This window comes from Pinus tabuliformis, chromosome X, assembly GCF_031772625.1.
Source record: "Pinus tabuliformis cultivar Carrire ecotype Pingquan chromosome X, CPIR1, whole genome shotgun sequence".
Taxonomy (NCBI): Eukaryota; Viridiplantae; Streptophyta; class Pinopsida; order Pinales; family Pinaceae; genus Pinus; species Pinus tabuliformis.
In genome coordinates this window covers 1174595277-1174667365 of record NC_142308.1, presented here as the reverse complement: position 1 = coordinate 1174667365, position 72089 = coordinate 1174595277, and positions in this window count along the sequence as shown.

Sequence of the window (72089 nt, the reverse complement as noted above, 5' to 3'; positions counted from 1 at the left end):
CCCATTGAAAGTGTGCCTATTCTTAGATATCTGATGTATAAGAAGAAGCTTCATAATATGGAACCCAAGAGGCTCCCAAAAATTGCTTCTAACTTTATTCAAAATCCCAACTTGTGCCTCAAGCGTGGGTGGCATTAGGATGCTCAATCTTGGCTCAACCTTTGGGGGATTAAGGAGGAGATCATCATGGGAAGCAAGGACAGTATTAAATATACTATTACCTCCAATTTTAAGGACAAGATGTGGGATGCTAAGGAGCTAGAGGGTAAAAGGAAGCTAAGGTTTTATAAAGAGGTGATCAACACCACCCTTGATAACCATAATTATCTCTCTATGCTAACTAGCACTACGAATAAAATGGACATCGCTAGGATTAGAGCTAACTCTCATGAGCTTTGGAGTGAGACTTGGCAGTGGACTACTCCCAAGACTCCCTAGGACAATTGAATTTGTCAGATTTGTGATACTAAGAAGGTGGAAGATGAAAAGAACTTCCTTTTCAATTGCCTGGTTCTTGCCCACATCTGCTCTCATTTTCCTATCATCAACCACGCATCCAATCTTTTTGACTTACTAAGCCAACCCAACTATAGTGATCTTGGAACGCTTCTTTCCCTGCTCCTTGATTATAGAAACAAGATTTTGAAGAATGACAATTAGACTCTCATTTCTTCAAGTCCGATAGACCACATTGGTCTTATTGGTCGTTAATCATCATCATCATCATCATCTTATATATATATATATATATATATGGGTATATGGAGATCTCATAATGCATATATATTTGAAAAATTCACTCAGGGTATAATTCTCACTTCCATTATGATTGTTGCATTCTTTATAGAAATCAAGCTTGTGATCCATAAGTGTCCATTGAGGCACATTCAACTCATAGATACTTACCACAATTTTCTAGTTGGTTTTTTTGATGGTGTGCCTTATATGAATATGTGTGGCTATGGGGCTTACAAAGTGATTAGGCCTGGATATTATTACGACTTTTGCTGGAATAGTGGATGGGGATCCAATACTCAGGCGGAGGTGATTGTACTTTAGGGGGTTTTATTTTGTGCACAATGGTTGTCTATAGAGATTCAAAGACAGTCATTGATTGGGCATTAGTGTGGTCCATTTATGAACCTCCTTTACTCACAAACTAGATCCAAAGAAACAAGTCTATGATGGGGCTATTTCAAGTAGTGTCCTTCACTCACATATATAGGGAACATACATGGAAAATGCACTTTCCAAATTGGTCCACAGACTCTACCTCAGGGAGATCATATATACATCGTTCTAGAACAAAATTTGCATTAGGATGAGTAAAATATACTATAAATATAAACAAGTGGTTCCTTCCATGGTGTCAATCCTTTATTTTTTGATGGCATACTCTGATACGATGTTGCTAATATGTAACACTAATTGATAGACTATGTTTAGTATTTTCTAGATATTAGTTGATAGGGGACACATATTTTTGGATGATCTAGAGATTTTTTATGATAGCAGTTTCATATGTGATGATTATGCTATCACTTAATATTGATCCATATGTAAAAAAACTCCTCTTTAATATAAAAGTTGTTTTTTCCCCTTGAAAAAAAAGGAGTGAAAGCTTCTCCTTGAGCGGTTTTCGGCTACCCAACCAACAGTTTTAGCGTTCACGTATAGCAGTTTTGGTAGCCCTATCTGACGGTTAGAAGAATTGACGTGCCATGTCGATGCCATGTCATCAAGGAAGTACCGTGCTTTTACATTTTAGAGGACGACTTTGATTCCGATGGTGTGGGCAGCAACAAGACTCTCCGAAAATTGAGGTTATGTTGGGTCCCTATAATACTAGTGATTACCCCATTACTATTGTAGTTATACCCCTTATTAATGTTGTTGTGCCCATATTGCCCCCATATTGTTATTACTGTGCCCCATAGAATCCCTCTATTGTTATTTTTGTGGCTTTATATTATTATTGTTAGGTCGGCTGGATTATATTGTGACTCCTTAGACTCCTATATATAGAAAGGAGGTTTTGTCATTTGAATCATACAAGAATTGTTCATTTATGTAATGTAAAGGAGGTTGCCCCATCGAAGAGGCTGAATTCTAAGGCGTTGATCTATCTTTTCTATCTTTTCTTGAGCTGGTTTCATAACATTTGGTATCAGAGCTTTGGATTCTAGGGTTTCGCTGCTCCAAACAGGTCATCGTGGCATTTTCTCTATAACTTTTTTTCTGCGACGTTTCAGAAGTTGCAAAAAAAACCCATTTGAGAAGAAATCGCGTTGAACCTCGGGTCCGAATTTCAGAGCTTTTTGCACTATATTTGCGGAGATATGATCTGAGGAAGTTGGTCTTTTTGCAGACTCCTGAATTACATTCCAAACAGGTGACCTGGGGAAAATCATCATAACTTTCTCTCTAGGGATCGGATTGAAATTTCGTAAGAAGGTACAGAAAGAGGATGGACTGTAGTTTCTTGTATGCATTTTTCAGATCCAAAGGTCGACACAGTAACTCGTGTCACGTCGTACAAGTTCGCTCTACTGAACTAGTCTATAATCAAGTCACTGTGGGAGATTTCGCATAACTCTTCCTTGGAGAATCCAGTTTGGGTCAGACTTGTGGCATTGGAAAGAGGACACAAAGGGATACTGCAAATCACAAATTCAGAACTAGATGATTGGAAAGTACAGAGATACATCAGAGGCAATATCGAGCTCCTACAAAGTGAAAAAAGGTGTGTAGATTTTTTTAAATTTTTGGTTAAGGTTGCTTTGAAAATTTATTTTGAAGGAATTCAAAGGGCATAATAGAGCATTATTATCGGTAACTGATGCCCCAAGGAAAGAAAATGCAAACACCTAGTAAGGAACCTGAAAGCTCTAGCATGACTCATGAAGAAGAAGAAATGCTATATGATATATCAAAATTACAAGAACAAGTGCAACAAGTGTCACTTGCACAAAAAGCAACAGAATCTAAGATGGATGGTTTAAGGAAAGATGTAGAAGCTAAGATGGATGGTTTAAAGAAAGGTGTAGAAGCTAAGATGGATTGTTTAAAGAAATGCGTAGAAGCTAAAATTGATGGCATGGATGATAAGATGGAAGAATTGAAGATAAATATGAATAAGTTGCTACAAGAAATGGTCACTACGGGTGAAAGGGTACTAAAGGAAACTCATGATGAGAACAAAAGAAATTTTAATCATGATTCCATAGACTCTAATGTTGGATCGAAGACTCACCATATTCCAAAAATCGATATGAGGAAGTTTGATGGCAAGGATCCTGCCACATGGATATTACAGATGGAGCAATTCTTCGATCTCAATAATGTGCAAAACACACAAAAGGTACATATGGCAACTTTATATTTGGAACCAAATCAGTTTGTATGGTATCAATGGCTTTGCTCTCGTAAACAATTTATCACTTGGGCAATTTTTACGGAAGAATTGATAGCACATTATGAGGGTACAAAAAGCAACACTTTTTTTAGCCAATTGATAAGTCTCAAACAAAAGGGTTCAATAATGGAGCACATTGAGGAGTTCCAAAAATTGAACATAAGGGTAAAAGATATTCCAGAGGAGCATAGGATTGATGTGTTCATAGGGTCTTTAAAGGATAATATCCAACATGATGTTCACCTTTGGGAACCTGATTCATTAGAGAAGGCATTCAGGTTAGCAAGAAAAATGGAAAGCAAAATTATGGCAACCAGGAAGCATACCACTCACAACTATAAAGACGGAAGTGTTGTTGCCCCTAGTCTTCCACAACATATAAGGTTGACACCACAACAATTGGAAGAAAAAGGAGAAAAGGGCTTTGTTACAGTTGTGATAGCAAATACACTAAAGGTCATAAGTGTGTTGAGAAGAAATTATTCTACATAGATTGTGAAGAGGAAGAAGAAAATGAGCAAGAAAGGTCAAAAGAAGAGGATATACTCCAGGAACAAAGCCTAGATGAAGAACAAATAAATCCGACCATATCTTGTAATGCATTGGCGGGAATTACCACTCCTCAAACCATCAAGATAGAAGGACAAATCAAGAAGAAAAAGGTAATAGTGTTGATTGATTCAGGAAGCACCCATAATTTTATTCATTGTAAGGTAGCAAAAGAAATGAATTGCTTCCTATATCCAGCACCAGAGTGTCAAGTGATGATTGCAAATGGAGGAACAATAAATTGCTCTGGAAAGTGCCATAATATCAAGCTATCCATGGGAGAATATGTATTGACTAGCCCAATGCTTTCCATTCCAATGGGAGGTGCTGTGTTAGGGTCCCACCCTAACCCCCTTATTTATGTCATGGGAACACGTCATAGTCAAGAGTCAATAAAGCCCATATTAATATTTGTAAGTGGTTAACCCGCAATTAATGTCGGGACCACAGTTAGTTGCAAATGGGCGGTAGTATTAGATAGATGGTAAATGGGCGGTAGTATTAGATAGATGGTATGAATAAAACCCACGATATTGGCCCGTGGTATTGCATGTATGAGTCATATATAAAGGATAGAGACTCCCTGCGAGGAGCATCGTGTCTTGTTTTGTAATCGAGCTCTGCTCTATTGGAGGTTGCCCCCTTGAAGAGGCCTGTGAACATTTCTCTCTGAATAATAAAATCATTGCTATTCTGTGTCCTGGGTATATTTTCTTCGCATATTCTGTGTTCTCGGTATCTTTTCTTCGCAAATTCTATGTTTGGGTATTGCTTTGCAGGTTAAGAGCATAACAAGTGGTATCAGAGCACTTTTGAGGGCTCGGTGGGATCTCCAAATTTTAGCAAAATTTTTTTTGGCTAGAGACGTGTTCCGGCGTCTTTAAACCACGGGATCTGTCGTTAAGCGCATAAACCTGCGGATTTGGGGAGGCATGCACGCAGGAAATACAAGAGGTGGTCACGTCTGTTGGACTCCCTTGTAACCCCTGTGGGTACCCCTTCGAGTAGTAGCGCATTAGACAGAACCGCGCACGGACTGTCTTCCACGTACCCTCTGGGTATATAGGAAGCCCCCTAGCTCCCTTGAAACCTCGCCATAGATAAACCTTTGGCCGTCTTGTGGCTACTGTACACCGAGAACAGCACTCGGAGAGATTACTCGCCCGTACGATAGGGTAGTCGGGTTGTACGGCTAAGGGTACGGTCGATCCTCCTTAGTTAGAGCCCTGAAACATTGGGCCGAGTACTACTGTCAGACCCTTATGTATATTGCGATCTGTAGCACCTGACACTCCCCACGACCATAGTTCCCTTTCTATCGGGGGATCACACATCATCTATTCCAGATCAGCAGCAGCAGTTGTTCCACCATTCAGATCTCTCAGATCCACCAGATCGGATATTCCAGATCAGCAGCAGCAGTTGTTCCACCATTCAGATCTCTCAGATCCACCAGATCGGAGTAGTTGTGAAGGGTTCCTGTACCTGGATATAATTTTCGCAGGACTTTTGGCGGCATTGACATTTTGAGGATTTGGCGACTGCAGTATTGATCAGGAAGGAGTAAAACTTCGTTAGGAGTTTTCCACAGAAAAAAAAAAAAAAAAAAAAAAAAAAAAAAAAAGTCTGAGATCTTCCGGGGCGCTTATTGGTGACCTAGCCCATCAGTATCAGGACGACGAGCTGAGCAAGGTGGTACCATTCAATTTCTTAGTAAAAATTTTTAGGCGGTCCCAATTTTTCATCAGGTTGGTGTATGGTAGAAACTCGCGCTCAAGCGATGGCCAATGAAAGGATCGACACAATTGAAAACCATGTGCACTCCCTCCAAACTGCGGTGAACAAGATCGAACTTGAGCTTCAAGGAATGAGTAACCACATAGAACTTGAGCTTAAAGGAATAAGTAACCAGTTACAGGAGGCATTCCCAAAGGGCAAGAAGCCAGCCCACGAGGAGGCGTATAATGGCCATGAATACCATGAGGGTGAGTCTAGCCACTCTCCTCACGTTTGGCACTCCCATCCACCACCCAGTCAGCGACCTCCCAAGTTGGATATGCAGAAATTTGACGGTTCTCACACGTCCGCATGGCTAGCACAAATGGAGCAATATTTCCAATTGAATCATATCACAGATGAGGGGACTAAGCTTATGGTGGGCACCATGTACTTGGACAATGAACGATGGCAATGGAAGGAATGGCATCAGCGTTGCAATGGACATTTTCAGAATTGGGCCCAATTTGCCAAAACTCTTCGCAGTCGCTTTGAACAGGAAGACTCTTTTTTGGGGCGTCTCACTAAGCTCCGACAGACGGGTACAGTGGAGGAATATATTACTGCTTTTGAAGCCTTAGCCTTCCGCACTAAGGGTCTCACAGATGAGTTCTACATGGAATGCTTTATCAGCGGTCTTAAAGAAGCCATCAAAGCTCAGGTTCTACTCCACCACCCTCCCACATGGACAGAGGCTTTCCAGGTAGCCCGTAAGGTGGAACGTGCATTAACAGCCCAATCCAGCCGCCCCAACTTCCCCGCTAAAGGTCGTCCCTCACAGGCTCCCAATATGACTCAGACACTTAAGATTCAAAAGGTGTCACCTGCGGAAATGGCCGAAAGAAGGAAGCAAGGACTATGTTACTACTGTGATGAAAAATATTCCCCGGGTCATAAATGCAAAGAGCACAAGTTTTTTCAAATAGATGCCACTTACTACAGCTCCACAGAGGAAGATCCACCACTTGAGGAACCAGAGGCGATCGAAGAAGATAACCAACAGGAGATTGCATCTGATGAACCAATTATTTCGCTAAATGCATTGGCAGGAATTTCTTCCCCTCAAACTCTCAAAATCAGGGGTTTTCTTAAAAATCGCCCAGTAGTAGTCTTGATTGATAGTGGAAGTACCCATAATTTCATCCACCAAAAGCTCGCTGAAGCAGCACATTGTTTCGTCCGGGCAGTTTCTAACTTCCAAGTCCAGATTGCAGATGGGGGCACAATGAAATGTGAAGGTCGCTGTGAAAATGTCAAAATTCAAATGGGGGATTATCAATTGAAAACCCACATGTTTGCAATACACATGGGGGGTTGCGACATTGTCCTCGGCGCGGAATGGCTCCGCACTCTTGGGCCAATCACAATGGATTTCCAGGAGTTATATATGAGTTTTAAGCAAAACAACTCCACACATACCCTCCGTGGACTACAGGCGGGAGCCCCCTCTATCATCAGCTCGCATAGGATGGAAAAATTGTTAAAAAAGGGCCATCATGGAGTGGTAGCTCAATTTAATGCCATCCAGGTAGTAGACACCATGCCTCTGCCAATTCATCCTGAGATGCAACAGATTTTAAATAAACATCGGACGGTCTTTGACAAGCCTCATGAGCTTCCACCCTCGCGAGGGGAACATGATCATAGCATCACATTGGTTCCAGGGGCCCAACCCCCAAATGTGCGGCCATACAGATATCTGTTCACCCAAAAGAATGAAATAGAAAAAATCATCAAGGAATTGTTGGAAGCAGGTGTCATTCGTCCCAGCATTAGTCCTTATTCATCTCCAGTGGTCATGGTCCTCAAGAAAGATGGGGAGTGGCGAATGTGTCCAGACTTCAGGGCCCTCAATAAGTTAACAGTCAAAGATAAATTTCCCATCCCAGTGGTTGACGATTTGCTGGACGAACTCAATGGGGCTCAATTCTTCACTAAGTTGGATCTTCGCTCAGGCTACCACCAAATTCGCATGAAGGAAGTCGACATTCCCAAGACAACTTTCAGAACTCATGAAGGCCATTATGAGTTCCTGGTCATGCCATTTGGTCTCTGTAATGCCCCCTCTACTTTTCAGAGCCTTATGAATCACCTCCTCAAACCATATCTCAGAAAATTTGTCCTTGTCTTCTTCGATGACATCCTCATCTATAGTGGCACTTGGGCGGCACATCTTCAGCATGTAGATCTACTCTTGCAACTGCTCCACACGCATAAATTATTTGTCAAGATGTCTAAGTGTTCGTTTGGCATGGAAGAAGTTGAGTATTTGGGCCACATTGTGGGGCGTGAAGGTGTCAAGGTGGACCCAAAAAAGATCCAGGCAATGCAAGAATGGCCTCAACCTAAGACCTTGAAAAGCTTGAGAGGATTTTTGGGTCTCACAGGCTATTATCGTAAATTTGTCCGCAACTATGGCCGCATAGCGAAGCCCCTAACGCAACTCCTAAAGAAAAATTCCTTCTTCTGGAACGAAGAAGCACAACAGGCATTTACCGCTCTCAAAACCGCCATGTGTTCCACTCCTGTCTTAGCCCTACCGGACTTCACCAAATCATTTGTCATTGAATTTGATGCTTCGGGAACAGGTATTGGAGCGGTCTTAATGCAGGAAGGGCGACCATTGGCCTTCACCAGCCAACAACTAAGTGGGAGGAATCTGGGCCAATCTACCTACGAGAAGGAAATGATGGCCATCTTACATGCAGTCGAGACCTGGCGACCTTACTTGTTGGGGCGACGTTTCCAAATCCGCACAGATCATCACAGTCTTAAATATTTTTTGGAGCAACGCCTATCTTCCCCACAACAAAATAAATGGTTAGCCAAAATGTTGGGATATGATTATGAGATCATTTACAAGAAAGGGAAAGACAACAGGGTAGCAGATGCATTGTCCCGCCAATTTGAGGAGGAAAGTACTCTGCTCGCAATTTCCCTCCCCATTCCAGACTGGATTGAAGAGGCTCGCAGGGAATGGTTTTCACATCCCGGGCTCTCCCAACTCATTTCTCAATTGCAGATAGATCCTAATTCCAGCAAGGGCTACTCGTGGCAGAATGATATTCTTCGCTACAAGGACAGAGTCGTAATAGCACCAACATCCACCCTCAAAAGTCGCATTTTGGCAGAATTGCACTCATCTCCCATTGCAGGACATTCGGGCTTTCAGAAGACATATGCGCGCACCAGAAGATCATTTTTTTGGGCCGGCATGAAACAGGACATCCTTACTTTCGTAGCAGAATGTGACGTCTGTCAACGCCACAAAGGGGAAACCGTCAACACACCAGGCACATTACAACCATTGCCCATTCCGGCGTCAATTTGGACGGAGGTCTCCATGGATTTCATTACAGGTCTTCCAAAGTCTGGGAACAAGTCAGTCATCATGGTGGTTGTGGACCGACTGTCGAAGTATGCTCATTTCTGCGCCCTACCCCAACCATTCACACCCACTTTGGTTGCTCAAACTTTCATGGATCAGATCTTCAAATTGCATGGCATGCCCACTTCTATTGTGTCTGACCGCGACCCAATCTTCACCAGTAATTTTTGGCAGGAGCTCTTCAGAATACAAGGCACTCAACTCAAACTCAGTACTTCATATCATCCGCAAACAGATGGTCAAACCGAAGCCGTCAACAAATGTCTAGAAACCTACCTTAGGTGTTTCACTTCAGAAAAAAAACACCTTTGGGTACAGTGGTTACCTCTGGCGGAATGCTGGTATAACACCAACTATCATGCCACCACCAAAATGACTCCCTATGAAGCAGTCTATGGACAACTTCCGCCTTCCCCTACTTCTTATCTCAAGGGGTGCTCCAAAGTACAAGCCGTGGATCAACTCCTACAACACCGCGCAACCATGCTTGCCCATCTGCGCGAGAATCTTCATCAAGCTCAGAACCGTATGAAGCAACAGGCTGACCAACATCACTCAGAGCGCCAATTTCAAGAAGGGGATCAGGTCTTTTTGAGGCTGCAACCATATAAGCAAACATCACTCAAAGACAAGGGTTGTCAAAAGCTCTCTCCAAAATTCTACGGACCATACCAAGTACTTCAGTGCATTGGAGAAGTGGCTTACAAGTTGGCTTTGCCACCTACAGCAAAAATCCACCCAGTTTTCCATGTATCGTGCCTCAAGAAAGTGATTGGGAACAATTGCCGAGTTCAAACCAGTCTACCTGAATTGGACGAAGAAGGATCAATCTGGCTTCAACCGGAACAGGTTCTAGACACACGAGACAAGCACCTGCGCGGCCGCATTCTTAAGGAGGTCCTCGTCAAATGGAAAGACACCTCTCCGAAAGATGCAACTTGGGAACCAGCCACTATTCTTCAGCAGTTTCCGCAGCTTCAGCCTTGAGGACAAGGCTAGTCTTAAGGGGGAGGGCATGTTAGGGTCCCACCCTAACCCCCTTATTTATGTCATGGGATCACGTCATAGTCAAGAGTCAATAAAGCCCATATTAATATTTGTAAGTGGTTAACCCGCAATTAATGTCGGGACCACAGTTAGTTGCAAATGGGCAGTAGTATTAGATAGATGGTAAATGGGCGGTAGTATTAGATAGATGGTATGAATAAAACCCACGATATTGGCCCGTGGTATTGCATGTATGAGTCATATATAAAGGATAGAGACTCCCTGCGAGGAGCATCGTGTCTTGTTTTGTAATCGAGCTCTGCTCTATTGGAGGTTGCCCCCTCGAAGAGGCCTGTGAACATTTCTCTCTGAATAATAAAATCATTGCTATTCTGTGTCCTGGGTATATTTTCTTCGCATATTCTGTGTTCTCGGTATCTTTTCTTCGCAAATTCTATGTTTGGGTATTGCTTTGCAGGTTAAGAGCATAACATGCTGATGTTGTACTAGGAGTTCAATGGCTACAATCCTTGGGTACAATAGCTTTTAATTTTCAAGAAATTTTCATCAAATTTTATACGGAAGGAAAGGAAGTTGAATTAAGGGGTATTACAGGGAAACCAGGAAAGATAATCAGCTCTAATGGTATGACAAAGATTCTAAAAAAGGAGCAAAGAGGTGTAATTGCACAATTATGTTCGCTAGATGTTTCTACATCGGAATCATCTATTTCTCCAGATCTCCAAAAAGTCCTGGACAATCATTCCAAGGTATTTGAGACTCCCAAAGGTCTCCCACCTATACGTGATCATGATCATGCTATTCATCTGATTCCAAGAAGTGTTCCTCCAAACATCAGGCCGTATAGATATCCCTATGTCCAAAAGAGTGAAATTGAACGTATGGTTGCAGAAATGCTAGAGGCTGGTATAATTCAACCAAGTCAAAGTTCTTTCTCTGCTCCAGTAGTATTGGTGCACAAGAAGGATGGATCATGGCGCATGTGTCCGGATTATAGGGAGCTCAACAAGCTCACTATTAAAGATAAGTTCCCCATTCCTGTCATTAATGAATTACTGGATGAATTGCATGGATCAATTTACTTCACCATGTTGGATCTTCGTTCAGGATATCATCAAATCAGAATGAAGACTAAAGACATTCCGAAAACAACATTTAGAACTCATGAGGGTCATTATGAATTTTTGGTCATGCCTTTTGGCCTTACCAATGCACCTTCAACATTTCAAGGTTTGATGAATTCAATTTTCAAACCATTCCTTAGAAAATTTGTGCTAGTATTTTTTGATGATATACTAATCTACAGCAAGTCTTGGAAGGATCATGTTGAACATGTTGACAAGGTGCTACAACTATTGGAGGAGAAACAATTATATGCAAAAAGATCCAAATGTTTCTTTGGAGTCCAGGAGGTGGAATATCTGGGTCATATTGTATCTCATGAAGGAGTTAAGGTAGACCCTAGCAAAATTAAAGCCATTAATGTTAGGCCCCAATACTACTAGTGTAACCCCTTATTGTTATTAGTATAACCCACTTATTATATTGATGTACCCATGTAGTGCCCATATTGTTACTATTGTGCCCCATAGAAGCCCACTATTGTTATTATTGTACCCTTACATTATTATTGTTATGTTGGCTCTGATTATGTTATGACCCCTTAGACTCCTATATATAGAAAGGAGGTATTTTCATTTGTATCATCCAAGAATTGTTCATTTATGTAATGTAAAGGAGGTTGCCCCCTCGAAGAGGCTGAATTCTAAGGCGTTGATCTATCTTTTCCATCTTTTCTTGAGCTGGTTTCATAACATTTGGTATCAGAGCTTTGGATTCTAGGGTTTCACTACTCCAAACAGATCATCGTGAAATTTTCGCTATAACTTTTTTTCTGTGACGTTTCAGAAGTCTAAAAAAAAACCCATTTGAGACGAAATCGTGCTGAACCTTGGGTCCGAATTTCAGAGCTTTTCGAACGATATTTGTGGAGATATGATCTGAGGAAGTTGGTCTTTTTGCAGACTCCTGAATTACATTCAAAACAGGTGACCTGGGGAAAATCGTCATAACTTTCTCTCTGGGGATCGGATTGAAATTTCGTAAGAAGGTACAGAAAGAGGACGGACTGTAGTTTCTTGTATATTGTTTTCAGAGCCAAAGGTCGAAAAATTGACACGTGTCACTTCATACAATTTCGCTCTTCTGGAAAGGTCTATAATCAGGTCATCTTGGGAGATTGTGCATAACTCCTTCTTGAAGAATCCAATTTGGATCAGACTGGTGGAATTGGAAAGAGGACACAGAGGGCTACTATAGGTAGCAATTTTAGAACTTAAGTTTCCAAAAGTACAGAGTTACAGTCGTTTCAAGATCGAGGTCCTAAAATCAAGAAAAAGCAAGATGAGGAAGTTTGATGGCAAGGATCTGGTAAATTGGATACTTCAGATGGAGCAATATTTTGATCTACATGGTGTACCATTGTTACAAAAGGTATGTATTGCATCTTAATATTTAGAACCGGATCAATTTTTATGGTATAAAGGGCTTTGTTCTCGTAAACAACTTGTTACGTGGTCAATTCTCACGGAGGAAATGATAGCACATTATGAGGATACAAAGAGCAACACCTTCTTTAGAGCAACACCACAACAATTGGAAAGAGTAAAAAGGCTTTGTGACATATTTGAAAGTAAAATTATGGCAACAAGGAAGTCTACCCCTCACAGCTATAAAGATGGACGTGTTGCACAACCTACAAGGGTTACACCACAACAATTGGAAGAAAAAAGAGAAAAAGGGCTTTGTTACAATTGTGATAGCAAATGCACTAAAGGTCATAAGTGTGCTGAGAAGAAATTATTTTACATAGAATATGAAGAGGAGGAAGAAAAGGATCAAGAAACATCAAAAGAAGAAGATATACGCCAGGACCACACCCCAGGGAAAGAAGAAATGAATCAGACCATATCTTGTAAAGCATTGGCAAGAATTACCACTCCTCAAACTCTCAAGATAGGACATATCAAGAAGAAAAAGGTGCAAGAAGTGAAAGATCACATCGAGAATGAAGAAATGAATCCAACCATATCTTGTAATTCATTGATCGAAATTACCACTCCTCAAACTATCAAGATAGAAGGACATATCAAGAAGAAAAATGTTCAAGAAGTGAAAGATCACATCGAGCATCAAGAAATGAATCTAACCATATCTTGTAAAGGATTGGAAGAAATTACCACTCCTCAAACTCTAGAGATAGAAGGACATATCAAGAAGAAAAAGGTTCAAGCAGTGAAATATCACATCGAGCATCAACAACAATTTCTCCAACTTTTAAAGGATAACGCCACTTCAGTGCAAAATCAAACGAAACAACAGGTAGATAAAAATCGTAGTGAAAAATGTTTTGATGTAGGTGATTGGGTATTTTCACTGCTACATCTCAGGCAAGCTATTTATGAGAAGGAAATGTTGGCAATACTACATGCACTTAAAAAATGGCGACCTTACCGAATGGGAAGACTCTTCAAGGATGAGGATGTGGAAGCATTGTTTTGTGCTATTTCTATTATCCAACCAAATTGGATAAACGAAGCAAGGGATGAATGGAAGAAGGATGAAGAAGTATGGCCACTTATTCAAAAGTTGCAAAAGATCCCAATTCAAACAATATTGCCAGAAATTGAAGAGGAAGGAAAAATCATATTGGAACCTGGAGCAGTCACAAAAACAAGAACCGATAGCTACGAAATCGATCAATTTCAGAGTATCTCATCAAGTGGAAGAACTTACCCGCTAAAGATTCCACATGGGATGACAAGAATTTTATACAGAAGCATCAATAACTACTCAAGCGTTGAGTACAACACTTTTTTAAGGAGAGGGGCATGTTAGGCCCCTATACTACTAGTGTAACCCCTTATTGTTATTAGTACAACCCACTTATTATATTGATGTACCCATGTAGTGCCCATATTGTTACTATTGTGCCCCATAGAAGCCCACTATTGTTATTATTGTACCCTTACATTATTATTGTTATGTTGGCTCTGATTATGTTATGACCCCTTAGACTCCTATATATAGAAAAGAGGTATTTTCATTTGTATCATCCAAGAATTGTTCATTTATGTAATGTAAAGGAGGTTGCCCCCTCGAAGAGGCTGAATTCTAAGGCGTTGATCTATCTTTTCCATCTTTTCTTGAGCTGGTTTCATAACAATTAAGGAATGGAAAATCCCCACATCCATAAAGCATCTGCGAGGATTTCTCGGGTTGACAGGGTATTATCGCAAGTTTGTTAAGAATTATGGGAGAATAGCAGCACCTCTAACAACATTATTGAAGAAAGATGCATTTTCATGGACTTTGGAAGCAACAAAGGCCTTTGAACATCTTAAAGAGGCAATGTGCCAAGCACCGGTCTTAGCTACACCAGACTTCACAAAAACCTTTATTGTGGAATGTGATGCTTCAGGAAATGGAATTGGTGTTGTTCTAATGCAAGATGAAAGACCCATTGCTTTTGAAAGTCGTCCAATCAAGGGAAAGTTTTTAACCAAAGCTATTTATGAGAAGGAAATGTTGGCAATACTCCATGCACTTAAGAAATGGCGACCCTACCTAATGGAAGGACACTTCAAGGTAAAAACGGATCATGATAGCCTTAAATACTTTTTAGAACAAAGATTATCCTTTGAAGAGCAACAAAAGTGGGTCACAAAGATGTTGGGTTATGACTTTGAAATCATCTACAAAAAAGGGAAGCAAAATGTGGTGGCAGATGCACTCTCAAGAAAGGATGAGGATGTGGAAGCATTGTTGTGCGCCATTTCTATTATCCAACCAGATTGGATAAACGAAGCAAGGGAGGAATGGAAGAATGACGAAGAAGTGTGGGCACTTATTCGAAAGTTACAACAAGATTCCAGTATGTCTGATACATTTAGCTGGCAAAATGATTCATTATGGTACAAAGATCGCTTATACCTCTGTAAGAATTCCCAGCTAAAACAAAAGATTCTTATGGAATTGCAAACTTCTCCCTTAGGAGGGCACTCAGGATTTTTAAAAACTTACCACAGGGTTAAGAAGGAATTTTTTTGGGATGGCCTTAAATCAGATATTCAAAAGTTTGTGGTGGAATGTTTGGTTTGCCAACAAAATAAAGTTGAAACAATTAAGACACCAGGTCTATTACAACCTTTATCCATTCCAAGCCAACGTTGGGAGGAGGTTTCAATGGATTTTATCACAGGTTTACCCAAGTCTGAGGGAAAGAGTGTCATCATGGTGGTAGTTGACAGACTTACCAAGTATGCACACTTTGTGCATTATCACATCCATTTAAAGCCAGTACAGTTTCTACTGCATTTATGGAAACAATTCAAAAGCTACATGGAAACCCAAAGATTATTGTAAGTGACAGAGATCCCATTTTCACTGGAAATTTTTGGACAGAATTATTTTCTTGTCTTGGTACTCAGTTAGCTCATAGCTCATCTTATCATCCTCAATCTGATGGGCAAACTGAGATAGTAAACAAATGTTTGGAAGGATATCTTCATTGCTTTGTATCTGATAAACAGACACAATGGGTCAAATGGTTGCCTCTGGCTGAATGGTGGTATAACACTTCCTTCCATACAGCAACAAAAATGACCCCATTTATGGCACTTTATGGGTATCAACCACCATCCATCACATCATATTTAAGAGAAAATTCTAAGGTTCAGGCAGTGGAACATCACATCGAACATCAACAACAAGTCCTCCAACTCTTAAAGGACAACCTCGTGTTGGCACAGAATAGAATGAAACAACCGGCAGATCAACATCGCAGTGAAAGAAGTTTTGATGTAGGTGATTGGGTATTCCTACGGCTACAACCATATAAGCAAATGTCCCTCAAGCAAGCTAAGAAGGATAATAGATTATCACCAAAGTATTATGGTCCGTACAAGGTGTTGCAAAAGATTGGTACTATGGCATACAAATTGGATCTTCCTGCAGCTTCTCGATTGCACCCAGTTTTCCATGTTTCATGTTTAAAGAAGGTTATAGGCGACAAGCTCCCAGTTCAAACAATATTGCCAGAACTTGATGAGGAAGGAAAAATTATATTGGAACCGGAAGCAGTCACAAAAACAAGAACTCGACAGCTACGAAATTGATCAATTTCAGAGTATCTTATCAAGTGGAAGAACTTATCCGCTGAAGATTCCACATGGGAGGATGAGAATTTTATGCAGAAGTATCCAGAACTACTCAAGCATTGAGGACAACAACTTTTTGAAGGAGAGGGGCATGTTGGGTCCCTATAATACTAGTGATTACCCCATTACTATTGTAGTTATACCCCTTATTAATATTGTTGTGCCCCTATTGCCCCCATATTGTTATTACTGTGCCCCATAGAATCCCTCTATTGTTATTTTTGTGGCTTTATATTATTATTGTTAGGTCGGCTGGATTATATTGTGACTCCTTAGAATCCTATATATAGAAAGGAGGTTTTGTCATTTGAATCATCCAAGAATTGTTCATTTATGTAATGTAAAGGAGGTTGCCCCCTCAAAGAGGCTGAATTCTAAGGCGTTGATCTATCTTTTCTATCTTTTCTTGAGCTGGTTTCATAACAGGTTAGGTTTGCATAAATTGCTTGACGATGAAGATGAGGGTGAGGACCGTATCAATATTCATATTCATTTTTTCCCTTTTTTCCCAAGCAAGCTTGATTTTGGCTTTAAGTTAGGGTCAATTTCAATGTTGAATGAAGGATCAATTCTTCCATTTATATGACATTGTTATTACTCTTACGTAAAATGTTATTATGAAGAATTGCCTACCTACAAAATGTGAACATAATTTGTGTGAGATTCTTATCTTAATGTCTTATAAAATAGTGTTTAAGGTACCAACTTACAAAATGTAACCATAATTTGTGTGAGATTCTTAACTTAATGTCTTATAAAATAGTGTTTATTTTTCTTTAATTTTCATGAAAAAAATATTATTTATTTTTCACTTTAACTTTTTTTCCATCTCTTTTTATGAAATTTAAAATAATAATTTCATAAAAATTAATCCTTACATAAACTCACTAATCTACACTTAAAAAATGTCATCACATTTTCGTCAAAATATAAAGCCCCTAAAATTGTGTACCAAAATGAGATTTAAAACATCTTCATCTTTATAATGTGTTTTTATGGTTGTTTCCCCTTTGTCACACGAAAACCCTATCACGTTTTCTTAGTCATATCTATAGACAAAAAAACAAAACATCCCACGCAAAAGTAATGGCATGCTTGCTTCGTTGAACTCATGAGTTTGGTAATTCGAGGTACGATAATCTATGAATTCTTTATAGAGAGGAGAAATAATTTTATAAATTAGCATACTTCCGAAATGTGTAAATGACAATGCATAAGTAATTTGAGATAAACCTATATATAGGTATATGGGTAATGTAATATATATATATATATATATGTGGGGTAATGTAGAATAATATATACTAATTTTATTTGTAATAAGAAGGGTTGCGTGGCAGATAGTTCTTGTTCTAAGCTGTTAAACATGACTCTGAAGATAAGATTGTAGAAATGTACAATTTGAAGACCAGTAATAAGCATATGGAGGTCTCACAGATCAGTAATAAGCATATGGAGGTGTTTGAAATTCACTTTGCCTACTAGCATTACTTCCTCCAAGCCGAGAACCATATTTAGAGACAAAGAAAATTCAATAAATTGTCCTATATCCTGTTCCAATCGCCCACCCTACAGATCTGGTTCCATTATATGAAGATCGAAAGACCTACCTAATTGACCCAAGTGCACTTGTTGAACCAATTAATTGAGTTTACTCAATAGTTGGAATTGCATTTGTTGATCTATAAGCATCTGAGTAAGCAACCCACCTAACAGAAGCTCAGCAAAAAAATTATGACAAATAATTAATTGAAAAACAGAAATGTGACTGCTCTCACTACGTTGTATAAGAAGGTAGTTGGTATTGTTTATGAATGAACATGTCGAGACAAGGTCGATCCATCCATACCCCAACCTTTGGGCAGAGAATGACAGTTACGACTAGATTTAGTAGTTCTAGTTCCTTAGTGAGTATAAGTGGAGTATAAGGTTAGTAAGTCAATATATATATAAGCATATAACATAGTAATAGAGTAAAGGAGAGTCTGTCTAATATAGCCTTAGTTCCCTAGAAGTCAGATTAAGCACTAGATGGATGGGAGTGTGATTTGTTGAGCGTGTAGATGCAAATGTAGATGTCGCAACCTCCGACCAAGAGGAAGAAGAACCGAGGGAGGGGGGGGGGGGGGGGGGGGGGGGGGGAATGAACCCAAATGGAGCAATTTGACCAGGATTCATAGACGCTTTCTCCGGGGCTCAACCCAACTAACATGGAATGGATCTAGCTAACGAGAAAACTACTTACTCAAGTCATGAGCAAGTTGAAAATGTTTATAGGTAAACTGAAAAAGAAAGACATGATTTTCCTACGCAAGTCATGAACACATTAAAAGAGTTTATCGGTAAATTAACGCAGAAGACCTGATTTTCCCACTCTTGCATACCAATAAAGGCCATAATTATAATTCTTTGGCTAAAATAATAAAAGGGCAGAACACCATTCACATGCATTATAGATCAAATATAAAACAGACATGCAATTATATAATGGAAACCTACATATGACTAAGCATAATCAGGAAGAAAACGAAACAACTTTGAGAAAAGAACTATGGGAAAAAACTATAGAATTAATTAAAAAAAAATTACAAAATTGTTCAATGCAAAAATCCATGTTGTCATGAATAAAAAGATTTGAAAAAGGTACATAAGTATGTTATTTCATTAAAATGATTTCTAGCTCGAGAAAAACAAAATCAGCTCAAACTGCAAATTATCTCTAATACTGCGAAAAATGGCATTGACAAAAATATAAATCACATGAAAGCCCTGTAAGACCGCACGAAATGGAATAGTTGGCCTGAAAGCACAATTTGATGACTAGGTGCAAATACCAACTTCTAAGGAAGGGTTCTTATGAGTGTGGATGTTCTAGGCATATAACCTAGCGGTAGAATGAGTATGCCCATCAACATTCCTAGCACTATTAGGACACAGTCTCATCAGTTGAATGCGGGGAAATTGAAGTACAGGGTGAGTGAAAGTGATCTTGAAAGTATGGTGGATCAACTTTAATGAGCGGTGGAAAATGATGCCTGTTTTTAGCAACCACCGCATGTAAATTAGGATTCATATAATTAAAAATGATATAAATTAATAAAAACAAATAACAACACAACAATGTGGTTACACATGTAAGCATATGTCAGAATTTGGATATATTATATAATTAAAAACTATATAAATTAATAAAATAAATGTGGTTAGGCATGTCGTGCTTGCATGCAACCCACATGGTAGTACAACTAAGAACTGGAAATTGGTGTGGAAGGTTCACCTTATGTTGTTGCTACCTAGTTAAAGAGAACAAAACCAGGTGGCCTTTCCGGGCAATGGGAGGCCCGACCAGAAGGGAGGTTTTCCCCATGATGGTTCATCGGTCTTGGAAGTTTGGGATCAACAACAGTCGAATTATGGTGGTACGAAAGTCTCCTGAGAAGTGGACTCCGCAAACCAGTGCCCTCCACCCTTTGGTTAATAATCATTCTAGAATTCCTCAAACTCCTGATTCATCTTTTCAAACAGATCATTCAAGACTTCTTGAAACTTCTCATTCAGATTTCAAGCACACAGGGATGGGTTGGGAGGTAGTGGCTCTGCTCATTCAGATTTTGAAACTGCTCATTTAGATTTCAAGCATGCAGGGATGGGTTGGGAGGCAGTGGCTCTGCTCATTCATATTTTGAAACTTCTCATTCAAATTTCAAGCACGCGGGGATGGGTTGGGAGGTAGTGGCACTGACTATGTTATTGGATTGAAACTGGTGGGGTAGCATCCCTTCGAGTAGCTGGACCGGATATGCTTCTCGTATTCCTTCGAGCAAGCAGCCCGTGGAGTTTAGCATTAGCCAAATCCTACAACGCCCTATTTTAGGCCTTTCAGGACCAAACAAATAGGTAAGGTCGCTTTTGCTCACTGATATGAATAAAGAAAGCGTTCTTCCTTCTTTTTATCGAACCCCAGACCTGATAGTGAAGAGTCATATTGTATGCTTTGGATACCCGCTGCAATCCCCTTCAAGAAAACCATTACAACATGGTAGCACGCACACAATCTATAGACCAAATATGTTGCTTGAATAATTGTTCCGAAGTCGGTAACTCAACCTATACAGTCGATAACGAGGCTTTCTTTTCGCCAAACGTTCTGCATAATATATGAAAAGACTTTGACGCTCGCAATGAAATATCTAACATAGCTATGCCAAAGTTCCTACTTACTGCAACTGAAGTTGCCTATACCACAATAACACGTGTTTGCAGTAAGGAGAAGGCTAGCTGTTATTTCATTAAGGTCCGCTTTGTGGTTCTGGTAAGCAGTGAGAAGATTGAAAGGGAGAAGATTGAATGCTAGATTGGAAGGGGTCGTCACTCTTCTCTCCCGGCAAAGACACGATCTGTTGCAACACGCCACTGTTCCTGAAAGATTACCTCAAACAAAGATGTTGAAAGGAAATTAAGCTCAAAGTTTGAAAGGTTTGTAGAGATTACATAATATTAACTCAGAAGCAGTAGTCTAGAAGTAGCAGTTTGTAGGGCAACCTAAAGTGTAAGGTGCTCAGGCCTTCAACAATGGTGAAGAAGGCCTTCAACAATGGTGAAGCCAAACCAGTAGAAGAACATTTGAAATAATCTGGTTTCCAGATCTCTCCTGTCCAAACACTGCTCCTCCCTTGATTTTTCTCTGCTCCCTTGGTTTTCCTCCATCGACCACCTGGAGAAACACAACTATGAATATGCAGACACTGAAGCAACATGCAGCAATGGGTGACAACACACTGAAGTAATGGGTGGAAACACACCGAAGCAACATGCAGTAACGAGTGGCAACTTCAGCCACTTATAAATTAGTTCAGTTTTTTGAGACTTCCAAACTCTGCTAGCATTTCATATTGCTAGACTAATGCTAGCATTAGTTTAAACTAATTCCAAATAGTTCCAAAATATGAATGAAATCAAGGGATGATACTATATGCTTATAGCCTCTCTGCCTCGGGAAGAGGCCAAATAAGACCATGAAAAAATAAGAATATAGTTTTCAAACCACATAGTGTGGACCGAAGTAAAATAGAGTAAATATTAACAATAATTAATGTTATATCAGTCGATTCCGATTACTATAGTCCATGCCATCTGCCCGATGGAAGGGACTAATAATATGTATAATTTATTAAATGTAAAAAAATATTATATTTTGATTTTTATTATTGAAAATAAATTATATATATTTAAAGTATTTTAATTTGGACATTAGAGATGGATACATATGGGATAGATTTTAATTTCTCTTTTTAAAGTAGCTTGAGAAATTTGAATGTTAATGAATGGGGACAATAAGAAATTGCGCAATAGGAATATGCATAGGTTTTTTTCTCTACTATGAACTTTTTACATGATTGGAAACTTGTAGATGAAATCTCCTCATGTCCATGCACATGACATTAGGCTTGACACTTTAACAAGAATTCAAAGTATCTTACATTGGAAGTTAAATTTATATCTAAACATGGTAAAGAGGATAACAAGAAATGGGAAGTTAATATGTTAATATGTGATTGTAATTTGGACATGTGACCTTCATAACATGTGCATAGTGCAACCAGGGTGGGAAGACATGCCACACGTGATTGATAGAAATGTTATATCTCAAACTTTCATTGATACCAAGATTCAGATCACGTTGGGAATCACTAACATAATTTTGAAGTTGGGCAACCCAAAACAAAAATGCATCGCCAACTTGTCACCACGTAGAATCGTTTCACATAGGGACTTTATATGCTTGGAAGAGACGATGATGAAGTTCCTTGAGCATAAATCAAGGAAGAGAAAAAATCACTTTCTATAGTCTATTTAATCTGTAAACTATCATGATATTGTATTTGACAGTTTATCACAATATATCTAACAAAAATACATTGAAATATGAAATCTATTCTATGAAGGTTAATTTCCTTAAAAATTTTGGATTTATTAAATTATTGTCTTATGCTTACAGACACAATATATAAAATGTAGAAAATAAAGAACATATAAAACAATTACTCACAAACCAAAATAACACTAAGATATGACTTGGGGAACCCTTTTAGAGAAAACCTTGCTTGAAGGCAAGGCTACTTGACTCTCTCTTTCTCAAAATTGAATTGGTGCAAATACAATGGAGTGAGGCCTATGGCCTACGGGTTGTTATAGAACACAAACCCTCTCTATTTTTCCCTCTCTACCACTCTTAGCTACTCTTATCTACTATGGAACAAAATGAGCTAGAATAGAATCCAACCCTTTTTCCTCCCAGCAGTTCCCTTATAACGTAGCCCGATAAAAACTAAGAATTAAATCTAACCCATTCAACCTCAATATGAGTAACAACTCAACCCTTATATATTATTCTTCATAGTACCAATGTGGCTAGCCCTTCTTTCTATGATAGACAGGGTATGATGTGGCATCCTCTCGAATTATCGTGGTCAATCATAGTAGGTCAAATTCTGGGAGGGATAACTTTTGCAACGATGATTGATGCAATTCTTACACTTATGGAAAGATTTTTAGTGAAGAATAACAACAAATGGTGGGGTAAAAAAGCAACAAAGTTTTACCCCCCATAAAATTTGTTTAAGGCCTCAAACTGGGCCCATAAAGTTTTTAACCCCAATGCTCCAAATTACGTCTCGCTTCTAAAATTTCTCTTGTAAGACAATTTCCCTGATTTTTTCACCTTGAAAGAATTGAGATGATGAGAAACAATATAATGATTTAGACAAATTACTCCACCAACTAAGAACAACCATCCATCCACACTTTGGGAGGCTTTTGGTCCCCTAAATATTTTACTAAATGAGCTGAGCAAATTTCTCTTCCACCTTCGACCTAGATTACCATGTAGCCTTGCCTAGAAGTTGTCCTTTCAAACTAATTTTCCAAAATTCAAGCTACCCACTAGAATAGAATCCAACCCTTTTTCCTCCTAATAGCTTGCTTATAACATAGCCCAATAGAAAGCTAAGAATTAAATCTAACCCATTCAACCTCAATATGAGTTACAACTCAACCCTTATAGAGTCTTCTTCATAGTGCCAATGTGGCTAGCCCCTTTTCCATGACAGACGTGGTATGATGTGGTATCCTCTTGAATTATCGTGGTTAATCATAGTAGGTCAAATTTTGGAAGGGATAACTTTTGCAACTATGATTGATGCAATTATTACACTGATGGAAAGCTATTTGACTGAAGAATAGTAAAAAATGGTGGGGTACACAAGCAATAGAGTTTTACCCCCCATAAAAAAATTTTAAGGCCTCAAACTGGCCCCATAAAGTTTTTAACCCCAATTCTCCAAATTGGATCTCGCCGCTAAAATTGCTCTTGTAAGATGATTTCCCTAATTTTTTCACCTTGAAAGTATTGAGATGATGAGAAACAATATAATGATTTAGACAAATTACTCCACTAACTAAGAACAACCATCCATCCACACTTTGGGAGGCTTTTGGTCCCCAAAAATATTTTACTAAATGAGCTGAGCAAATTTCTCCTCCACCTTCTACCTTGATTACCATTTAGCCTTGCCTAGATGTTTTCCTTTCAAACTAAATTTTCCAAAATTCAAGCTACCCATATCTTATAGTTTTGGACCTCTCCTAAAAAAATGCATCATTTATCAATTCCTCATAAGAATTAGGTGTGAAATCCTCTATAGAAGGTAATACTTGCTACTCTTCCTAATCCAACAATGATGGCTTATATAGTTTCATATTTTCCATATTCACTACTAAGTAAATGTGCACGTATGGGGGTAGATTGAATATATAGGAATTATCTCCCACTTTTTCTAGTGTCTCAAAGGGGCCATATCATAAATCCTTGATATTCTTACCATAACCTTATAGCCTCTCCTTGTTCAATTGTAACCATACTTTGTTTTCCACCTTGAATGAATTCTTTGTTTCGTGTTGATCATGCTTGGCCTTGTCCTTCTTTTATGACTTTTCAATGTCTCTTGTACTTGAAGATGGATCTGCTTGATGTTATCCATAAATTTCTCTACGCTTAAAGCATCCTTGTGAGGTCCTCCCTCACTCCCCCTGGTGGGCCATATGCAATATCTAAAGGTGAAGATGGAAAATATCTAAAACAAGTTTCAAATGGGGACTTATTAGTAGAAGTGTGGATTACTATGTTATAAGAGTGCTTTATGTATACCATATTTTCATCCCAATTATTTGGATGCTTATAATTATAACCCCTCAAAAGATACATCAAAGTCTTGTTGATTGCTTCTCTTTTCCCATATTTATGTTGACGAAATGTTGTATACCTATTCAACTTTGTATCCATATTCTCCCACAACTTAGTCCAAAATGCACTAAATCTTGTGTCCACAATGCTCTTTGGTATCCTAAAGTGCACCTAGACTTGTCCAAATAACAAGCTTGTTGCTTCTTTCCCATTGATGGCCCTTTTACAAGGCATGAGAATGAAAATGTTGTTGAACTTGTAAACTACCATGAACATATAGACATTTCCCTTTCTAATTGTTGGTAAACTTCCCACAAATTCCACAAAAATGCTTTCCTAAGGAGGAATGGTACAGGTAAAGGATGGTATAGACCCTATTTCATATTAATAGGCTTGTTGGTACAACAAAACATACATCCTCTTATGAACCTAGCTACATATTCTTGCATCCTGGGCCAATATCCATACCTTTGTAAGTTGGTCATTGTGTTCCATACGACTAAAATTCCCCGCAACCTTGGAGGTGTGAACATCTCTGATTAGTTGCAATCACTCACATTTAAGAACACATAACTTGTCTAGTGTGTAGAGTAACCCATTCTAGAGATGATGGTCAACTGAATTGTGACCATTGTGCACATATCTCTAGTTCTACAAATGTTGAAACACCTTCTTGAAGTCCTCATCCTCTATGTATGCCTCTTTGTATGCATCATGGTTTAAAGAGTAGAAATTTGATAAAAATTGCAACTGATCAAGAAATCGAACTGAAATCATGACACAAATTATACTCTACTAATCTATTGAATGGAAATCACAATTTAGGACAACATGCATAGACACGCAACAAGAAAAACCACAAGTACACAATGAATTTTAGGGGAAACCAACTGGGAAAAACCCTTTCATTTCTTTACATTAATTCATATGAAAAGAGAAACAATTACAATGACTTGCTTCGAATCTGAAGCACACCCTGCACTATAAATATCATTCTCTTTTTTCCTGATTTTCTCTGGCCAACACTTAGCCAATTCAAGCCTCATCCAAACCCCTATTTCCTTGTGCAATCATGGAGTAATTGATCACCTGCTTAGTGCAAAAACATTGTACACTCACCAATATAGAATTATAAATACAAATGTTCCTTTTCTATCCACTCAACTAGGCAATTCGAATTCCATGCATGACTGTGTCTATTTTTAGTTGTTTGACTAGTTAATTAAGAGATAAGTGAGTTAACAACAGTTCTACTACTCAACTGACTCAACTAGCTACCTGAGCTCAGTTAACTGAGTTCAACTAATAGTAACTCAACTAGATTACTAAATCATAGCAATCTTTGCATGCACAACTCTATTTCTAGCATATAACTCGAATTTACTGAGTAAACTAGTAGAAAAGACCATGTCACACAATTAACTGTTATCCGAGTCATCCTGTTGATGTGGAAAGTAGAATTACTCAATTTGACTAAGGTAGAATTCAACATTGAGCCTTTTTCTTGCTACAATTTATAATACTCCCTCTTGGCAAGAAAAGCGCTCTGTACAACCCCAATCCAACTCCTTTGGAATGTATTGTAGCGAGACTCCCTCTCACTATTGTTTTTTCTATTGCAAAAACTACAAATGAGAAGCATCCAAAACATACTCAACCAGTTGTGTCTTTGCAACTGCCTAGTGGGAAATCTATTATGCTGCTGACTCTGCTGCTGAGCCTCTTGCTCTGTTGTCAACGCTGCTCTGTGCTCCTTAGTATTTGAATACACCAACTGGCGTTGATCCTTCTACTACTAAATACTATGGGACCTCGTAAAAAGGTGATGATCCATGAGGAAAGTATACAACAACCGCTATTACTTTCCTATGGACCCTACTCAAATCTTTGCAACTTTGGGACTAGGGCACTACATCGCCCCACCTCACTCCTGGAGGGATAACTGCATGCATGGTGAAATATGATCTACACATACTACTATTACTACTAATCTATTGTTTCTTCCACACTACCACCGCAACCACTGCAATAATGAGTATGATCTCCCCAGATCCTGAAGTACTAGCTTCCATAGGGCTACTTCGTTTGAAACTAGACTCCCTTTGAATCTCAATCTCCATGTGGGAAATCTCTCTACTCCTCAATCTGCCAATATCAATGATCACAACTCCTTTTTGTGTCACTAAACATTGGCGATCTTCCCACTAGAAACCTTCTAGATCCATTAAGAAGTCTGCATATAGGGTCTTCTGGATCTGCCTTGAACTAGGGCTCCATCAACTCTGCCTCTTAACAACTCATTAGTTCTTCAATGATCATTATACATGAGGACTTCAATGACTTCCTACTTGTCAAGATTCTGGTTGCTCCAGAATGTTGCTCCTTGGGCATTTGTTACGATCCTAAATCTATTCCAAGCTCATAAATTTGAACTTCCCTCCAATGCATACTCCAATCTCAGTATGTTTAAAGACATTCTCTTGAATCTGGAGAAAAAATGTTGCATTGAAGCTGCAAATTCGAAATTCCCTGACAAATTCGAAATACTAGTTCTAATGTGATTTCAGGGCTCCGATACCATGTAGAAATGTGATAGAAATTGCAAATGCTCAAGAAATCGAACTGAAATCAGGAGACACAAATTCTACTCTACAATTTAAAACAACGTGCATAGACATGCAACAAGCAAAACCAAAAGTACGCATTGATTTCTACAGGAACCCAATAGGGAAAAAACCCTTCACTACTTTGCATTAATTCAGATGAAAAGATAAACAATTACAATGACTTGCTTCAAATCTGAAGCACACCCTTCACTATAAATCATGTTCTCTTACTTCCTGACTTGCTTTGGCCATCGCTTAACCAATTCCGGCCTCAGCCAAGCCCCTATTTCCTTACACAATCCTGGAGGAATTGATCACCTTCTTAGTGAAAAAGCACTGTACACTCACCAGTATACAATTATAAATTCAAATGTACCTTTTCTATCCACTCAACTAGGCAATTCGACTTCCATGCATGATTGTGCCTATTTTTAGCTGGTTGACTAGTTAACTAAGAGATCAGTGAGTTAACAATAGTTCTACTACTCAATTGACCTTCAACTGACTCAACTAGCTACTTGAGCTCAATTAACTGAGTTCAACTAACAATAACACAACTAGATTGCTAAATATTAGCAATATTTAAATGCACAACTCTATTTATAGCCCAAAACTCGAACTTACTTATTAAACTAGTAGACAAGACCATGTCACACAAGTTAACTTCCATCCGAGTCATCTTGTTGATGTGGAAAATTGAATTACTCAATTTGACTAAGGCATAAGTCAAAATTGAGCCTTTTTCTTGCTATAATTTCTAACATAAAGGCTACATGTGCATCACGAATTATATCATTAAGAAAATGCTAAATGGACGATGGAAAGCTTCTTATGAGTCTAAAAGAATTGTAATTCAATAGGTGTTTGGATATGAAATAAAAGAAAAACTCATGTTTGAAACTCTCATCACTCCTGTTATTTTATATGAATGTGAGGTTTGAGGTTGTAGTATCTCAACAAACCGGTGGAGGAATATAGAACATATCCAAGAGAATTTTATAACCTACTTTCTAAAGATTAAAGGAAATACTCTCTATTTTCTCCTCCTAGTTGAAGCACGCCTTCCCCAATTCAAAGTATGGGTATGAATAGGTATCTTATGTATAGAAATAATCTAAACAACAAGAAATCTAAGAGGTTTCCTAAAATTACTTATAATTATAGCCAAACCCCCCATCTTCAGCTCAAATGGTGATAGCATAAGCATGCCCAATCTTGGCTAGACCACTGGGCGATAAAGGACGAGATCATTTTGCAGAATAAGGATAATATTAAAAATATTATTCCTTCAAAATTTAAAGAGAAATTTTTGGGTGATAAATATTTAGAAGAAAAGGAAATTAATATATTATAATGGGGTGATCAAACCCAATCTCAAAAAAAAAAAAAAAAAAAAAAAAACTCTCTTTCTTTTCTAATATTAAGAAGAAATTGAGAATTGCTAAAATAAAAATAAATTCTCAAGAGCTTCATAGTGAAACTGGATGTTGTCCACAAGGCTTTGGATTGATAATGAATGGGTGCATTGTTAAGACACTCTTGGCGATAGATCATTAGTTCAAATCCCCCATGGGTCAGCGTAAAAAAAATAGTGAAAATGGGCATTGGTCAATTCAACAAATACCATGGAATGAATGAATTTGTCAGCTTCGTGACACTAAAAGGATTGAAGATAGAAAACAATTTCACTTAGATTTTCCATCTTATACTCACATTTGATATAATTTTTAAAATTTTACGTTAGCAAAATTATGGTCATCTTATAATGCTTCTCTTAATGTTTTTTTTTTAACAATAATATTTATAATTTTAGGTAGTGGAGGAATGACCTGTTATAGAGTTTTATGAACCCAACGTTTCGGACTACCAAGTGAGTCCATCATCAGGGGATACATCAATAGATTTAAGAAGATATTAATGATGTATCCAGGAGCTAATCTTGAGAGTATATATATGGATTATGAAAAGGAATAATGTAAGAGATTTAGTCGGCCAAAATCTAAATAATTTGGTAATATATTGAAAAATTGGAAATTTAAAACATTAGGGATTTAATTAATTAATTCACTATAATCTATTTGTATATATAAATTCTATTGTTAATTAGTAATGATTTAATTTTGAATTATGAAAGCTTTAATTTAAATTCCAAGGTTACTTATAAGATTATTATTAATAAAATATGATTAGAATGTAAAATTTTCTTATAAGTATTCTTGATCTTAGATTAATAAATGAATAGTTACGAAATTTAATTAACCCTGAGAATTAATATTGATGTCTTATATTGAATTTAAAACATTAGGGATTTAATTAGTTAATTCACTATAATCTATTTGAATATATAAATTCTAGTGTTAATTAGTTTTTTAATTTGAATTATGAAAGCTTTATTACCCTCTTTGATTTAAATTCATAGAATACTTATAAGATTGTAATTAATAAATTATGATTAGAGTGTAAAATTTCCTTATAAGTGTTCTTAATCTTGGATTAATAAATGAATAGTTATGAGATTTAATTAAATCTTAGAATTGTTTTATTATAAGAAAAAAAATGATTAGATTTAATGTAATGATTTCCATATCAAATTAAGATTTTTTATTTTTTTTGCTAATTATTTCAAATGTTTAAAATGAGGACAACAACGCAACCCTGGTCGTGTCAATCTCTCATAATTCTGAAACTCGACCCATAAATCCCAATCACTATCAAATTTTGAAATCAGAAAATTCCCAAGTCATTAATTTAGCAGACATCCATTTGGACCATGCAACCGAATCCATTCTGAAAAAAGGTCTAAATTTTTCCATAACTCCTAATAAAATACCTATGGATGAGGTTATTAGCAATATTGAAGTAGCAATTAAGGGCCTAGATATAGCTAAAAGTGAAGAAATTAGACAAGATATTGCGAAAATTCTTAGAACTTCTAAACCCCCTTCCTCCAACATATCCTTAGAAGAAAAAAGAGCTTTAAACAACCTCAAAAAAAAAAAAAACATAGTCATCCTAAAGGCAGATAAGGGCAATGCAACTGTAATCATGAATAGAACCAATTATGACAATAAAATGGAAGAACACCTAAATAATAGTGGTTGTTATAAAATCATTAATAAAGACCCCAGTGATAAAATTCTTCATGAAGTAACCAAGAAAATCAAAGAATCATCTCTTGACGACATCACTAAAAAGAAAATCACCCCTAATAGTTCTATTATTCCTAGAATCTATGGCACTCCTAAGGTTCATAAGCCCAACATACCTCTCAGACCTATAGTCAACACTATAGGTTCCCCTACTTACCTTCTTGTTAAATACCTTGCTAAAAAACTCAAACCCCTGTCTGGAAAGACCCCTTCTTATATTAAAGACTCCTCTTCTTTTGTTCAATGGATTAAAAACATAGAAATAAAGGATGATGACCTCATGGTTAGTTTTGATATTGTATCTCTCTATACTATGATTCCTATTGATGAAGCTATTAATATCATGAGGGACATCACTGATAAAGAAACTGTGGACCTTCTAGAGCTTTGCTTAAAATCCTCCTACTTCAGTTTCAAAGGTAAAATATATGAACAAACCCATGGAGTGGCTATGGGCTCTCCTCTATCCCCCATAATTTCCAACATCTTTATGGAGCACTTTGAACAGAAAGCCCTTAAGTCATTTCCCTACACCCCTGAAGAATGGAAAAGGTTTGTTGACGACATATTCGCCAAGTGGAGTCATGGGAAAGAAAAACTAAACCTATTCCTCAATCACTTAAATAGCCTCTTTGACCATATAAAATTCACTATAGAAATTGAAACTAACAATCAACTTCCCTTTCTGGATATCCTTCTAACTAAAAAAGAAGGGTTACTTGGTTTCCAAGTCTTCAGAAAGAAAACTCATACCGAGCGATATCTGCATGCAAATTCTCATCACCACCCTAAATAGAAAATTGGCATCATAAGGACCTTAACCACTAGGGCTGCCAGAATATCTGATCCTGACCATTTAAAATATGAACTTAACCATCTTCACAAAGTATTTGAACTAAATGGTTATAATAAGAACACCATTAAGAAAGCCATGCACCAATCCCTAAGCAAGAATAACAATGATAACAAAGAACAAAATTTGTCAATCACTCCTAAGGTCTCCCTTCCATACATAAAAGGCACCACTGAAAAAATTACTAAAATTCTTAATAAACACAACATTAATGTAGCCTTCACCCCTCCTAACACCATCAGACAATTATTCAACTCGGTTAAAGATCCCATAAACCCTAACCTTCAAAAAGGTGTTTATGTTATTCCTTGTTCATGTGGTAAAATAACACTTTTTAAGGAGAAAAAATTGTCAGGCCAGGCAGTAACTCCAATAGGTAGTAAAACTGATTCGATTTATTTCATTAGGTATGCTATTGTTATATACAAAAGGGTGTGACTACTCAGTTCATCTCCGGATGACTGTTCACATTCCTAATTTAACTATTTACATAAATTCACCCAATCATGAGGATTAGGTGTCAACCTTCCCCCCCTTAATCTGAAGGAATGTTGGTGAGTCCAACCATCGTTCTGAATCTTTCAAGCTTTTCTCTTCCAAGCAATTTGGTGAAGATGTCTGCAATTTGCTCATTTGTGGAACAATGACGGAGATGGATTGTTTTGGCCTCAACATGATGTCGGATCAGATGATATTTAGTATTGATGTGCTTTGTTCGATCATGGAACTTTGGGTTCTTGGCCAACTTTATTGTAGAGGTGTTGTCAATCATTAGTGGAGTTGATTGTACTTGTTTTACCTGCAAATCTTCAAGAATTTTCTTGAGCCACACAATTTCTTTTGTTGCTTCAGCTGCTGCCACGTATTCTGCTTCTGTTGTGGAATCTGCTGGAGCTGATTATTTGCGTGATCTCCAGGAGACAGCTCCTGATCCAAGACTCATAGAGTATCCTGAAGTAGATACCCCAGTTTCTTTGTCTCCATCGAAGTCTGAATCAGAGTATTTGATCAAACTGAAGTCATCCACCTGTGTGTACTTGATTCCAAAGTCTTGAGTTCCCTTCAAGTACTTTAGAACTCTTTTTGCAGCAGACCAATGTCCCTCACAAGGCTTTTGCATAAACCTGGAGAGGATTCCAACAACAAATGAAATGTCTGGTTTGGTAGTAGTACGGTAGTTGAGACTTCCTACAAGCTGTCTATACTTTGTTGCATCCTCAAATTCCTTTCCTTCAATAGATGTGAGCTTTAAGTTTTGTTCCATTGGAGTAGTAAGAGGATTGCACTCTGTCATGCCAAATCTGTTTAACAAATCTCCAATGTATTTCTTTTGAGAAAGAAATATGGACTTTGGATGTTGGGTTACTTCAATGCCAAGATAGTAATGAACATAGCCCAAATCAGTGATTTCAAAACTTTTCCCCAATTCCTTCTTTATGGATGCAATGTAGCTTTCATTGTTCCCTGTCATTAAAAGATCATCTACATATACCACAAGATATACAACTGTTTTGCCAACTTTCTTGACAAATAAAGTTGCATCATCAAGATCAAAATGATTGAAGTTGAGTTTCAGAAGATGCTCAGTTAGTTTTTCATACCAGGCTCGCGGTGCTTGTTTGAGGCCATACAAGGACTTCACAAGTTTGCATACTTTATGTTCATGTCCTTTCACAACAAATCCTTCAGGCTGGGACATAAAAACATTCTCTTTTAGATCTCCATTCAAGAAGGCAGTTTTTACATCCATTTGATGGACTTTCCAACCGTTCTGAGCTGCTAGTGCAAAGAGTGTCCGGATGGTGGCCCATTTTGCTGTGGGGGCAAAAGTTTCCTCATAATCGACCCCTTCCTTCTGTGCAAAACCTTTTGCCACAAGCCTAGCTTTGTGCTTGTCAAGTGAGCCATCAGCTTTGTACTTGTTCTTGTAGACCCACTTGCAGCCAATTGGTTTGGTTCCAAATGGAGGATCAACCAGCTTCTAAGTGCCGTTCTTTATGAGGGCATCATACTCCTTTTGCATTGCTTCTTTCCATTCATCATGAGAAGCAGCTTCTTTGAAGGAAGTTGGTTCAAAATCTGTAGACAAGTTCAATTCACAATCATAAGAAACATCCATATCAATAGGTGAATTAGAGTCATCTACATCACCTCCATTTTGTCGGTTTGAATTTCTGGTTCCTGTTTTTCCAATTTCATCAGGATGAACACTTTCAAGTGTCTTTTTCAGCCACTTTGGGGGACCTTTCTGAGATGGTCCAGGCTGTTCTGTTGATTGAGTTGGGACTGAATCAAGATTGAGTCTCCCAATTCTATCAATTACATCACTTAAAGCATCATCCGTTGTTGGAGTTTCATTCGGGGGAGAGTGTTCTTCAGAAGAAGATTCCACATGTTGATCTAGAATAGGAATCCCCCCTTCAAGATGTGGAATCTGATTATCAAATTCTTGAAATGATTTTGTTTTTGCGAATCTATCCAAGCGATCAAGTTGCCGCTCAACAACATTGTCAGATTTGGATGATTCAAGAAAAATTACATCTCTAGATACAACAAACTTTTTATTTACTTCATCATAGAGGCGGTATGCTTTGGAGGTGTTTGAATACCCCAGGAAGATACACTTACGACTTCTAGCACCAAGTTTGTTTCTATTTACCTTTGGTATCAAAGCATAACAGGTGGAACCAAAGACCATGAGATGTTTTACCGAAGGAACATGTCCATACCACAATTCATAAGGAGTCTTGTTTCTTATAGCATTAGATGGACATCTATTCTTTATATATGCAGCACATAGAACAACATCAGCCCAAAACATTATCTTTACATTTTTGAAGAAAAGCATGGATCGTACCATATTCAAGATTGTTCTATTCATTCTTTCAGCTACACCATTCTGTTAGGGATTATAAGGCACAGTTGTTTAATGTTTGATCCCATGTTGGCGAAGATAGTTTTCAAATTCATTTGATGTATATTCTTTTCCATTATCAGTGCGAATAGACCCAATATGAGATTTTGCATCATTTTCAATCCATTTATGAAAATTCTTGAATGTTTAAAAAGCATCAGATCTGTTCTTCAATAAATAAACCCGACACATTCTAGTGTAGTCATCAATAAATGTCATGATATATTTATTTCCATTTGCAGAAGGAACAGGCATTGGACCACATAAATCTGAATGAATGAGTTCAAGCTCCCTATGTGCTCTTGAATGTGAATCATGAAAAGACTGTTTGCTATGCTTTCCTAGAATGCAAGCATCACATTGCTTAAGTTTCCTAGGAATTGTAGGCAAACCAGCAACACCATTTTTCTTCAATAAGCGGAGACTGTCATAGTTTAAATGTCCAAATCTAGCATGCCATAATAAACTTGATGGAAGTGTACCTTCTTCATGATGAGAAATATATGAGAAATGTTGTGCATGAGCAAAGGTTCCTTGCATTTTGAGAAGCCTTTCTTCTTCTATTCCCCTCATGACAAGTGAGTGGTCAGATGCTTTTCTTACCTCAAGCTTGCCATCAAACATATGAATGGAGTGACCTTGCTGGCGGATGTGGACCAAGGACAGCAAGTTTCTCTTGAGCTGTGGGAGATATAGCACATGATCCAGAAGAAAGTCTGGAAGACCAGGCAGTTTAAGCCTGATTGTGCCAAGCCCTGATGGCTTGATTTTTGATTGATCTACAAAGTATACTGCTCCATAAACATTGTCAGTAAAATCTTCAAAAAAATCTTTTCTATGAGTCATGTGACAGGTTGCTCCTGAATCAAGCAACCAATCATTTTTCCAAGAAGCAAGTGAAGCATTAAACAAATCCTCATTTACTCCAATGTTACATTGTGCCTCAACATAGTGAGCGGATTCAGGTGCTTTACCTTTGTTTGTATCATCAGTTTTACCTTTCTGTTGGTTTCTTTTCTGCTCAATTTTGTCCCATGGTAGCTTGCATGTAGAGGCATCATGTGATCCATTTCTTTTGCAGTGAATACAGTGTAAATCTGCCTTTTCTCCTTGAGAATGTCTGCCCCCCACCTCTGAAATATCTTCCTCTTCCTCTTCGTCCACCTCTTCCTCTTGTAGAATCTTGAGCAGGATGATTTTCTTTATGAGCAAGGCACACAGTCTCTTCAGAAGATTCAGGGGTTGTCTTCTTTCCGAAAGCTTTCTCTCTTTCAGCAAACTTTTTCACAAGAGAGTCAAAGGTTATATCTTTAAGATTTCCATTTGCTTGCAATGACTCAAGATAATTGGAGTAAGTAGGATAAAGTGCCTTGAGAAAAGCAATAAGAGGAATATCCAATTCAACCTTAGTGGATTTGATATCATGCATTATAGACTTTACTTCAGATGCAAGAGCAAGAGGATCATTATTTTGCAGTTCAAGAGTGAAGAGTTTAATCATGAGTTGGACAACTTCAAGTGCAGAATGTGAGTCATAGAGTTCTTTCAGATTTTGTAGGGCTTCAAAGGCAGTTGAATATGATGAAATATGGTGACTCACCTCTTCATTTACAGATGCTGCGATTAATGCATAAGCTTTGCTGTTCTTGTTTTCCCAAATGACGAGCTCTTTGTCTGAGGTAGGTTGTACTGGGTCATTGTCTCCTTCTTCGACACACACTCCTTTCCACAACTCATTGAAGATGAGGGTGTGTTTTATCATCCAGGACCATTCAGGATAGTTCTCCTTGCCAGTGAGAACTATTCCTACCATGGAGATGATTGAATGCATTCTGTAAGAAAAAAATTACTTCTGTTGATAGAAAACAATATATATGTTATACCTTCCACTTCTCAAATATATATGCTATACCTTCCATATACCATATAACATATCGCCATAAAAAACTTAATGAATTTCATTTCACTTTTATTCCCATTCAAAATAATATATTATCACTCCATATAATATATTATTATTCTTACACACATGAAATTCACCGCACCAATGTTTTCATGTAAAAAAAATATCGCACCAATCTGAACAGTAATTTAAAACAGCGTTGGTATCCAAACAAAATCACCAGATACCATGGCTTGTAATGTTGCATAGCAAATGGAATTCGTTGGATCGTATACCATTCAGGCAGCATTCGAACTTATTCAAAACATATTTGAAACAACAACATTCAAGATTTATTTGATACCATTCAAATGTTCAGCAAACTTTCTCACACACCATTCGAATGTTACGCTTCCGCTGCGCTTTGATACCATTCAACGGTGCCATACCATTCAACACTGGTCTGAATTCCAGAAAGAGAAACAAAAGGAAATTTGTCTTCAGAATATCCAAATCCGTCGCAGAGACCAGTCAAAACCGTTCCACCGCCGAAAACAAATCCGCAGAACAGGAAGCTTGAGGAAGCGTGGCCCAGACTTCTCCAAATCAGGCCGCAAAAACGGTCGTCATCCCCCTCGGACGATTCCGAACCTCTTAAACAAGGTCTCGGAGGGCGAATACACAGTCAATTCAACAGCGTTTAATCGGTGGAGGGTGGTATAACAGGGAGATACACAATCAATCTGGACGTTAACCAAGCAACAAGGAGGAGCGGTCAAACGCCATTGATCCCATCACGATTTCCCATGGCAATCCAGCGCAACACGGATTGCAGTCAAACGCATACAAAATGCAGTAAAACGCAATACCAGTTCACCAAAAAACGTTTGTCTGCCTTCTGCTCTGGACAGAGGTGTTGAGGCAATGAAACACAATGCAGAGGACAGAGGACAGAGGCGTTGAGGCAATGAAACACAATGTAGAGGACAGAGGCGTTGAGGCAATGAAACACAACGCAGAGGACAGAGGCGTTGAGGCAATGAAACACAACGCAGAGGACAGAGGTCAGTCAGGACAGTGCTCAGGTCAGAACGACAAAGGACAGCGCTCAGTGGATAGTGCTCAGACCAGCGTACAGCCCACAGTAGAAAAAATGAAGGGAGTTACAACTATTTTGAGAACTGGCTCTGATACCATGTCAGGCCAGGAAGTAACTCCAATAGGCAGTAAAACTGATTCGATTTATTTCATTAGGTATGCTATTGTTATATACAAAAGGGTGTGACTGCTCAGTTCATCTCCTGATGACTGTTCACATTCCTAATTTAACTATTTACATAAATTCACCCAATCGTGAGGATTAGGTGTCAACAAAAATCAATTTAGAAAGGATAAAATTTACCTCTCCATTTAAAAAAAAAAGGAAAACTCTATAACAATTCTTTTAAAAAAAATAAAGGAAAAACAAAAAATTTAATAAGGGAAAAACTCAAAAAAATGGAAGAAACCTTAGAATTTTAAATCAAAAACCCCGAAAAATAATATAACGCACACACATAATATTTTAATTTTTCCTTTTTAAATTATTAATAGAATACAATAAAACTAACTTAAAATAAAATAAAAGTTAAATTAAAAAAATATAATTCAAATAGAACTTAAAAAAAATACCTTGATGGGGTGGAGGAACGTATGCGGATGGAGCTCTGGAGCTTAGAACGGGGACGGGGGCACTTGCCACCCACCCCCCCTGCACCATACATACAAAGGCTTTCATCTACTATAATGGGGCACCCGATTCTTATACATCCTCTCTCGAGTCTTCTATTGCTTAGCAAGCCAATGCATTTTGTGAGTGGTATTCATGGGCCAAAGGAGGTATTATCATGCATACTTGTGAGCTTGGGTTCAAGAATTGCTAATGGTGAACACATGAAAGTGTGGGAGTTTGAAATGGAAATTATAGGTTGGTGAAGGAATTCCAAGTTTTTTCTGGCAATTAATCCTTTTAAAAATGAAATCTTGCTGCCTCTGGAAACATAGTGAAATGTTTCTGCTCAGAGAAAAGCTAAAAAGATGAGATAAATCTAGTGAGAACGAGCTTGGTATAATTTTGTGAAAACTAATATAAATGATTTAATTTTTTTCTTGATAAAAACTCTCATCTTATAATGAATAATAAAATATAAGGAAAAAAAATAGAAATAAAAATCATAGTAAAGTGTAGTAGTGACGAGCTTGGTATAATTTTGTGAAAACTAAATAAATGATTTAATTTGAAAAAACTCTCCTTATGGAATAATAAATTAAGGAAATTCAATAGAATTATAAAATCATAGTAAAGTGTGTTTTCCTATCCATCACCTAACTATAGGATTTGAACCAATGCCCTATGGCAAGGATACCTTAACAATTCACCATCATTATAATATATATATATTGTTTTTTATAACCATATTATATATATATATATATATATATATATATATATATATATATATACATATATATATATATATATAGATATATATATATATATATATATATATATATACATATATATATATATATATATATATATATATATATATATATATATATATATATATATATATATATATATATGTATATATATATATATATATATATATACATATATCTTAACTTTTTATTAAGAAATGAAAAGTTACATATGGCAGATGCCATTGAGTGCATTCATCAACTGTCCTGTGTACCCATAAAACATGAAACAAGCTAAAAACCATGTATAGCCCAACTATCAAAAAATATAATAGTCCATAAAGTTTATACATATCAGTGTAAAAACAAGAATCAGTATATCATAGAAGTGCCTAGATAAACATAAGAAATATAATATGCATTCCTATTGATAGATATCCTGATCATATCAAAAATTAAATTATAAATTGTTGCTGTAAAATATGTGTTGTGAACCATATCCAATTTTGTAGTGGTCTAAAAATTTAAGCTTCAAGAAAAGACTAATGTCAATATTCCCATATCTTACCATTTGTATGTTTTAGAACCTTCCAGGTACCCATATGTTGTGGAGAGTCCTCCTTGGTCAAGACATACGCTTCAGAATTTCTTTCTATATAGATATGACTGCAAGATACATGGTCAAATAATTATATTATCTATAAAATTTATTCAAGAATAGGAAGCAGTGTGTGGTTGTGACAATGTCGAGTAGCATTGAACCAATTAATAACATTTGGTGAATCCCCAAAAAATTGTATAGATTGATAGTTATGTTCTTGAGCCCAACAGAGACGTAGTTTTAGAGACAGAAGTTCAACATAATTGTTGGAACCGTGGTGTTGTCACTCACTGCATTATGAGTTTTCAGTTGATCAAAGTTGTCTAAGAGCAGTGAAGTTTGAAGCCATCTTCTAGGCTATAGGAGCACTTAAAGCCAAATCGAAACCTCTTCATTGCATAGTGTCCGGAACGAGCTTTCCAATGATATATAGAAGTCCCAAGTGGATTTCTAGATCATAAGATATGGCCTGTTGAAGATCAGGGTTTGTGTTGCCTTGAAATGAAGGAAACTAGCTTATGAGAGGGCCCTGAGCATAGCAAGTCAAGCATATCGGCAGTGAGAAGACCCCGCATATCAGGCACCTTGTAGTCTCGCACCCCGCACTCCCGCAATCTCGCATCTTGCATCATCGGAGCCCCGCACTTCGGCTTATCGGGCATATCGGCGGGCCCCGAGAGTTCATCGGTTTATCAACCATATCAGCCATATCCCGCATCCTACAAATCTCACATATCGGCAAATTGGCGATCAACGGTGGGAAAATCCCGCATTCCCCAGTCTCGCATGGCCCCCGCAATACCTGATGGGCCATCCTTAAGGAATTGCGGGGTGAAATCGTCGATGTAGTGTTAAATCGTCGGGGAGGGATGATTTCATTTAACAAAGGAAATTCATGCAAAGACAGGGAAAAGTGGGCCCTTTCTCTCTCCTCCATGTGGTGGTACAGTTTATCGAAGGTCAGGGGCCCCGGGCACAGTGAATCCCACATATCGGCCTTGTCAAAGCCTCGGATCCCCTAGTCCCGTGAAGATTGTAGTCCCACAGTACCGCGATCCTGTAGTCCTGCGATATCACAGTAGTTCTCGCATATCGACGATCGACGAAATAGAGGGACTACCACTTTAAAAGCCTTGTGAACTGCCAATTTTGCGATCCAGTGTAAAGGCACCAGGGAAGGCCGAAAATGATTAACGAAGGAAATGCATGGAAAAAACAACGCTGAGTGGACCCTTTCTGTCCTATCCACACGGCAGTACATAGAACATGTGTCACTTAGATTCAACATCCTCAGGGGTCCTACGGGGGCATTTTCGGGTGACATGTGTCACCACTCACAAGGTGACATGTGGTAGTGATGACATCACCCCCACCCCCCCACAGATCGGCGGTCAACGAAAACATAGGTTAAAGTACTCCTACACCAAAGTCTCCAGGCTTGCGATTGCAATATGTGGGGAATCCTCCCAGATGCGATATTTTATTTGACATATCTCATGAGGACTTCGCATCCAAACTGTCGGCTTATGATGTAAAAGATGTAAGGTCCCTCCCTCTCCCGTATTGCGATTGTGATATAGTTGGTGGGCCTAATCCTGCAGATTGACGATCGCAGGTATCACTGGGTGTTATCAAAGGCAGGCACGGGATATCTCCGGGATACGGGATTCCTAGTAACAAAGGAAAGCGGCCCCCTGGACACAAGTCCAAAGGCCTTAGCGCCCAAGGACTAAGCCCCTGGTTATAGCCCCTGGCCATATGATAAGAAAAGAAGAAGGGGGCTAAACCAAAGGGGGCCAAGGAGCATTAGAGCTCACCGTTCTATAATGCTTTCAAAAGTAAAAGTCTCGCAGGCTCACAACCCCGATAGCATGGTACATGGCTCTTAAGGTGGATGGGTTAGCAACTGTGGCATTAAAGTAAGTATGACGTAGTTTTGAAGACAGCATAGAGGGCTTAGTAAGATTTAATGACTCATCATGGAGCCTCACTCCTCCACACAGCAAAGGACCACCGAAATAGGGACTTACGGTCGACCCACTCCATACTCCATAGAACAAGGAATTCGAGCAGTAAAGGCAGAAGCGACGAGGTCAGTTGAGCAGCACAGGAGGCCATACTATGAGAAAATTGCAGGCCGAGGCAAAGGCAATCATAGGATGGGCACATAGACTTTTCATTTACTTTTTTGTCTAGTTGTTTACTTATTTTTGGCCTATAAAATGTCTTCCTTCAATATGGTCATTAATTTTGTAATATGTATGGGCCACATAGCCATTCCCAGCCATGAAATCTAGTCAACCGATGGCCGGGACTTTGTGGAAGATATTTTTGATGTAATGAATGTCCAGGCTCCTCCTCTCCAGATAAATTGGAGGAAGCAAGACTTAAAATAGGTTCATAAATTCTAAAGAAAAATTCACATGTAATTTTCAGACTGTATAACTTCAGGATACAGATCTTTCAAAATATGAAGAAATGGTGGTGATTCCCCCTTTAAGTATTACAATATGTTATCCCTTTGTTAAAACCCATTATGTTCATGCTTCTTCTCTGATTTCATGCAATCACAACTGTTAGAAATATTTCAAGACTTCCTAATAGATTTGTTGGTATCAAAAATGTTATGCATATGCTTGTAAGTTCCTCACAGATTCATTTGTATCAACATTGTTAATGCTAGTGCCTGTATGGATTATTGATATTATGTCTTTAAAGGTTGTTCTTCATGAATCATAGCACACAACCTCTCTTCTACCCATTATATCTACTTCTAACTCAGATAAGTATAGGAATTCTTAAAGTTGCAAGCTCTATGTGTTAAAGCATAGAATTCTTGATGTTGTAAGCTCCATATGATGAGTTACTCCTTCTCCTTATCCTCTATCATTGCTCTACAAAAGCTTATTAAACTGTAAGTCCTTGGACTACTTGGCCTCCACTGTTTTATGCATATTTATGAGATTTGTATATGGGAAGAAGTACCAAGAAATTCATGTCTTACACCTTTAGGTGAATGAACCAACGCATTATATGTGTGTGTGTGTGTGTGAGAGAGAGAGAGAGAGAGATGTCTCCATTTCTAGAAAATCACATGAGATACACAAAATCTAGATGTGCCCAGGCATTGGTCTGGTAAGTAATCCAAGGTTGTCTTTGGGAGCTACAACACATGGTCTAAACAAAACTTAGACTTTAGGAAGTGATGCTCGTTGAGATAAAGGATGAGACCTCCTCCGCATGATCCATCTTCACTGGATGCACCATCAAAATATGACCAAGGAATTTGTCTGTTAATTACTTTCTCAGTAATGATCCTTGGCAACTAATGAGATTCCTTGGTTGGTAAAAGGGCATAGATTGTCTCGATTTCAACAGATATGAGATTTGAAGCAAAGGCAATATCCCTAAAAGTGGCTTTTTTCTTGGCCAAGCACACCCCCAACATATATATAATTTCATTCTTCTTACATTTTTTTTTTAATTTAAAAAATTGTGTTATGCTCCAACTTTTTTTATAAAAAATAGTTTTTTAATGAATTTGTTTGATGATTCTCTAAACCATAGTTTAAAAAATGTTGCAATTTAATGCCCCATTTAAAAGCGTCTATCAATTTTTTTTAATTTTTAGTAATACATTTTTCAATTTAATAAGTTTTGATTGCAATAATATAGGTTGTCTTATTTTAAGATCCCATATGAATTATAATTTTAATCCTTAAAAAAATTACTCTCGATATAACCATTATTTAATTTAAGTATTGATTTTTAAGCTTTTATGTAATCATAATATTTGATTTTTAATGATTTGGTTGAAAAATATTAAAATTTTAAGGTTTTTAGTAATCATCATATTTAGTTTATTAATAGAGTGGTTGAAAAATGTTAGGATTTTAATCCAAAAATAGTGCTACAAATAACACCATTTTTCAATTTAAGAGTGTTTTTTCATGTTCTTTACATAAGAAAATGATTTTTCAAAATTATAATTTTATTTTTAAACCATGCTCATTAAATTGGTAACTTTGTTAATGTTGACCTATAACCTAGGTTATAAGAAGAATTTATGTTCAAAAAATACTAGTTCATAATGTAAATGGTCCAATTTTAAATTTTGACACCACCATTGAAGAGGTTTGACTATCTCCAAAAATCATTATTAATAACAATGAAACATTGACCTAACCTCCAAACTCCATTAAATATTTAAATTTTATAATAAAATATTAAATAAACATAAAAAAATTAATTAATTAATGAATTTAAATTTATAATTTAAAACTAAATGCCCATGGGGCGTAGAATAAATGGTGATGGGGTGCACCGTTAAGTCACCCAAGGTCACTTGTTCAAAACTTTGTGAGAAAAAAACCAACCATGTTAAGGGTTGGTGTGGCCCAAGTTAGGTATGATCCTCAAGTGATTTTAACAACTTAGATGCCCCTGGGTCATAGTGTCTCAAACAAAAAATTAAACCTACAATCATTTAAAAACTCAAATACCTTAGCAAAAAAAATTAAAAAAAATAAATAAAACTTTAACCTAACTTTCAACTTCTATTAAATATTTAAATTTTATAATTAAATATTAATTAAATATAAAAAGATAATTAATAAATTTATATTTTATAATTAAAAATTAAATAAATACAAAAAAATTAATTAATAAATTTAAGTTTTATAATTAAATATTAAAAAAAATATTTTATGTATTAGATTTTCAAAATATCTAAAATAAAACAAAAACGTCTCCCAATCCATTCAAAATTAATAGTCAATCTTAAATATATAATTGATAAAAAGACAACGATAAATTAGATGTGTGAGTTTCTTCTGAGAACGCTCTAATGTTGAAACTCCAAAGGGTGATAATTTTGTAAGCCTATCTATGAATTTCATGAAATTTTTAAATTTATTTAATTAATTAATTTATAATTATTATTATTTATAATTGTATTTTATTAATCTATTAACCGTTATTATTATTTTTAATTATAATTTTAAAATATTTAATATTAAAGAAAAAAGATTTTGTTTTCTAAATGAAAGCGTTTTTTGTTTTCCAATAATTTTGAATTCAAAATTTTTATACAATAAATTTAACCATTTTATCCGTCTACCGGATGAACATAGGGGGAGACCTAATGGCTCATACATGTTATTTTTTGACACCTTTGATTAATGTTGCTTAGATTTCATCTCGATGTGTCGAGGAAGCTTTGGTACAAGATTCAACTAGGTAAGGTAATGATTGGGGAGGGTGTCCACCTCTCTCGAGAGGATTGTTTGTATTGGCCAAGGTGAAACTTCCAAAACACTGTATACCCTTACCCTCACTATGGTCGTTTGCATTCCTTAGATTTACAAAGCACATGAAAATGAAGGAAATTGGTGAATATGCTCTTTGAAGAAGGAACCTTAGCACAATAATGAGGGATGACATCATCATTATAGGAAGCCTCTCTCCTAAATGATGAGAAAGTAAAGTAATATTATATTGATCTTTGGTCTTTATTGGTTCCCACTAGTTTGTCTTTTTATTTTCTTGGTGGCATATTAATAAAGTGGGAGACCTCAACCAAAGTGACATAATTGTAGAATAGGTTTATAACTTAGCATAGTTGAAGGAATAGAGCACTCACCAATTGTTAAGTTCATGGTTTTTGGTCCTCTCTTATTTTGAAGTTAGTATCCATGTACCTAAACAACCCTTTTTATAGAGTGGGGACTCCTTCTTTGCACTGCACTTAGGGCTCCCTTAAGCACCTATTTGTTTCCCTCCAACAACCTTAATATGCCCAACAAATCTCTATCCAACCTAGACGTTCTATACACTAGCAACAAATCAAATCATACACATCAACAATATACCCTTTCTTCACTTCTAAACTGGTGCACTTCTGTTGTAGGGTCTACGACATGGTTAGGGTTAATATTAGTCCACGTCATCCCTATTTTCTCTTCTCCAAAATCCTTTCCTCAGTTGCAACCTTCCTCACTTTGTAAGTTGTTCCCACTCAATGCTTCTTAGGTTGGTCTGTGCTTGTTTCTAGGCCTTTCAGCCCCTCCAAACAACCAGTTCAGACTTCATCCCTCTTTGCAATTGTCACTAGGAATGCGACCTACAAAACAAAGATTTGTCCACACTTTTCTTACCCAAAAACCATCCCAGAACTCATCCAAACATCTCAACCTTGCTCTTGATCAACTCGGCCCTCAAACAATCATTAAAAGTCACCAAACCAATGCCTTTTCTCCTTTGCTTGAGCTGCTCTTGATCAACAACCTAAATCAAATGTGTATCTTATGAATTGTTGCACCTTGGATGTGTGGCAAATGACCTCAACAGCTCCTCTATTTATATGTTTCTTTTGGGCTCCAATGATCTGTCCTTAAGGGCTTATTCTAACCCAACCGACTTGAATTTTCTTGTGCAAGCCCAACTAACATAAAAATAAATTAACATATTGCTTTCCACATGCCCTTTCTTAGAGTTATTTGTGGCCGCTAGTTCTTTTTAGTGTCCTCTACAATCTCCAAGGGTTACATGTCCAAAACTACTTGTGGTTACACCCACAAGCCTAGGTGCAAAGGCCACAAGTCCATTTGTGGTGCCAATTCCTCCAAAACCCCGAATCCTAGGGCTTGTAGTACCTCCCAAGCTACAAATCTCAATACTCCTTCTTAGCTAGGGGGTACTTCCAAGACTAGGAAGTAACTCGTCATCACTATCACTACTGGTGACATTAGCCCAACACCTGGTGCTCACTACTCTAACAAACCCAACTCTGCCCTTCTCGGAAGTTTCACTGTCACTAGAAGCCTCATGCTTCTGCATCTTCTCTTAAAATTCTTCCAGGCCATTCCATGATTCCTTCTTTCGAACTGTAGAAGCACCCTTTCTCCCCACTAAACACACACTTTTCTTGGGTTTCACATTCTCTCTCTGAACCTACAAACCCCTGTTAGAACTCGACTCCTTCTGAACCTCTGGAACTTGTACCTTTTCTTCCTTCTTCTTCTCATGATCTATATGCTTTCCCTTTAGCCTACATAGACCATGCTCTCTAAACCCATCACCACAACTGCGAAGTTAGAGCCTTTGGGCCCAAGCGTTTCCTTACCACCCTAGAACAACACCTCAAACCCCTTGTGCTTGATTGTTGAGATAGAAAACACATTGAAACTGAGCTCTGGTAACCACAATATATCCTGAACTCACATCATCTGACTTGACTCCATCCTGAATTGTAAGACACCAAAACCTATGATCTCCTTCTGACTCTTGTCACCCATCGTCATGTCTAACTTTAAGTCCCACTCATCTGGAGTCTTGAACTCATCCTATGACCCTGTCATATCCTTTGACACACCACTGTCCATGTACCATGCAACCTCATTGATGGAAACCTCAAAGAAATAATAGATAAAAGCAAAGTCCTCACTTTCCAATCTCCTAGTGAGGTCATCTATCTCGGTAGAAGTGGTGATACCTACAACCTCCTCCCCCTTCTTCTTCTCTCCATCTCCTTGCTTCTTTCTTGGACACTTTGTCGAAAAATGACCATGCTCTCAATAGTGAAAACACTTTATCTTACTCAAGTCCTTCTTTTTCTTTCCCTTCATCTTTATTACAAGTGCCATGCCATCATCAAAAGTCTTCTTCTTCGGATGAAGATCCTTGTCTCACAACTCTTCCTGAATGAAGTCATCCCACATCCTATTCCAATCTGGAAATTTCTCTTTGGAAACAATCCCTTTGATGAACGTCTTCCATTCTAGAGTGAACCCCTTCAAAGCGATAATCACCATATCAGAATATGAAATAGTTGTTGGGTTGTGTTATATTCTTTCCATGACTAACCTACGTAGTGAACCGGGGGGTTAGAGGGGGGGCGGAGCCCCCCCTTCGTTGCACCGATTGCACAGCGGGGGGGTCACAGGGGGGGCCCCCTTTGTTCGGGGGGTTTGAGGCGGCCGGGTAGCCCCCCTCTACGGGGTCCGGGGCAGCGCCCCAGGAAAAAATTTTTTGGACCCTATATTAGGTTGGGCGAACCTACCTATGGTTTTCGGTCCATGGTTTTGGACGCGATGGTTTTTGGTCCATGGTATTGGATGCTTCGGCATGTATAAATATGTATTGTAACATTGAAAGGAATATAATGAAAAATCAAGCTGGTAGTCTCGGTTTTGGGATCCAGGGGAAAATCTCTGTGTATATGTGTTTTATGTGTTATGCTCTTGCATTGTTTATTTTTCTGTGATTTAGAATTCGTATGCAGGTAATTTTTGTACGGGGTTAAAACCTACATTTGGTATCAGAGCTGTTTTGGCTTCAAGGGGTCGCCTTTGTTGCTGAGGGGTTTCGCTCGGGCTTGTGGTAGACCCTGTTCAGTGGTAGATCTGTGAGATCGATTCTGGTGGTGAAAGAATATGGCGAGCAGCGGAAAGATAGAGATCGAGAAGTTCAATGGTCAGAGTTTTTAGTTGTGGAAACTCAAGATGGAGGATCTGTTGGTGCATAAAGATCAGTGGATCGCGGTAGATCCAGGTACTAAACCAACGGGAGTGACCGATGAAGAATGGAAGAAGTTGGATCGGAAGGCAAAGAGCACAATACGATTGTGTGTCTCAGATTCAGTATTGTTGAATGTATCAGGGGAAGCTACGGCGAAGGCTTTGTGGGACAAGTTAGGAACTTTGTATCAATCTAAGTCTCTGGTGAATAAACTGTTCCTGTGGAAAAAGCTTTATAACCTGAGGATGAAAGATGGAGACTCGGTGACAGAGCATCTGAACGCATTTAATACTGTGGTAAGTTAGTTAGTGTCTGTTGATATTAAAATTTCAGATGAAGATAAGTGCATCAGTTTGTTGTGTTCTCTACCAAATTCGTGGGATAGTCTGGTTATTGCAATAGGTAGCAATGCAACTGCTTTGCAGTTTGATGAAATAGTCTCAGCCTTGCTGACGGAGGAGATGAGATGGAAAAATATGGAGAGCCAAAATGGTGATGCCTTGTCTGTATGAGGACGGTCCCAGAATAGAAACAAAAATAAGTCATCGAGTGGGAGATCTAAATCTAGAGGGAGATCTAAATCTCCAGGAAAACCTATAAAGGTGGTGTGCTGGAAATGCGGAAAGAAAGGGCACTTCAAAAGGGACTGTAAATCTAAAGCTCTTGATAAAGGAAAGGGATCTGATGATGCTCCTTTTGCAGAGGCAAAAACCACCTCAGATGAAGGTGGGGATGTGTACTTGGCTTCTTCAAGTACACATGTAGATCATGAGGCATGGTTGATTGACTCAGGTGCATCCTTTCACTTCACTCCCCATAGAGAGTGGTTCTGCGAGTATGAGAAATACGATGGTGGTGATGTCTTCTTAAGAGATGATAGGAAGGCTAGAATCATTGGTCGCAGAAAAGTAAAGTTGAAGCTGCAAGGTGATTGGCCAGAAATCTGATTTCTGTAAGCAAGTTGGATGATGCAGGTGTAAAAACAGTGTTCAAGAAGGATACCTGCAAGATGGTTCGGGGAGCACTGGTATTGATGCGGGGAGTTCGGACTGGAACTCTGTACAAGTTGTAAGGTAGCACTGTTGTTGATGGGTGCAACAGTTCTGTGGTTCCTGAAAGTGGAGCTGAAAATCTAGTGGCCTCTGGAGAAAAGACCATGCTGTGGCATCAAAGGCTTGGACATATTGGAGAGAAGGGCCTTCGAATACTTCATGGTAAAGGTATGGTAGAAGGTATGAGTAATAGCTCTCTGGATTTTGATTTCTGTGAAAAGTGTGTATATGGGAAGCGGAATCGAGTGAGTTTCCCCTCTGGTGCTAAGAGGGCAAAACATATATTAGAGCTTGTGCACAGTGATGTGTTTGGACCTGTGAAAGTTCCATCACTGGGTAAGTCTGTGTACTATGTATCATTTATAGATGACTTCTCAAAGAATACATGGATATATTTCCTTAAGAAGAAATCTGAAGTCTTTGACAGGTTTAAAGAATTTAAGGCTCTGGTGGAAAATCAGACAGAGAAGAAGATAAAGGTGCGGAGGACAGATAATGGTGGAGAGTTTTGCAGCAAGGAATTTGAAGAATTCTGTAAGAAGTGTGGTATAGCACGGCAGAAGACTACTCCATATACACCTCAGCAAAATGGAGTCGCAGAAAGAATGAACAAGACGTTGATGGAAAGGGCAAGAAGCATGCTCAGTGGTGCCGGGTTAGGACAGGAATTCTGGGCAGAGGCGGTGGATACTGCATGTTACTTGGTCAATAGGTCACCTTCATCAGCGTTGGAGGATAAGACTCCACAAGAAGTATGGACTGGTAAGAAACCCTCTCTTTCACATCTGAGGGTATTTGGATGTGATGCATATGTACATGTTCCAAAGGAGAAACGAACCAAGTTGGATAGTAAATCTGAAAAGTGCATCTTTATTGGGTATAAGGATGGTTTAAAAGGTTATAAGCTTTGGAACCCAGTCACACGGAAGGTTGTGTACAGCCGAGATGTGGTGTTCAGAGAGGTAAAAGATGTTATTAAACATGAAGTCCAACCAAAGGAACCTGAGAAGATAGAGTTTGAGCTAAAGGAGGAAGAATTAAACTCTGCAGCAGAGGAGGAATCAGAAGATGAAGAGCCACAAACTCCGGCTCTGAGAAGATCAATTCGAGAAAGAAGGCAGCCAGAAAGGTATAGTCCATCTGCTTTCTGTTCAAATTTTGCTTTGTCTGTTACTGATGATGATCCCAGAACTGTGAAGGAAGCAGTAGATTCAGAGGATGGAAAACTCTGGAAAGAGGCCATGGTTGATGAAATGGCATCTTTGCACAAAAATGAGGCTTGGGATCTAGTGGAGTTGCCAGTTGGAAGGAAACCCATTGGCAACAAATGGGTGTTTAAAAAGAAGACAAATGCAGAAGGGAAGGTGGAGAAATACAAAGCTCGGTTGGTAGCAAAAGGTTATTCCCAGGTGCCGGGAATTGATTTTGGTAATATTTTTTCTCCCGTTGCTAAGGTAACTTCTATTAGGTAACTTTTATCTGTTGCTGCTGCTTTTGATTTTGAGGTAGAATAGATGGATGTGAAGACAACATTTCTTCATGGGGATTTGGAAGAGGAAATCTACATGAAGCAACCTGAAGGCTTTGCAGTGAAGGGTAAGAAAGAACTGGTATGCAAGTTAAAGAAGTCTCTGTATGGGTTAAAACAGTCACCAAGGATGTGGTATCAGAAATTTGATACATTTATACAGGGACTTGGCTTCACCAGAAGCAAAGCAGATCACTGTGTGTATTTTAAATTAAATGGTGACCGTGTTATTTATCTAGTCTTGTATGTGGATGATATGTCACTGGTTGGAAATGACAAAGAAATTATCCAGGATTTGAAGACCCAATTGTCCTCCAAATTCGACATGAAAGATCTTGGTGCTGCAAACTATATTTTGGGCATGGAAATTAAAAGAGATCGGGCCAAGAGGAAGCTCTAGTTAAACCAGAGGAAGTATGTCGAGACAATACTGCAAAGGTTTAATATGCAGGATAGTAAACCAATGAAGGTTCCTATTCCTGTAGGTGTGAGGTTATCTGCTGAACAGTGTCCCAAGACACAAGAAGAGGAAGAGGACATGTCCCGTGTTCCATATGCGAGTGCAGTCGGTAGCCTGATGTATGCAATGGTCTATACTCGACCAGACATTGCACATGCAGTGGGAGTATTGAGCAGGTTTATGTCAAAACCAGGGAAGGAGCACTGGACAGCAGTGAAGTGGGTTTTCAGGTATTTGCGTGGCACTAGTGATTATGGTTTGTGCTACCAAGGAAGACCAGGATTGGACAGAGTGTTCGATATTCGTGGCTTTGTTGATGCAGACTGGGCTGGAGATCTGGATCAGAGAAGATCTACAAGTGGGTATGTGTTTAACCTATTTGGAGGTGCAGTCAGTTGGATGAGTAAGAAACAATCTGTAGTGGCACTATCAACTACAGAGGCAGAATACATGGCAGCCACTCATGCAAGCAAGTAAGCAGTTTGGTTGCAGAGATTGTGTTCAAGTATGGGGTTAGTACAGGGAGCTATAAGAATAAACTGTGACAGCCAAAGTGCAATTTTCTTGGCAAAGAACCCTGCTTATCATTCAAAGACAAAGCACATTGATGTTCAGTATCACTTTGTGAGGGATATGATAGAAGACAAAAAGGTGTTGCTGGTAAAGGTGGACACTTTGAAGAATACTGCAGATGCATTGACAAAATCTGTGAGCTTTGAGAAGTTCTCTTGGTGTAGAGAAACAATGGGCATTTCAGGGCTGGAAAAATGACTAAGCTCTCCTTTGGCCCCCTGTGGAAAGAAAACAACAAGTGGGAGATTGTTGGGTTGTGTTATATTCTTTCCACGATTAACCTACGTAGTGAACCAGGGGGTTAGAGGGGGGGGCGGAGCCCTCCCTTTGTTGTGTCGATTGCACAACGGGGGGGTGGCAGCCCCCCTTGTCCGGGGGGTTTGAGGGGGGCAGGGGCAGCGCCCCAAGAAAAAAAAAAATTGGACCCTATATTAGGTTGGGCGAACCTACCTATGGTTTTCGGTCCATGGTTTTGGACGCGATGGTTTTCGGTCCATGGTTTTAGACGCGATGGTTTTCGGTCCATGGTATTGGATGCTTCGGCATGTATAAATATGTATTGTAACATTGAAAGGAATATAATGAAAAATCAAGCTGGTAGTCCCGGTTTTGGGATCCAGGGGAAAATCTCTGTGTATATGTGTTTTATGTGTTATGCTCTCTCATTGTTTATTTTTCTGTGATTTAGAATTCGTATGCAGGTAATTTCTGTATGGGGTTAAAACCTACAATAGTCACACTGATGGCAACAATCTCATCTCAAACCTGAGACAATATCATTAGATACGAAGTCACCCCTTCACGCTTTGTCATCTTAGTGGCCTTCAGCTTATCCTCTATTACCAACTGTTAGTTCTCGTTCTTATTCTGGAACAAATCTTGAAGAGTTTTCCACATCTCATGGTTATGTTCTTCCCGGACATATGAGGTATCAAAGGATCTTTGACACCATCTAGGATGATAACTCGGCCCTCATATCCGTCTCTTCATAGACTTCCAACTCCTTAGGGTCGACTGGCTTCTTGATCTCTTTCTCGACAAAGTATTAGATCCTGTTCACCATTAGAACCAACTTGATCCTTTTCTTCCAAGTACTATAGTTGGACAACCCTTCCAACTTTTCCTCAAATTGCATACCCATTTACATCCTCGACATTGTTGTGAGTTCTTCAACAATAATGTGACCAAGTCCCTCTTAAGTTGTACTTATTGTGCACATGCTAATTCAATGGCCCTTCAAAGTAGCTTTGAAGACATGTTTTTTTCCATGATACTAAAATCTAGGTTAGGGTCTTAGAATCACTAACACCGCCAATTTAATATACCACAACTAACTACTTTTCACAACATAATGTAAATAGCAGTGAATCAATGTGTGCACAAAATACAGATAATTTTTTACAATTTTTAGCAACCCAATTTTGTTATATTAAAAAATTGCAATACAACTGTCTAGGGCTCCCATAGCAGGGATAATGGCCCTCTTATATCCATTGATACAAGAATATAAACTAGGGCTTATTGTCAACACATTTGACAACCAAACGGCCCTAAACAAGATACATTAATCATCTAACTGATGTAGAGCTCCTCACAACTGCCTTGGTCGTACTTTGAACACAACTACTGGTCCTTCTGCTACATATGCAACACTGCCTCTATCAATGGTCCTAATCCTTTATGTCATTGAACACAACTCACCAATATTCCCTCTAGCTGGTCATTAGTTGATCCAAATGGATCCTAGAACACTCTCTAAGTTTTCATGAACTCCTTGAAAATCATGCCAAAGATTCAAAGTCTTATAAATATCAAGCTATCGGAGGGAATCCTTAGACAGTTGCAATGGCGATCAGCGTGGATCAATGAGGGCAAACCTCTTAGTGAAGAGAAGCCTCGAGCACCCAGACTCGAAATAATTATAAAACGTGGAAAATATTGTTTCGGTTTCATCGCAGCGGGATTCCACAAAACCGGCAAGATATCAGACGGGCTTCGAGTGGTAAGCGGTTTCGATCGAGTTCCACCCGATGCCACACAACGATTGCCACGCGTCCCGCTGGGGAGAGAGAGAATCGCTCACATCGGTCAAGTAAACATCATGCTACTTAATCGCCCGATATGAACGACAACCATAGGATCTGGGGCCCCAAAATCAACGGCGGAGACGCGTTTCGATGGATGACCAAATTTGACAAGATTATGAAGCAAGATCACATAGGATTTGAAGTCTGATATGGACAATGCGTTGGCAGAAGGTCGTGTTTCGCGGGCATTCTTGGAGTTAACAGAAAAAACGGCCATTTCAAATATGTCCAAGAGAACTGACACTCATCCGTTATGAAATAGGTGGCCACCTCCTTGTGAGGCATTATACAGTGACTGATTACGTAGGACAAAGGGATTCAAACAGACAGAGGTAGGGGAACCAGAAAGCCGGGAAGCGGAAACGAATAGTCAGGGAGCAGACTGGCTTTAAAGCCACAAACTGACAGAGAGTAAGGCAAGGGAGGCAGTAAGCCAGAGACAGAGAGAGTCAGAGAGTCTGTGTACTCTAGAGAAGGCTTGAGAGGTTCAAGCGAACTCCTTTGCACACCTGTCATGTATTGAGTCTCAGATTGGGCTCATACTATTGTAATCAACAGAGACCGAGAGTCAGTGAGGAGAGTCTGTGTACTCAAAAGAGACTTGGGGGATCCAAGTACAGTCTTACTGATTTGTATCTGTTGAGTGAGACTCAAATTGAGCTCACTGTTGTAAAAACTCTGCTATGAAGACATAATAGAGAGGCCACCACTGAAGGTTGGACCAGGAGACATAGCCCAGGAGTATTGGGTGAACTCCTTATTAAACTTGTTGTGTTTATATGTGTTGCCTATTATGTTTTCTTTTACTGCTTCATTGCCTGTGTATTTCGCAATCTTATCGATCTGTTGCACAAAATAACATGGGCACATCCATGCACATGAGTCTGTAATACCTTATTAATTGTCTTAGATCAAATATCAAATCAAGTGGTATCAGAGCTTTAGGTTGCTAAGGTTAGACAAACTTGTGCTGGACTGTTTGTGAATGATAACTAGATCAAAGCTTAAACTAGGAGGAGGAGAATTGGCTAAATTTAATCCAAAAATCGGTAGAGTCTATACTAAGAGGAAAATGTCAGAAGAGATTCCCTTGGAATCAAACCCTCAGTTCATGGACAGTTCCTTGACTATGAGAGCCATGGTAGAGGAAATGTATAGAGAATTTAAGAAAGGTCGAAGTGAAGATTCTTCAACTTCCCAGCATAACAAAGGAGCAGAAGAATCTCTCCTCAATGACCATTCTAAAGGCAAAGGGAAAGAAGAAAAGCTTCCCACACCTCCTAATAGCCCTGAAAATAAAAAGAAAACATCTTTGATTAAATTAGATGTTAAATTTTATTTGCCAATATATGATGGAGAGTTGAATGCAAAGAAGTTGAATAATTGGATTAGACAGATTGATGTGTATTGCAGGGTGTAGAGCATTGATTCAGACAGAAGTAAGATTCAGTTGGCCAGCCTACGCCTTGGAGGAACTGCCTTGGTATGGTGGGAAGGCAGGACACAAGCTGACATGAAGAAGCATGGTAAAATCCTTTCTGTCTGGAGTGAATTTGTTTCTACAATTGAAAAACAATTCTATCCACTAGCTTATATGCAACAAGCTATGATGAGTTGGAAAACTCTTCGCCAATTGAAAGGGCAAAGTGTACAAAGTTACACCCAAGAATTTAGAAAAAGAGCTTTGATTCTAGGCATTTCTTTAGACTCACCTGAAACTCTGCTGAAGTATATAGGTGGTCTACATAGTTATTTAAGACATACCATTCTCATGTTTAATCCCACTAGCATAGATGAGGTATCTGTTTAGGCTACACATCTAGAGGCTAGTGGCAAGAATGTGAACCCAGAGATTGGGGGATCATCAAAACCCACTGTAGGTAAGAAATGGAAAGAGAGGAAGGCAAATGCAGTACAAAAGACCAAACCTTCATGCCCTTGGTGCAAGAAGGATGGGCATGACGATGAACACTGCTGGATTCTGCATTCGGAGCTGAGGCCCAAGAAGTTTGATGGTAAAAAGAAGAATATTGTTGCAGCTATTCAGAAGGATTTGGGGTCAGACTCAGGGGATGAAACAACAATCATAGCCACAGGTATAAAAAGTAAAAATTCTGAAGCATCTACTAGTAATTCTGCACAATCTACTGAAAATGAAGAAAATGAGAGGAAAAGACATGAGCTTTTTCATATTAGATTTATTTCCAAGCATCAAAAGATTGATACTTTATTTGATAGTGGTTCACAAGTAAACTTAATTTCTGAAGCAATTGTAAAGAAACTAGGATTACTAACCAAACCTCACAAGAAGCCATATCCATTGGGTTGGTTATGTGATAAAAAAAAGCTACAAGTGATTAGACAATGTAAACTTAGGTTTGCCATTGGTTCATCATTTGTAGATGAGGTTGACTTAGATGTAATTCCCTTGGATATATGTGGAATTGTTTTGGTAAGTCCTTACTTGTATGATAGAAAATAAATTTTCTATAGAGCTGAAAATAAGTATCAACTCGTTAAAAATGGAATTGAATATATTGTAAGAGCTCATAAACTCAAGAATAATTATACTCTCATAAACTCAAGGCAAATGAAAAGAATCATAAATTCATGCAAAAAAATTTCACTGATGATTGTAAAGGAAAAGAAACATGATAAAACCAATGTATTTGAAGGCTGTGATGCTAAATAGCAAGCTGATTTAGAAAAAGTTGTTTCGGAATATGATATGCTATTTCAAGAACGTAAAGGTTTGCCACCCAAAAAGGAAATAGTACATGATATTAATTTGCAGCAAGATGTTCCATTGCCTAACATCGGAATGTACAAGTTATCCGCTTTAGAGAATGCAGAAATCAAGAAGCAGGGACAGGAGCTGCTCGAGAAAGGGTTCATAAGACCTAGCACATCACCATGTGGGTCTCCAATTGTCTTGGTGAGAAAGAAAGATGGCTCATGGAGAATGTGCATTGATTACTGAGCATTGAATAAGATAACGATCAAAAATCGTTATCCCCTTCCTTGCATAGATGATCTATTAGATCAGTTGAAAGAAGCTGTTTACTTTTCCAATTTGGACTTGCATAGTGGCTACCATCAGGTCAGAGTCGCAGAGCGAGATGCATGGAAGACTGCTTTCAAAACAAAGCAGGCACTGTATGAGTGGTTAGTTATCCCTTTTGTCTTAACTAATGCTCCTGCTATTTTCATGAGAGTAATGAATGATGTACTCAGGCCTTTTATTGATGATTTTGTCATTGTATATCTAGATGACATTCTTGTATTTAGTAAAACATGGGAAGAACATTTGAAGCATGTAAAGCAGACTCTAGATGTTTTCAAAAGATAAAATCTTTATGTTAAGCTATCAAAATGTGAATTTGGAAAAACATCTTTGAATTATTTGGGACATATTGTAGGGGGTGGTGAATTGAAGATAGATCCCTCTAAGGTTGCAGTCACTGTAAACTGGCCTAAACCCAAATCTGCTACAAAAGTTAGAAGCTTCCTAGGAGTAGCATAGTATTGGAGAAAGTTTATTGCTAACTTTTCCTTGAATGCAACGCCCTTACATGCTTTAACATGATTGAACAAGGTGTTTCGGTGGTGAGGCAAACAGCAGAAAGCCTTCGACACCCTAAAAGAAAAGATTAATACAGTATTAGTACTAGCATTGCCCAATCTTCAGAGACCATTTGAGATTGAAACTGATGCCAGTGACTATGCCATGGAGCAGTGTTGATGCAGCACGGTAAACCTATATGTTATCATTCTGAGACATTTAATTCTACAGTAGTTAATTATCCCACATATGATAAAGAATTGTATGCATTAGTACAGAGTGTGAAAAAGTGGAAACATTATTTTATGGGCAAAGAGACAGTTATACATACTAATCATCAACCACTTGAATATTTACATTCATAAACTAAATTGCAGCAATCAAGACACTATAGGTGGATGGGTTTTCTAGAACAGTTTCATCTTGTCATCATATATAAAAAGGGCATACACAATAAAGTTGCAGGTATGTTGTCCAGACCAATCATAAATGCATCTACTATATTTAAGCATAACTCAGTAATGCATGAAAGCTACATTGAACAATATGCTCAAGATATAGACTTCAAAGATGTATATGCAGCTTTAAGTAATGGAAAAAAGGTAGAAGAATTGGATTACTATATTAAGGACCGACTCTTGTATCATTTTGGAAAGTTATGCATTCCTCAAACCGAAAGAGTAAAGATAATTCGAGAAGCACACGCTTCTCTAATATTAGGTCACTTTGGTGTAAGTAAAACAATTGCATAGCTGCAAAGATTTTGTTATTGGCCAAAAATGAATGAAACAGTTTCTAGATATGTAAGAGGGTGTACCATGTGCGCTAAAAGCAAGCCTAGCAATAGAAAACTAGGCTTGTACACTCCACTACCAGTTCCTTCTCATCCCTGGGAAAGTGTTTCCATGGACTTTGTTGGGGGATTGCCTAAATCTAGAAAAGGTCATGATTATTTAAATGTTATTGTGGATGGGTTTAGCAAAATGTGTATTTTAATACCTTGTAACAAACAGATTACAGCTGAACAAATAGCAAAGTTGTTCTTTCAGCATGTATGGGTTCATTTTGGATTACCCACTTCCATTGTATCTGATTGAGATTCCTGATTTGTTGTGAAATTTTAGTCGAATATGTGGGAATTGATGGACACAAGACTGAAGAAGAGCACAAACTTTCATCGACAAACAGATGGCCAAACAGAGGTGATCAATTGGACAGTGATCCAGTTGCTCAGAGGCTATTGCAGCAAGCATCCCAACCTTTGGGATGAACATTCATGTTATGTGCAACATGCTTACAACCGTGCTAAACATTCTTCTACACATAGATCTCCTTTTGAGACCTGTTTTGGTTTCATACCAAGGTCTCCCTTGGATTTTGTCTTTGGTAAAGACATAGCAGTTGCTGGACATAGTGGTGTGGACAAGGAAACCAAGTTCATTGAACAAATCCAAGAGATTCACCAGGCAGTATAAGAACAGCTAGAAAAGAGCCAAGCCAAGTATAAGGCAAGGCATGATAAGCATCAAACTGAGCATAGTTGCCAAGTTGGTGATCAAGTCTGGATGTATATCAGCAAAGACAGAATGCAAGGTGAAGGTAAGAAGCTGAAGCCAATAAGGTATGGACCTTTAAAGATACTTGAGAAAATCGGTGAGAATGCCTTTCGCCTTGATTTGCCAACTTACATGCACATCTATTTAGTAGTTAATGCAGAAATCTTGAGACTGTTTGAACCTTCATTGATTGAAGATCTCGAAGAGAAAGCCAATTGCCTTCTATTGATGATATGTTGCTTGAATATCTCAATGAATTGTAGGAAGATACATTTCTAGACAAGAAGGTGAGAACTACGCACAGAGGGGATGTAGAGTACCTCAGAATTGGACTCAAAGGTTCAAAACCAAGTAGTGCAAGATGGATAGAAATTGAGCAAGTGAGGAATCTATATCCTCATTTCATTGATGCTTAAAAACCAACTTTTGGTGGTCCAAAAGCTTTTTCAGTGGGAAGGCATGATCCAAATGGATCCTAGAACACTCTCTAAGTTTTCATGAACTCCTTGAAAATCATGCCAAATATTCAAAGTCTTATAAAGATCAAGCTATCGGAGGGAATCCTCAGATAGTTGAAATGGCGATCAACGCGGATCAACGAGGGCTGTCAATCTAGCGTGCAGAGCAGTGGACCATGGAAACGCGAAGCCTCGATCACCCGGACCCGAAATAATTATAAAACGCGGAAAATATTGTTTCGGTTCTGTCGGAGCGGGATTCCACAAAACCAATAGGATATCAGACGGGCTTCGAGCGATAAGTGGTTTCGACCAAGTTCCGCCTGATGCCACACAGCGATTGCCACGCGTCCCAACGGGGAGAGAGAGAACCGCTCACATCGGATAGGTAAACATCATGCGACTTAACAACCCGATATGAATGACAACCATAGGATCTGGGGCCCCCAGATCAACAGCGGAGACGCGTTCCGATGGATGACCAGATTTGACAAGATTATGAAGTAAGATCACATAGGATTTGAAGTCTGATATGGATGATGTATTGGCAGAAGGTCGTGTTTCACGGGCATTCTTAGAGTTAATGGAAAGAATGGCCGTTTCAAATATGTCCAAGAGAACTAACACTCATCCATTATGAAATAGGTGGCCACTTCCCTGTGAGGCGTTATACAGTGACTGATTACGCAGGACAAAGGGATTCAAATGGACAGAGGCAAGGGAACTGGAAATCCAGGAAGTGGAAACGAATAGTCAGGGAGCAGACTGGCTTTAAAGCCACAAATTGATAGAGAGTAAGGCAAGGGAGACAGTAAGCCAAAGATAGAGAGAGTCAGAGAATTTGTGTACTCTAGAGAAGGCCTGAGAGGTGCAAGCGAACTCCTCTGCACACCTGTCATGTATTCAGTCTCAGATTGGGCTCATACTATTGTAATCAACAGAGACCAAGAGTTAGTGAGGAGAGTCTGTGTACTCAAAAGAGACTTGGGGGATCTAAGTATAGTCTTACTAATTTGTATCTGTTGAGTGAGACTCAAATTGAGCTCACTGTTGTAAAAACTCTGCTATGAAGACATAATAGAGAGGCCACCACTGAAGGCTGTACAAGGAGACATAGCCCAAGAGTATTGGGTGAACTCCTTATTAAACTTGTTGTGTTTATATGTGTTGCCTATTATGTTTTCTTTTACTGCTTCATTGCCTGTGTATTTCACAATCTTATCGATCCGTTACACAAAATAACATGGACACATCCATGCACATGAATCTGTAATACCTTATTAATTGTCTTAGATCAAATATCAGATCATTAGTCCATCAATGAATCCAGCTCATAGGATCTTCTTTCTCATTAGCTTCTCCTTAGTCCTTCAGGGATACAACACTTTGAGACTTCTTTCCTAGTACTACTCCTCATCTCCTTTGGGACTTATTCTCACTATTATCTTCCTATGATGCTCCAATGAAGACAAACTTAGGGCAGGAGGGTTTCCACCTATCATTGTCAAACACCCTTCTTCAACAATGAACTTAAGCTAATCAAATGGTCCCCTTGGCTGCCTTCTCTTGTCCTTCAAAGAGTCAACACCTGACCTCCAAATATGCCTCTCCTAACAGTCCAAAAGTCCTTCTTTGCACTTCACTTAGGGCTCCCTTGAGCACCTCCTTGTTTCCCTCGAACAACCTTAATATGCCTAAAAAATCTCTATCCAATCTAGACCTTCTATCCATTAGAAAAAAAATCAACTCATACACATCAACAACATACCTTTTTTTCACTTCTGAATTGGTAAACTTCTGTTGTAGAGTCTACGACCTAGTTAGGGCTGATATTAGTCCATGTCAACCCTATTTTCTCCTCTCATCATCTACAACCTTCCTCACTTTGTAAGCTTCTCCCACTCATTGCTTCATAGTCTGGTCTATGTTTGTTTCTAGGCCTTTTGACCCCTCCAAACAACTACAAAAGACTTTGGCCCTCTCTGCAATTATCACAGGGAATGTGGCCTACCAAACAAAGGATTATCGACACTTGTCTTGCCCAAAAACCAACCCATAACTCGTCCAAATATCTTGGCACAGTCAAATCGAACCTCAAATAGTCATGAAAAGTCACCAAACTAAAGCCTTTTCTCCTTCACTTGAGCTACTCCTGATCTACGACCTAATTTAGAAGAGTATCTTATGAATTGTTGCACCTTGGGTGTGTGAAAAATGACCTCAACGACTCCTTTATTTATATGTTTCTTTTTGTCTCCAACAATATCTCCTTAAGGGCTTATTCTAACCCAACCGACTTCACTTTTCTTGTGCGAGCCCAAATAACATACAAATAAGTTAATATCTCACTTTATACATGTCCTTTCTTGGATTTATTTATGGTCCCTAGCTCCATTTAGGGTCCTCTATGATCTCCAAGGGTTGCATGTCCAAAAATCCTTGTGGTTTCAAACGCACAAGCTTGGGTTCATAGCCCACATGCTTGGGTTTTTAGCCCACAAGTCCATTTGTGGTGCCATTTCCCTCCAAAACCCCAAACCCTAGGGTGTGGAGTACCTCATGTTATGCTCCTATACCAATAGGTATCATATTTCATGATTGACTTGATTAGCTCTGCAATATGTACATACCTTTTCCTATTTCAAAGATTTTCCATATTCTCAAAAAATCAAAAAATTTAAAAAATGTAAAGAGGGTATACCCTAAAAGAAAAATCAAAGGGTGAAAAGATAAATGGTCAAAAGAAAAAATGAAAAGAAATGAACCCCAAATGAAATTGACCAGGCAAGTGTGCAAGTCCAAATGCCACTACTATTTTATGTTTCTGTAAAGGAAGCATCATGTACAACTTGTTGAACTTTTTTTTCCACAATTGATGAATGGCCAACTAGCTTAATCTTGGCCAGTTCAAGTTTGAATTTTCTGTTTTAGTGATAGAGAATGAAAGTCTGTCCAAACTGTTTAACCTTGGTAGATAAATAGATAGGTAGAGAAGCAAAGGAGCTCAACTGTTAAATCTGAGCCCTTGGAAGAAATAAGTGCAGATTTAGATAGGCTTGTCATGTGAAGAAAAGAAAATTATTGAGGGTTTGCTAGACTAAGTGCACCCAAAGAAAAGGAAGAAAAAATGTTAGGTACAGCAGGCTGGGTAGGCAGTTGTGGTGTTGCAGAAGCATACTTATGATTGACTTTGTCTCTCAAAATGTTCATCTTACTGTTATCATAAGTACCATGGCAGTTTTATATTTTGATGCAATTCAAGCGAGGCATGACTAACTCCACTTCACACTTCTCCCCAATCACTTACTAATCTCCCTCAAAAGATACTAAGGTCTGCTTAATATCCCTGAAGTCACTCATTCCCTCTTTCATCTGATGCCTAAGTAAAACCCCACTTTTTCTTAAGGAAATGACCTCATTTCTTGTATAAATCTCTATTTTCCTTTTTTTTTCCTAATTTTTGTAACATCATACTTAGTGCATTCATTTTCAAGTTTCATATTAACAGAATAAATTTATTATATAAATCCCTTCTAAATATTCCCAATTCCCGTAATATGTATATATGTTAAAATCCCAAAACTTTATTATTCTCGTTCCCGGCTAAACTATAGCCATATATTGTTGTTTTGATGGAATTATAGGTTTATTTGAAACTTTATAATAACCATTCCTCTGCACGCATAATTCGGGATTAATAAACTTTTGGTTAATTAATAACCTAATCTCAGCCCTGATAACCAATCAAAATCACCCCAGTATTGTTATAAACCATTATTTAATACTGGGCCCCCCGCGCTGTAACCATCCATCACCTCCATCGAGCGCTCACCGTTCGATCGGCGCCCTCCCATCGGAGAGCCAATATACATATCGCCATCCCTCCATCCACTGAACTTTACCATCCGGGGGATTGGCGGTATAGTCGCCCGTACCCCGACGCGTGTCAAACTCCCGCGCTGCTCGCGGCCCTCCCATCCAAAATCGCTTTAGCCGATAAGCAGTTCGGGATAAACCACTTAGCGCCCTCCCATTGACCATCCGCCACGTCACTGGAACGTCACCGTCCCGTACCCTCCGCTACGCGACAACATGTCTCGTCATGCTGACATCATCCGCTCATTAAATGCCAAAAAATAACCGCCAAGTCGATTTTCGTTAAATAGACAGTAAAATGTCATTTTCATCTCGATTTTCTGCAAACTGTGCTCCATGCAAAGCACGTCCAGTCGACTATTCGAGCAGTTAGCCCGTCACCCAACCAAGAAAGTCCAGCATCGTGCTCAACGGTCCACCATTTGACCTGCAAATTCACAGTTTTACCTCTGCAATCCAGGTATTTATCTGTGTTTACCCTACATACCTGAAATTTCACTTTTCCACAGAGAAATTCTGCCTGAAAAAGCCAACTTTAAGCTGACATCAGTTTGTTTAGTCCATAAGAAACCCTGAAACCTGCTATTTAGTCCAATTCTCCACAGAAAGCCCAAATTCCTATTTGAATACACAAGAACCAAACATGGAAGCCCCCATAGCCCTGAATGTCGCACCCATGAATGCACCTCATAAAGACTTGAATTATCTACCTTTGGCCGACAGAGATTTCCAAATAAAAGACTTAACTGGTGACAGCAATCATCTTCAGACCTTCTGCCAAATCAGAGATATCCATCTAAGCAGCTCGGACATTTTTGGACTATGGGAATCAAACCTTCCCATGTACTTTCTTCCCTCAGTCCATGTTTTCCCAGATATCATTCACCAATGCTGTGCCAGCTATGATCCTGTCCACAGAGCAGTTATGTCACCTTCCCAAACTATCCTTTTTTCTATAACTGCTGAATCCATCAATGAGATGATACATTTCCATTCCACTGAGCCCCTTGCTCGTCTCTCCATGGGATTTTTGCTAGAGAAAGCTTCTCAATTGCCCAGCTCAGAGATAACTCGCATTGCCCAGATGTTCATGACACCAACGCATCAACCTAAAGGCCCTCCTCCTTATTTACGCGCCTTTTTCACTGAGACTAGAAAACTCATTCTCGACATGATGTCCTTGATCTTAGGATTTAGATCTAGTGAATATGTGGATGATATCACCCTGGTTCTATTATCTATCTTTACTCCAGGACAGCCCCCTGTTGTCAAGTATGACTATGCCACTTTCATTGCTGACAAAATCCATGCTCAATTCATGAATCTGGAGAGGGAATGAGTGTTTAAATACACTTCTTATATATATCATCTGTTGTTATATTATCAGCCAGACGGCTTTCCATTGCCCATCAGGAAACTGGACTCAAAGGGAAATCGGAGGTCTGTGATCTTTTGGAGCTCAGTTTTCCATGACTGTGACTCCCCTTATACCTATAGTGAATTCATTGACTTATTTATACACCTAGCCTCCACCATGTTGATAGGATATCCTCCTCCTAGAATCACTGGTGATATGAAGAAGATTTTACAGCTGTCCAAACAATACAGGATAGGTGACTGGTACCTCTACCAGAATCACACTGAAATCAAAATATATGGATGTGAACTATGCCCATTCAAGTTGCCTAGATATGTGCCTATGAGGTTATTTGCATTAGAATATTTCAGGCAGCTCATCTATGCAGACTTAAACCACTTTTGTAATGTAAAGAAGAAGGCTCAGCTAAGAATCAGAAATCAGTTAGGCCCTTATGTCATCAATTCTAGGGATGCGTGGAAAGATGCTGAAAATATCTTAGAAGAACACCTTAAATTCAAGAAGAGTTTTCAGTGGGTGCCATATGACCCATGTAGTTTCATAAGTGACAGAAGGGTAAGAAACAGGCTATCAGTATATGTACATCATAGGATTCCAGAAATTGAACAATATGCAAATCAGGAAGAATGGGTAGAAGGGACATTAGTAGAGGAAGTTAGTGAACAAGAAAAGATGGAAAAAGCTATGAAAGATCTTGAAAAAACCCTTGACCTGGACTCTTTTGGACAGGTATCTTTCAAGTGGCCTCAACAATCAGGAGTTGGGACATCCTCTGCTGGAACTTCTCAGCAGCCTGCACAGAGAACCAGCGCATCAGTCACAGGGACTTCAAAGGGCAAAGAGGTGGAAACAACAGAACAGCCAATCATGACTGATCAGCCAGGGGGGTCTAGAGAACAGGAACAAGTACAAATTCCTCCAGCCCAATCTAAAGCAGCAGAAATCCCAGCATTACAAACTCCTCTAAATGAGGAAAAAGGCAAGAAAAGAGACAGAGAAGAGGCCACACCTATTAGTGGACTTGTTGAACAACCAGGAGCAAAGAGACAGAGGCTGAATCCTCTGTCATAAGAGGAAATCATTGAAGAAACAAAAGACAGTCTAAGAGGTGAGAGGGTGGTCAGCCAACAAACCTCCCTAGTGGCGGATACATTAACTAGCTCACATAGACAAGAGCTAGAAAGGCAGCACAGTGTAGAGGTGTCATCCACCAGGCCACAAAGCAAACAGGCCTCAGACATTAAGAGGACTTTCACAGAAATTAAGGCTAAAAATGAACCTGTAAGGATTCAAATGTACAATCAATACTTAAAAATGGCCCCTTCAAACCAGCAAAGACTAATGTCTGCATATGACATCAAAGAGGGTAAAATGATAATGAGTTATTTTAAGCCAAAGGTGCAGCAACCCCAGTCAGCAGCAGATTTCATCAGAACAAACTTGGAGGTCCTAGCTAAAGATATTCATCCAATGGACCAAATTGAACTTCATAAACAAACGGGAGAAATAGTTTATTCTACACTGGCTGACAAAGCAATGTTGGCCCATCAGTTGCAAAGTTCCTTGGACAATACCTCTGCTCAATTACATTTGGAGAAAGCCTCTTCTCTGGCCAAGGACAACAGGATTAAATCTTTAGAAGAAATCATCATTGAACTGGGACATGATCCCAAAGATGCTAAAGGTGTAAAGGCACTTATAAAGAAGAAAGAAGAGAACATTGCTGCCCTGAGGAAACAGTTGAAACTGCCTCCTTCGATGCATCCACAGACCGCAGAAGTTGTGCAGCAAAAATCAGAGGAGGACATGATGGACCTACTCATGAAGCTCAATGAAAGATTAACTGATATAGAGCAGGCACTGGAAAAAGCATTAAGAGAGAAGCGGGGAGAGTCGACCTCCCAGCCACCTGAGGTAATTCCTACAGTCACAACTGCAGTCCCCTCAACAATTGCATCAGCATCAGCTCCGAATGTCCCAACACCTATAGCAGAAATAATTACAGTTACAGAAACAACAGCAACAACACCAGGCAGCAGTACAAATATGAGCACAGAGGAATTAATAAAATCCATGGAAGAATTGAGACTCCAAGTGTCAAAGCTGAAACAAGTAAAGGAAAAGTTGGCAAAAGTTGAAAGGAGTTATGATAAATCCAAAATAAGTGTGGCAGAGAAAATAAGAGAGATTAAAACATTAGAGAATAAAGTGAGAACATTAGAGAAGGATCTCACTTTGGACAAACCTCTGGCAGAAATCAAAGGAATTCTTTGGACCAACATCAATCAATCCCTAAGCAATGTTTGGCCATCTATCCAAACTATCTATGAGCAGGTTGACTTAGTAAATGCAGCAAATGGAGAAATTCAAAAAGCAAGGGCTTTATTAGGACAAATTCCTGATCAAGACAACCGGCTCATACATTTTTTGAATTACAGAAATAGAGAACATCTGGAACAATTTGGCATCCCAGACAGGACAGACACTATTTTGGAAATCAAAAAAGTTCTAACCAAGAGAACTTTAATGCAGAATTTGGAAAAAAGATGCTAGGATATGCATGTAGAAATTAATTCTTTCATGCAAAGGTTTACAATTTTGCAGGATAAGGGGCTACCAAGTCTTTCGGGAGATGATGACCGGCTTATGAAACACGCAGATTATGTACATAAGTTGAACACATATGCGGTTGATCAAGTTAATTCATCAACCAGTGCTTCAGGAGTAAAAGCACTCCCTACAGGCCAAAATCTCTATGATAATTTGGAGAGCTTATTTTTTATTGAACATGAAGTAAAACATCTGTTTCAGCTCCAGCCTAATTTTATCAGATATACCGAAGCTGATGAAACCTTGAGGAAACTTCAGAGACATAAATTTCCAGAGCAACAATGGTGGGAAGACATGTTGGGGATCCTGTAAATTCCTCTTGGGTAAGACGTACATTTTGGTCTATTTTTCCGTGATAAAGATAAACAGAGATAAATGAGGCTCAAGCATGTCAAAGTATATTTGATCAGGGTCAAAGGATGTCCGGCAACGACAGAGCAGCCAATGCAGAGTATCAGTGGAAGACAGTTGTAAACCGACTCGCAGAACCTATCTCTGGTACATCCAATAAAGAAGGAACGGCTAGCACAGCATCAATTTATTGTTTCCCTGTTTCTGAGACCGTTTGTCTCTATCTTTTTGTAAAAATGGGGTTGATCATCACTAGATATTATCTCCTGCAGATATTTTGTAAAATATTTTGATATTTTGTATAAATTCCCACCCAAACGAAGTATTTGGGGTTGGTTGGTGGGTATTCATAGCTTTTGACTGTAATACTGAAATTCTCTGGAATAAAAGGTTGTTGGGACCATTTTTGTCTGGACTACTGGATGAGGAATTGATGCTAAGGCCCTGTTACAGAATTCTTGAATCATCTTATGGATCAATAAGTCTCTTCTAACTTGTGTTTTACAGTGTCTAAGTTTACTATATCATCTATGTTTCATGATCTGAATAATAGAGAGAAAGAATAATTCAGAATTTTCTTGATTGCACTCTATCTTCAGTGTTTGTTATTCTCTATGTTTTCTTTAGAATTAGAATAAATAGTGAATTCTTAATTGCTCTTGTTTCCTGATTCTTTTATGTTGAATATTTGCTAAGGAATTCTTAATTTCTCCTTAACAGTAATCATCCATCTTTCCCTCTGTTAATATGATGAAGGATTCTTAACTGCCCTTTACCCATTTGGCTCCATTCCATCTAATTCCAACCTTCAAATTGTTCCATGTTTGACTACCTTGCTCTTTGATGCCATCCTCTGTTAAGAAACCAAATCCAAAAAGTCATCCTTTTGACTCCATCATGCCCAATGGACTGAACTATTCAGTTTACCTCACTGTTCTATTGGATTCCACCATCCAAACACAACACAAAACCCTTGAATTGCATAACTAGCCTAACATATTATAAAACAACGCTAAAACATAAAAAGAGAGCCCTCTCTAGATGCAGATTGGATAGAATATGTATCTAAAAGATTGGTCTGTGGTTACCTCGGTCGTATTCCCTTTCGTACAACTTTGGGGAACAACCTGAGTGATAACATCATTGGCGACTTCGCTGGGAATTGAGTAATCTATTTATTGCAACTATCTATTTCAAACATGATTCAAATTATTGATCAGTTCCTTTTTACAAAAATCTGTAGGAAAGTTTAAAATTTCAATATCTAAAAATTCTTACAAGATACTGTCAAAGTTGTATTGTTAAAACATTCCCCCAAAAAAAAAAAAACCAAAATATAACTTAGAAGCTGGCTCCAAAGAAGAAGATCTATTACACTAGATCAAATCCAGATCCTAAACCCCCACCTGTCTTTGAAAATCCTAATCTGATTCCAAGGATCTTTAGAAGCCAAGAGGGCCAAGAAAGTTTTGCTAGTTCACACCTTGACAAACATTTGCAGAATCCCAATCAATTTGAGCTTACCCCTGAGAGAACACCAATCTTTCCTATCACTACTACAGCTTCTTCAAGTTCTCCATCAGCGCCTCAGGCCATCCTTCCCACTCCTCCATCTACAGCACATATATCCACTATTGTCCCTGCCTTTCCAGTTGTCATTCTTATCTCTGCAAATATGGCAAACAGATATTCTCCCCTGCAATTACCTGCAAATCCAAGGGCCATGCCTAAAGATTATCAAAGTAAAATCACCTATTTTGATGGTACTGGCACTTACACAGCTCAACAACATACCAAGAAAATGACAGATTATTTTGAAAACTATGAGATTGATGATGATGATGTCAGAATGAAAGTCTTTGTTCAAAGTTTAACTGGAGATGTTAGGACCTGGTTTAGAGCACTCCTTGTGGTGGGCTCCAGTATTGTAGCAATAATGCTACAACTCCTGGAGCTTCCTATCTCTAATTTTATCAACCCGGTAGTTCGTACAAACTTGGAAGCGACGGTGCTGTATGCACAAGTACTAGCTCTTGTCGCAGCTGTCACTTGGTCAGCTGGCACAAGTCCGCTAGGGCTCAAGCCAACTTCTATATGCTCTCTGAAGAAGCTTGCTAAATGATGGACGAAGGCTATCTCAGAGGAAATTAATCTACTTTGCAAAAATGAACTGAAAGCCAACCAAAACATGGAAACCCTAGTTAACCCTAATCTGACTAGCTTAACCTCTATGATGCAATGGTGGGAGTGCAAGTGTCTGGAAATGATGCCATTACTTCTAATGATGTGAAATGCATGAACTTAAACTACTTTTATTGAAAAGAACATGTTTTTGTATTTTTGCTTAAATGGTTGGAGTGATGATGATTTTGTTTCTTATTAGGGTTTGGTTGTGCAGAGGTGGTGCGAAAGGAAGGAAAGCTTGGGAAAGGACAGGGGGGCTAGGAGAGGTCCCCGGGGATCCTTAGCATCAGTCCACAGAAGTCTACAACGTTCGGATGCTCGACAACCAAGTTTGCAGGCTTCTACAAGAAGTCTGCATGGGATCCTACAGGAAACTAAGGAATTCTACAGGAAATCTGCTAACTTCTACAGGATGTGCTGTAAGTGGAAGTTTTGGGTGATGGTGAAGTGATGGAACAGTATGGGTGGATAGGTAAGGTGGAGATGGAGCTTGTGATGACTCAGGGGCAGAGAAATAGGACGGAGAAAGAGTGCACGAAGTGGTTGGTGGATAGAAGGATGGGATCAACGAAAGGTCAAAAAGATGAAGCTACGTGGGCAATGGAAGAGTTGGAAGGTGAACGAGCTGAACAGAGGTCGAGTAGATGGCTTTAGGCGTGGTTAGGAAGAAGAAGAAGAAAGTAGAAGGATATGGAGCAGTGTAAATAAAACAAATTACTTATGTCTTGCACCAAAAACGAGAATTCATTAACCAGTGCTATTAAACCAATGAACAACGCTGTAAATCATGAAGAAAAGTAGTGCATGGAACTGTAGTGACGAAGTATGGCTCAAGAGCAAAATGCATGAAAGGATCCACGATTAAACCGACTGTGTTGCAGCTTGCATAAAAGTAGAAAAGACTGCGTTTTTTTGGTGGTTGGTAAGACTGCACCCCAATCCCTAAACAGAGATGGCAGTGTAGGCACTAACAACCTTTTTCTTGGAGCTCCAGTGAATTACAAACCTCCTATCCTAGTCTAAGCAACTGAAAGTAATTTGACCATAAGCTAATCCTACTCAATCTTGTTAAAGAAATCAAATCAGCAAACTGTATTCTTTGAAATGCATATCAAAACAAGGAAACACAATGCTGGAAAGAAAGGTAAATAACACTACAAGAAGAGGAGATCTATTGCTCTCAGGTTGGGCCCTAACCTGAGAGCTATAGCTCCCTTAAAAGCTCAGAATTAGATCCAAATCTGCTTGCCTTTATTCATAATCAAAAGTCTAATGTCATGCCAAAACTGGCTTACAAAACAAACAAACACCGAGCTGTAACTCGTGCTCAGAGATTACAATAGTAATTCAGAAGATCAAAAAACTCCCAACAAAGGCTATGGCCTTCATATTTATACACAATGAAGATCAAGCTGGCTTCCTCCATTCGTGGAGCTTGGCTGTCCAACTGAAAGTCAAACTGCTGTAAAACTGCTGATCCTGTAGAACGTGTTGGCTGCCTTTGAGCTCGGTGGGGAGAGCTGTTGGAGCTCGGAGTTAAGGTGACAATCACGAGGGAAGTCATTTAAGGCTGTAGACAACCTCCCTATAAACCTGCAATGCCACCTTTGTTGTTTCCTTGTCTCCTTCTGCGTGGTCTTTTGCTCTCTTTAATGCCAAAAACCTGAAATCATCATGTATTAGCCACATAGATATAATGCCTGCCCTTCTTCCTACAAACAACACGAATATACTAAGAAATGAATGCATAAGCGATAAAAGATGAATGGTTGAGCAAGGTAAGTAGGCCAATATGAGCCCAAATTGTACCAAAAATTGGGGCTCATCATCACCCCCCAGCTAAAATATTTGCTCATCCTTGAGCAACCTTGCTCCAGCTCCTTGTCCTTGGCCGAGAACTAGGGCCCGGAGCATGCTTTTCCTTTCCTGTTCTCGGTGGCCCTGCCTCTTCTGCCCCTGGTGGTGACGAGGGTGGCGCTTCTTCCCTCTTTTCCGTTTCCTTGAGCCGGGCTTCGGAAGCTGATTGGCCTATTTTTCGTGTCCAGGAAGTTATTTTTGGGCTTCCCCTCTCGGGGGTGGCCGATGTTTTGGAGGGGGATCTCTTACTGGGTGAAGTAGGGACACCCCCTAAGATGGTTTGGCTGCTGGGTGGAGGCTGCGGCTTGCCCCTTTTTGTTCTCTGACTTCTCCTAGTTTCAAAAGGTAGAGGGCTCTCCCTCTCTCTCTTCTCCTTTGGCTTTGGTGGTGTACTGAGTGCGGCCAGCGCAGCTGCTGCCTTCCTTTCGAGAATGCCAGCCTTCTCTTCCTTGCGTTTTGCTTTCCCAGGGCTCCCTGTAGAAGGCCCCTTCCTTTCTGACTTTGGGCTTCCTGTAGAAGACCCTGCTTTAACCCCTTTCGGGCCTCCTGTAGAAGCCCCTTCCTTGACCGATTTTGGGCTTCCTGTAGAAGACCCTGTTTTGACCAATTTCGGGCTTCCTGTAGAAGACCCTTTCTCTGTTTTCGGGCTTCCTGTAGAAGCCTGTTTCTGCTTTCCTGTAGACACAGGTGTCTCCACCTTGGCTTGCTTTGCTGCCTGGGTTTTGCTTTTTGGTTTGGTTGCAGGTGCTGATGAGGTACCTGGGCTGATGTGGACCACCTCAGCTTTGTCCGTTCTGCTCTTCAACCTCTTTTCTCTTGCTGACACGATGGGTGTGTCACCTTCTTCTTTGTCATCCTTTTTCTCATGCTTCTTCTTTTGTTCTTTCTTCTGCACTGTGGTCGGGGTCTTCTGGCCTGTTTCTTTCTTTCCCTCGGCCACTGATTCTTTTTCCTCACTGCTGGAGGAACCACTTTCTTC